General features: G+C 38.9%; 1 protein-coding gene and 1 non-coding gene across 2 annotated transcripts; both read right to left on the minus strand.

Annotated features, from left to right (window-relative positions):
- Positions 1-29,118: 29,118 nt before the first annotated feature.
- On the minus strand, positions 29,119-32,338 carry LOC141658227 (uncharacterized). Its single transcript, XM_074465377.1, has 6 exons — positions 31,515-32,338; positions 31,355-31,445; positions 30,820-31,228; positions 30,423-30,708; positions 29,852-30,337; positions 29,119-29,752 (listed from the first exon to the last, which is right to left on the minus strand). The coding sequence occupies exons 1-6, from the start codon at positions 32,336-32,338 to the stop codon at positions 29,119-29,121; spliced, it is 2,730 nt and encodes a 909-aa protein (XP_074321478.1).
- Positions 32,339-40,471: 8,133 nt separating this feature from the next.
- Positions 40,472-40,577, minus strand: LOC141618395 (small nucleolar RNA R71). Its single transcript, XR_012531381.1, has one exon. It is a non-coding gene; the product is annotated as a small nucleolar RNA R71 (small nucleolar RNA).
- Positions 40,578-72,089: the final 31,512 nt, after the last annotated feature.

A 72,089-nucleotide genomic window follows, 5' to 3' on the forward strand; every position in this document is an offset into this window, starting at 1 on the left:
GCGGTCCTCACATGAGTGGTCCCATGATGGCAAAGAAAATCACAGGTTTGGGGTATTATTGGACCACAATGGAATCCGATTGCATCAAATACGTAAGACATTGTCACAATTGCCAAATCTTCGGGAATGTACAACACGTCCCTCCTTCATTGCTCTATACAATGACATCTCCTTGGCCATTTTCCGCTTGGGGAATTGACATAATTGGGAAGATAACCCCGGCCGGAACAGGAGGTCACTGTTTCATCCTAGTGGCAATCGACTATTTCACCAAATGGGTAGAAGCGGCTTCCTACACTAGTCTTACAGCTAAAAATGTGGCAAAGTTCATATAAAACAACATCATCTGTCGATATGGTTGCCCACATGAGATCATTAGTGATAATGGATCACATTTCCAAGCTGAGACCGAGCAACTGCTAGCCAAATACAAGATTAAGCATCACCACTCTTCGCCCTATAGACCACAAACTAACGGCGCGGTAGAGGCGGCAAACAAGAATGTTGTCACGATTCTCAAGAAAATGATTGACAACTACAGAGATTGGCCAAGCAAGATACCCTTTGCTTTGTGGGGGTATCGTACATCTGTTAGGACGCCCACTAGGGCTACTCCTTTCTATTTGACCTACGGCATGGAAGCTGTACAACCAGTCGAGCTAGAAATACCATCCTTGCGAATTTTACTCGAAAGCCAAATCCCGTAAGCCGATTGGAAGAGGGATAGATATGAAGAACTCATCCTCCTGGATGAACGTAGGCTACGCGCCTTGCATAATGTCCAAACATATCAAGCACGTATCAAACGAGATTTCAACAAAAGGGTTAGGCCAAGAAACATCAAAGAAGGAGACTTAGTACATAAATCGGTTAGAGCTCTTTTACCTGTTGACCCACGGGGAAATTTCAAACCTAATTGGGCCGGACCATTTCTAGTCAAATCCATACTTCCGGGGGGTGCGGTTAGAATAACAGACCTAGACGGGAATGAGTTTTCCAACCCAACAAACCTTGACCAACTAAAACGGTACTATGCCTAGAATAGGAACAAAAACGCGCCTCGCGTAACCCCACGTGTCGCTCTTGTGGCACTAAATAAACGGCCCATGGCCAAGCTGAAATAAGCTAATGTCACTGTGCTCCTACATTTTGACAAATTTGTCATCCTCATATCATCAAATAAACTAAATTTGCACCTTCAGAGTAAGCAAAAAGCTCATGCTTCTTTTCTAAGTTCATTACAAGCTCTTGCTTAGAACAATTATTCTTTTACATTTACTCGAACTACGCGCAAGGGTTTGATTTCATTTTTTTAATTGAATACGTAGGCAATCCTTCACAGGATTCAACCCATTAAATCTAAAATGTAAATAGAAGGACATTTGCATTGCATCTGGAATTCGACAAGAATAATGAATTGAAAATCACAACGGTTTCATAACCACTTAACCTTTTTTATTTTCATTCATTCTTATAATAATAGTACGTTACATAATAAAAATAGAATAGGCTAGGATTCTAAAAACTTGAAACCCGGCTTCTTCTTCTCCCTCTGTCAGATGCTTCTCTTTCTCTTTCTCTACCTCGCGCACCTTGTAGTCAACGGGCTCGCGCATCCTCAATCTCTCGCGCTCTTCCGAAATAGTAGCCTTTCTCCATCGCAGATAAGAATCCGACACCCACAAGGCATTGGCAGAGAAATTCAAGAACCACATGTTTCTTTGGGCCCATTTAATGAACCACTCCCTTCGGCTCTCTGTAGTAAGCGCCATAGCAGTCTACGGGACGGTATCAAGCTTCGGGATCGTCTGTTTCAGCCCAACTTGTCTCATCAGTCCTTCCGGGAAGATGCACACCATAAACTCCAATCCAGGAATGCGCACGGACCTAGTGGGATCCAAAGAAGACACTCCAGTGACAGATTTGAGGTGCCACCACGGTACAACCCACCTAATCAACGGGCCATCGTCGCTCTTCAGTTTTTTCTTCCAGTAATCACAGACCCGAGTGAAGTCCACCATATACAACCTCGTCCTCATCGCAATCGAGCGGGCATGATAGGAAAGCACATGAACTGGGGGCTCGATCAATCGGAGCCGTTCCATAAGCCAAACCTTCCAAAAGCGGGTATTAGACATCAAAAAAAGAAAAAAAAGACGAAAAGAAAAAAAAGACGAGAAGAAAGGAAAAAAACGAAACGAAAAAAGAAAAAAAAAGACGAAAAAAAGGAAAAAAAACGAAAAAAAAGAAAAAAAAAAAGAAGAAGAAAAATGTCTTTTACCTGCAGAATGACGGGACTTCCCAAGTACGGCAGATCACGGTTGGATTTTCTATTATCCAAGCCCAAAAGAATCTCTCCTAAGCATAAACAAGCTGGGCTCCTGCGCAGCTCCATTTGCTCAACAAGGCCAAGAAGACGGGGGTCACCTCTCAAGTCTTCATCAACATGCCCTTGGAAGACATACACATGTAACAAGCAAAAGCCAAATGCCCTCTGCCTAGCAACATGAGAAACGGTGGGGTCGGCCCTGTTGATGAATCGATCTATGAAATCCAGCATTCTCACGCCTTTCGAGGTAACTAGACGGTCCACCTCAAGTCTAGTCAACCCAAGCAAGTCTCTAAATTTACTCTTGTACCCTTGCGAAGTAGAAGGGATGGCGGGCAAGTGTTCGGGATCCCACCCACCAATGGCGGCAATTTCTTCAGGAAATCGGCAAATATCACCTCCAGGGAACGCAAAGACATGGTAATTCGGGTCCCAATAGTCAAGGCAAGCATCCAAGAACGGTTTAACAACCTTGATGAGTTTTAAACTCAACAATGACCCAAAATTATAAGCACCCATATCATGTTTCTCCATATTCGAAAATTCGTTGGTCCATTCCTTCAAACGAATTTCCAAAAGTATTCATGATGAAAATTTTTTCTTTTGAGAATTTTATGTAATTAGACGAAGAAGAGACGGAAGATTTGTGTGAATAAAAGCTCCATCGACGTTTCTATTTATACTAATTTCTGTTTCCAAAAATCCGTCAGAGCAGAACACCTTGGGAACAGGCGCAAAGACTGCTGCTGCGCCTCTTGAAAGGGCGCACTCATCTTGCGCCTCTTCCTCAGCCTCACTCCTGTGATTTTCCGCGTTGGATCTTTCCTAATTCCATGACGAATAATTTCCTATTCCTACGGGTTATTATTTTGGTAAATACGTGAATATTACCATGTTTCAGGTTTCCTAATTTCGCGGGCACTCATTTCGAGGCGACATCGACATTTTTGTCATTTTACCACACTTGCACATTTTCATTTTAGGAAATAATTTTCATTTTCATTTTAAGAAATAATTTTCGTTTTATTTCATTTTCATTTTACATTTCTCATTTAATTCATTTATTTTAGAAAATAATTCGCAATTTGCCGAATTTCAACATTTATATATTAATTTTCATTTCTTAATTTCATTTCTGCATTTCTAACTTATAGATTTCTGTTTTTTTTCTTTTTAAGGGGGTAACCTTCCCTACCGTCCGGTCATTTCCGGCAAAATTTTTGCAGTTTTTTGCGTTCTTTTGAGTCACTCGTTTTGCGATAATTAAGGCCATATGTATATACAAATAAATGCTTTGCGTGATTTTCTGTGTAAATTTCGGCAGCATGACGGCGTAAACCGTCATCTACCAAACCTGTTCAAAACTAGCCTGCAGACACAAGCGATACAACCCAGCAGCAAAGGCACTCATGCCATGTTATATACAACCAGAAAAGGAAATGTGCAACAAACTGGGGGCTCGAACCCCAAACAAAGTCCAACAATGTTCAAAATGATGATCCAAATGTACAACTGTGCAAAATACAACCAACAAAACAAAAAAGCTACACAAAACTACTGCTGGTCGCCCTCCAACTCTGCGGCTCTTGCCGCAAGAACGGCAATCTCGGCGTCCCGAACCTCGAGCTCCCTCAGCAAGCGAGCTGTCTCCTCCCGAGACTGGGTCAACTCTCGCTCCAGCTCGCGGTCACCCTATAAACAACAACAAATTGGCTCGTGTCAATCAATTACAAGAAAAGTTGGAAAATCAAAAATTCAAAAATGAAATAGGCACAAGGTTCATACCTGACGGCCTCGACCGCCGACAAGCGCCTCGACGGCAGTAGCTCGCAGCCGGTTGGCCACCCTCCACAACGCCACGAACCGAGACGGTGCAACCTGCATTTCCAAAAAAGAAGTTCTCAATAATCGAACAAACTCAATCAAATGTGTTCTTACACCCAAAATTATGCAAAGTTAGAGGCTCACCCTCCGAATCAGATGCTGCCAGTCGTCCAGGCCAGCATCCGTCACAGCTACGTCAAAGTAACGCAACTCGGAGATCGTTGTCCTCCCGGTCGCGTCCGTGTACTAGAGGGTCTCGGGGTACCCTGGGGGCTCGATGCCCGCTGCGTCGACCTCCTGCAAAGTCTAAAATTTCTCATTAACCAATGATCTTTCATCGTGGTTTCAAAATCAAATCAAAAGGAGGAGTGAAAATGCTCACCACTACCGGCCAGTACGCCAACCTCCCGTAGAGGAACGCCGAGTAGTCCTCGCCAAGAAGAAGCAGGGCGTCACCACTGGCACCAGCCAAGTCCGCCTCCCTCTCTGCCTCAGAAGGCTCCCTGAACATCGTCCTGGGAGGATCGACAGGAACCGTCAACACGTCCCCAGAGCACTGACGAGCCAGGCGCTCGCCCAAGTACCACACAGGACCCATCGACGTCCTCAACAGCAGTCGGCTCGAGCTCCTGGGTCGAAGGACCTCAGCCACGAAAGGAGGCGCTCCAGCGTACTCCGCCCAATGCCTGGGCACCCACTGTGACAAGATAAACAAGGATCATTCCTATGATCAATTAAAAGACAACATAAGAAGCAAATGGATATAAGTAAGATACTTACGCTGTCCAGCTGAAGAGCGTTCACATCCCGCCGGTAGACACTGTGAGAAGACCGCTTGCTCTTCGTCTTGCACATCACCCAATCCCTCACCACGGGATAGGCCTTCTCCAGCGGCTCCGTCCTCTTGGGCGCGAGGCCCGGGAAGTAGGAGTACACCCACGCCTGCGAAGCAAGGATAATCAATAACGATCTTTCGTAATTTGATAAGGAAAGGAATTCATTTCAATCCAAGTGAAGGTTCATACCTCCAGCAGTAGTCCAGGTCCGACAGCGCCATGAGAAGTCCCCTTCTCCATCAACTCCGGACGAACCATGGCCCTCATGAAGCGGATGAGGACCGCAAAACCAGCAGTGACCCAGTCCCAACGCCTTAGGGAGCTCAGGTCAGAAAGGAAGGGAAGAAGCTTCGTCGACAGCCTCTCGCCCTTGTCTCCGAGGTAAATCGAAGACAGAAACCACCAAAGCCACAGACGAGCCCTCTGCTCAGCTGTGCAGAGAGGAGGAACCGTCTCCCTCCCGTCAATCGTCACCAACGCCGGGAGCTTTCCCGCAAAGTATTCTCGAACGTAAGAACTGGGTATCAAACCCGGCATTGTGACAGCCTTCGGCGACAAGTTCCAGCCGATCAATCTCCTCGCCTCGGCTGAGTCCACCCTCATGGCAGTCTCTGGCCACTCCACCTCCTCGGCCCCGCACGGCAGACCAGAAATCATGCCGTAGTCCTCCAGAGTGACTCCCACCTCACCGAAAGGCATGTGAAACGTGGAAGTCGTATCCCAGAATCGGTCCAAGAAAGCTCGGACCAGGCTAAGGTTGGCCCGCAGCTTCCTCTTCGCGATGTCCCTCCAAAACTGCACCAAAGGACCGAACGCTTCCCGCTCGATCATGGCCCGCTCCTCCGCCGACAGCCGCTCGTAGTGCTCCATCGCTGTCGTGTAACCCGAGAACGACCTGATGTTCCCGGCCTCCTATTGTGATGTGAAACAAAAGCTATCTTTAGTTTTGAATGAAATTTGAACAAATGAATGAAAGAAGATGAGTGATGAGTAGTGAATTCCTATTTACCAAGCTCTTCACCGTCCTGTAGGACAGGTGACCCTCTGCAGCCCACAGCAGGTGCCTACTCTCCCAAGTCGCAGCCCACGCAAGAGCTCCTCTCAGCTGACGACCTCCTCGCCCAACGTTGGCCCGTCTCGGGGCCTCCTCCTCCTCAACAGCCTCCTCCTCATGGACCTCGTCCCCAGCAGCCATCACCGCGGCGGTGAAGGCCTGCTCCAAAGCCTCCTCGATAGTAGCAACGTCTATCTCCATGGGAGTCCTCCCAGAAGTAGAAGCCTCATCACCTGCAACGTTAAAGCAAATTTAGGTCGCGTCACGTGACGACAAGCCTTGGTTAAGGGATTTTCGAGCCTTCGGAAGCCCTGAAATCGCTCTTTTCTCGCCATATTTGGCCCTATTCTCACCAACCCGATCACTCATGTGGTAATTTGGGTCAAGTCAAGTCTAATTGAAGCCTAGTTCCGGGTTTGAGTCGAAATTTCGGCAGCATTTCATTATAACAGCGATTATGCCCTAGAAAAGTGTCCTGAAAATGTTGTCACAAACCAAAATTCCGAGATGATAGAAAGTTTACCCATCATTCAAGGATCCCAAATATCAAGTTTCATCACAAATGGACAACCCTAAGGCTATTTTCGAAGCGATTTACGGTTTAGCTGTGAAACCGTCTCAAATTCGCTCACGGGCTCAAAACTCGATGAAAATTCGAGACAAATACATGGTTATGTTCCTAATATTACCAATTATCCATTTATAATGTCAATTTGACAAGGCAAATGAATTTGGGGGAAAAGCCCCAAATTTTCGATCAAATGGGTCATAAACCCTAGTTTTTTCGACTCAAAATTCGACAAATACCGAAGATTAATGCAAGAATGAGACACATACCTCGATTAGTCATAATTAATGCAAGCTTTTGGATCAAACCTTGGCGGAAATGGTGAAGATTTGAGAGATAATTGAAGGATTTATGTTTCGAAATAATAATGAGCATACCCTCTGATTCTCGCGTTTTTACGCAGAAATAACACTTTGGGGAACAGACGCAGCAGGCGCTGCGCCTCTTCCAAGAGACGCAGCTCTTGCTGCGCCTATTCCTTGTGTTCCCTCCATACGAATTTTCGAAAATTCGTTATAAGTTCGTTATTTGTGGGGCCATCTTTGGTGCGCCTCTTCCCCGATGCTATTTTATTCTTCGGTCCGTTTGGCGATTTTCTTTCGTTCCGGCCCGCATTTTCTCAGCCAGCAACAGACTGTTGCTTACTATTTATTCCTTCCAAGACGTTTGCTTGTCGCAACGAGCATTTGTTCCTTCGCAGAATTCGACACGCCTTCATAATAATGAGAGTAAGCGGATACACTTTCCCTCTCACAACATGGAAATTTATTTCCGATCATGTCCCCAGCAAGAGTAAGCGGATAGACTTTCCCTCTCAAGACATGAAGATTAACATCTACCTAAGCAGATTTCCTCTCAGCAGTTCCTGCCTGTGTCCTGCTACTCGCAATTATCTCCTGAAGACTACCCAAGCAGTTTTCTCTCAGCAGTTCCCGCCTGTGTCCTGCTACTCACAATATTTCTTGTTTCCCCACGGATTGCGACAAAGGTGTCGTTCTCCAGAAGTTCCCAAACCAAAGCCTTCTTTCTTAGGTTCGTAAACCCGAAATTAGGATTTTTAACCATAGGATCCCAAATCCTTTTAGGTTCATAAGCCTTTAGGTGCCCAAACCAATAGGGTTCCTATACTCAAACTTTAGTTACCCTTAAGTTGAACTTATATCCAGGCCTCCTTCCCGTCGATGCTTTCCTTTAGGGTCCCACACCCTGGCACCAATCCTTATATCTCTTTTAGGTCCTAACCTTAGCTCCTATGCACCTCCGGAAGCATCTCAAGAAGAAGTCTCAGGTATGGTCTCTTCTTATGGCTGGCGAGCCTCCTTACGTAGTCTAATGGACTTTAAACGACCCTCCCCGATAGTCGACAGACTCTAAAATGTTCCCGACGACAGGTCCTTGGCTCAGACCCCTTGAGCCGCCTCGCGTCGCCATAGTCGTGAGGTTGTAATCTTCGATTGAGCTGATGGCTATACTTTGACTTTCGCCTTGTCCAAGCCTCAGTCAAAGTGGGGGCTCTGTAGATACCTCGTTTCTGCACCTCCCGCAAATCACTCGGTGATGATTGGGCCGCATGTTTGATACGCGGAACGATTTGTGACAATTCGTAAGATTATCGTCAAGTGATTGCTCAAATATTAATGTCTACCTCTTAGTTGTCATCTACGTGCCAATACGGTCGTTTTGACAGTAATTAGAGTATATTTGGAGTCCGGACCTAAAACCGTCTTCATTTTCTGATAATCGTTAAATCCCGAGTCAGAATGTTCTGGAATGTTCCGGATATTTCTATTCCAAATTTCATAATTTTTCATCCTTTGGTAAATAATTTCCCGAAATATTCACATAATATGTTAAGGAAAACCAAATTATTCCGTCCTACCATAACTTAAACACGGAAATCTTTCTTTCGCAGGAGGAAACCACTTGGGAACAGACGCAGCAGGTACTGCGCCTCTTCCAAGAGACGCAGTGGCTGCTGCGCCTCTTCCCAGGTCCTTTTCTGCGTAATTTTCGTATCTTTTTTATATCTTTCCGAGATTCGCTTCCAAAGAGTCTCCGAAACCCTAATCCTCCGCGTGTTTAGTATAAATAGGAGCCTTCGCTCCTCATATTTCTCACGCGAGTGTCCGCCCTTCTCTTCTCCCTTTGCATTCTAGACCTTTATTCTTACTTTTTGGCGTCTACGTGCTTGAACATTCGACAACGTAAGCTCGGATCCTTCTGAGTACCAGCCTCGTTTGCATGACCGACCAATTTGACCAACTCCACAACTAATCAACTTAATCAATTTGTTTTAATTCCTCTTACGAGGGCACTTTCTTTGCATTCGCGTCGAGCATCACTAATCGATATCTTAGTCCTTCTCGTTTCGTCAACATGTAAGTCTGAGGTTGTAAATCTCTCTTTTATTTATTGTATTTTAATTATTGTATCATTATTGTAAGGTTTATGTCAAAAACATCATTAAAACCGATTTCTAAAACCTTTGTTAAAACCTTTTTTTACGGATTTTCAGTAGACAAACGTCGAGAAAGGACGCAGCAACTGCTGCGCCTCTTCGAAGGAGCGCAGTTCCTGCTGCACCTCTTCGTGAGGCTGCCGCAGTTCCTGCTTCCTTTCTTCTTCCTTCGTCCTCTGTAATTCGTCTTGTTTTATTCTTTCTTTTTATTTCGTTTGTTTGTTAATTCTTCGCCATAATAGCATGATAATCTCATATGTATATTGTTCAACATTCTTTAATACGTATAATTCGTCATAAATCCGACTTAAATCCCTTATAATCTCATATTTGCGGGTTTTCGTCATTAAATTCAATTCCGGGTTGTAGAGATTCAATTCATCCAATATTGAGTTTCTGGAATTCGTCTTTGATATAGTTTTCATCTGTCTTTTGTCGTATTTATCGCATATTCGTCACTAATCCATCATATTTAACCTAATTAATTGAATCAGTTTGTGTAGTTTGTTAATATCGTTCACTCCTGTAATTAATTCGTCTTAATTCCGTCTTTTCCATGTTCTACTGTTTTTATGACTCATTGATATGTTAAATAACCTGTTAATCACTTTCTTCCGAGTAAATAATTTTAATCCATCATTAAATTTACCAATTGACATTAACGGCTTGCAATTACGGCTTCACAGCAAGAACTGAGCCAGGGAACAGACGCAGCAACTGCTGCGCCTATTCCAAAGGACGCAGCTCTGCTGCGCCTATTCCTGGCTGAGTTCTGTCCCTGAACTCTGTTTTGCCTCGACTTAGTTTATTAGTTTACGTATAATTAACTATTAATCGTATTCTCGCCCTCTGTTTCTGTTCAATAATTCCTTTATTTTGTTTTCTCAAATTATCCGTTTTAAAGGTATTTTCGACATAAATCGCCTAACCCGATGTAATTATTGTAATTTTCTTTTATTGTATTTATCATATTTCTTGTATCATTTGTATGCCTTCACATGTAATTGAGTATTAAATCCCGACTCGACATTATTTGTATGATAAATTACATGTCAACCGACTTAGTCTAATTCTCACATGCTAGGATTAAAACTTGGATGTTGCATTGCATGCATATAGCCGACGATATATCAAGTATGAATAACTTCCCTAATCATTAGTAGAGGCCGCTATCGAGGCGGGCGGGATTAGGTGTTCGATCAAAAGAGCTTCCTAATACGTACCCTCACCCCTTACTCCAGATATCTGTGAACACCCGTGTTCATTGGCATCCACGAGAGTCATTCTAGACATAGAAAGCTAAGGGTAACGATTGCTTAGTGTTCATGTCTTTACTTTGTGTCTAGACATGGCACGAGGTATTCGAACGGTTCCAATTTCCCATAAAAATTGGTGGCGACTCCATACAAAAATGCAAACGCTTGTTTCTCTTTCCAACCCAAGCGCCCCCGTGGGCACCCCCGCTGTCCAAACTTATCTATTCAATAAGACTTGTAAGACATAAACCAACTCGAGTCTCATTAGACCATGCATATAGTTGGATAGGGAGGACTAAGTCGACTTGTAGGTGTTGTACAATCTAATCGATTCGGCTCCGGGACCCAACTCTTCCTATGAACCGTAAGATATAAACCAACTCGGTTCCTCTACAACATTAATTGCTTGCAACTTGTTAAATATGTTTGTATGATCAACACCATGAATCCCCTATGAACCCATGATATCCTAGCAATTTTAATCATTTATTTACATCCTTCCTTTTATTGCTTGTTTTACTTTATTGCTTCTATTAGTCTAGAACACAACTACAAACCCAAACAAATTGTGACACTAGCATAAATTGAGATAAATAGACTTAGAACCCAAAGCACACCGTCTCGTGGATCAACCTCGACTTAACCACTAACTAGTTGTTTCTTGAGAAATATAAATGTGTTTGATTGAGAGCCCCAACGACACTCTCATCAAAATGGCGCCGTTACCGGGGACGGTGTTATGTGATTAAGTTCTTGTTTGTTTATTTTAATTTTGCTTTAACCTTGAGGAACTTGTTCCTCAAGGTCAGGTCGTTCTTACCATCTTTGTGTAGTTTCCTTGGTTGTAGTTATTTCCTTGTGTTAGCTATGATGGCTCAAGACTTGACATATGGTGTATGTGGTGGATCTTTTGAGTATGACTACAATGGTTATGGGGAGTTTGAGGAGCAAGTCAACACAAATCTCCCTTACAACTCATACAATGAAAATCCTAACTATTACCCCAATTTTTCCCACCAAAATCACCACACCCAATATCAACAACAACCATCCACCCAAAACTCACTTTACAATCAATTCCAAATGCCAGAATATGACCACTTTCACACCCACCAACAACAAGAAGATGAGCCCATTCAAAAGGTGATTCTCCAAATTATGGGAGATCATCAAAATTTCTTCAAACAAGTGCTAGAGGAGAGCCAAAATAGGGACAATGTTCTTCAAAGCATTGTTGCCCATGGTAAAGAGTTGGAAATTCAAATGGCCTAAATGAAAGAAGCCCAAGTGACTAATCCTCACCATTCCTTAGACATTGTCCATGAATGCGAGTTTGAAGGAATGACCTTTGATATGGAAGATGAGAAATGGGAAGAGCCAATCTCCTTGAGCTCTAATGAGTATGAAAGTGTGGTATTTGATGAAGAAGACATGAGGTTGAGTAAGCCAAATACTCTTAGCCTTTGTGAGTATGAGGGTGTGTCTTTTGATGTGAACATTGAGGTGTTGGAGAAAGAGTTAATGAGGAGTAGTGAAGCCCCCATTTATGATTCTTATGAAGATAGCGATGATGACAAGCCTAAGGAAGGAGCTTATGCGGAATATGTGTCTTGCAATGACTTATGGAATGAAGAAGAGGAATGGAGTCGTGATATTGCCTCACTTGAGGACCCCATCCTTGAGAAGTTTGAGGTATGCTTCCATGAGGAAGATGAATGTCTCTTTCCTATTGACCATGAAGACCTTTCGCACCCACCATGGAACCTATGATTGTTGGAGATGATATGGTGGACCTTCTCCAAAAGGTCAAAACATCATATAAAGGGTACTTGGTGGAAGAGCTCAAGAACAAACTTGCAAATGAACTTGCTTGTGGAAATTTGGTACCCACAACATCAATTCCTAAGGTATCCGGTCATCAATGTCATGAGAATTCTCCTTCTACTCTTAAAGGATTTATACATCCAAATGCTATCATCATCACCAAAATTGAAGAAGAAGTTGGTGAGTGGAAGTCTCCGGACGAATATAAACCATACTTCATATCTTATGTTGACAAGAATCATGAGCTTGTTGGTTTGAAGCATTGCAAATACTCAAGTGCCAAGAAAAAGGTGAAAAATAAAATGAATGACAAATTCCCTTGGCCAAGCTTTATCTTGAAGTTAAGCAAACCATACTTATGCTTATTTGGGGCTTGTTCACAAGCTTTTGATCTCCTTCTGAGAGCCTTAAGCTTTATGGACAAAGAATCTCGACTAATTGAACTAGTTTTGTAGAGTCCTATCTCAAACCACCAATTGTAAGATATTCCTTTCCATAATATTTGCATTGTATAAAATTGTATATTATTGTATATAACTTCGCATTTCTTGCATGAGAGTAGTGAGAGAGGGTTTCTTACCTATATATTGAGTATAATTTCAGAAAAAAGATAAAAAGGAATCACAAAAGGGTGCAAGGGAACGATTTTTGATTGAAAAAAATAAAGGAGTGAGAAAGACGGCACGAGACGCTCGTCCAGAACCTCGTTATGAGCATTATTTGATCCTGATCCAGAATCCGAGCGGATTCCCAGCAAGACGCTCGTCCTAAAGGGAAGACGCTCGTACCACGCTAGAGACAGTCGTCCTGAGTATCATCATGAAAATGATTTTGGTCTGGAAGATAATCCGAGCGGATTCCCAGCAAGACGCTCGTCCCACACAAGACGCTCATCTCAAGCACGAGACGCTCGTCCCGAGCCAGTCTCAAAAGAGCCAAGATCACTGACTCAGATTCCGTGCGTATTCATTCCAAGACGCTCGGATTCCCCCTGGAAGACGCTCGGATTCCTTTGATTTTAGCTGGAAACTTCGTGAAGTCCGCCCGAGCCCGACCCTCATCCGCTCGTCCCTCACCCCTTTTTTTTATAAACACCCCCACCATCCCTCATTTCCTTACCTTATCTACCCTAAATCTCACATCATCATCTCCCTAACACTTCCATCACAAAACCAACCCCCAAAACCCTAGCTCTTTCAAATAAAAAAAGATGAACCTAAAGGGAAAAGAGAAGAAATCCGTTGAGACCGCCGCCAAGAAACGCAAGGGCACTTCTTCATCCACCCAAGGAGGGGCAAGAGGCTATCGTAATGTGATGATAGGAGGGGTGGAGCAACTTGAATACTTCCCGGAAGTGATCTTCACTTCCAATGAGCACCGCCAAAACTTCGTCACAATGCTAGGTAAGCATTATGAGCCGACTCAATTTGTTGGGGTTGGTGTCCTTAACAGTTAGTGCAAGGACTTATAAACCTCTAAAAGGATCAAAGGGCATACTTTGGTATTATTATCAGTTGATCCACGTTTATCAATAACGGTTGGCTTGCTAGATAAGTTTGACGTTATTGTCATACAGATGGCGGTGATCAACTGGTCCCTAAACGTCACACCTATAGGATACGTTCGAGAGATGTGACGGTATGAAAACACTGTCATGTAGATGCCAAAATTGACTAACCAGTTAGTCCGAGTTATTTGACTAAGTAATTAGTCAAATATGTGATGTTGAGATATTGTATTTAATACGGATTAAATATCATGGGCTAAGGCGAATTAACCAGTTAATTCGTAAAATTAAATATACGTGATTTATATTTAATTAAATGTATATTAAAAATCATTATACAATACTGTTTTGTCGGACACGTATTAATAATTCAGCTAACCCGTATTATTGGCTGATGCCTTAATTTCCGATAACCGATAACAGTTTATAATACAAACCCGTCATATACATTTTAGTATTTAACGAACCGGACCTCGAGTTAAAACCAAGAGGAAGTGGAAGCCCACTTCCCCTTGTGGGTCACGGTTCTCGGCCGAACAAGGAGAACAAAAGGAGACCTCCTCCTTCTGTTAAACCTAATCGTTCATTAGACAAATATTAGGGTTTTTGAAAGAGCATTCTTCTCTATCGAAACCGAGATCTCTCATCTCAACAAAAACTCACAACAGTTCTCCCTATATTGCAAGGCAATCGGAGAACACTGTTCTAGCACAAGGGCATATCTCGGACAAAGTCTTGGGTGCAACGGTTGGGAGGAAATCTGCTTAGATTTCTGTTCTTTACGCCGCAATTTAAAGGACCCGAGGTTGATTTCTATACACTTATCGTTTCTTTATGTTTTTCGTTTTATGACAATATTCACATGTAAATTTTGCGTTATAGTCCTACAATTAAAGGGGTAGTATACGGATATTAAACCTCAAGTGGTATCAGAGCGAGGCCACGTGAATTTTTCATGTGTTTTTCATAAAACGTTTTTGAAACGATGATTTTCTACTTCGAAAACCGTGCCTAGTATACACGGCAGAAATTTTTTTTAAAAACCGTGTCATGTATTACACGGTAATTCCATGTTTTTTCGATTTGGTTTTTGCATATTGTTGTTTTATACAGAGATTATAACAATATGTCATGTTTTGTAAATTGTCAAATTTGTTTTGATGCGATTTTGATCGTATTTGCAATTGATTTTGTCTCGAAATATGTTTTCACGAGGGTTTTGAATTTTCCAGAGATTTTTGCACTCGATCGACCTTGTTTTTATTCGATCGAGTGGCTTTTCTGTAAAATTTTCGCTCGATCGAGTCCCTGCTGTACTCGATCGACCCAGTTCCAAAACTTTTTGCTCGATCGAGTCCTTGCTGTACTCGATCGACCTGCTTTCAAAACCCCTCTGCTCGATCGAGTTGTCCTCGTACTCGATCGAGTAGTTTTGCTGATATAGGTACTCGATCGACCACCAGTTTAGTCGATCGAGCACCTCCTGATTAGCATACCTCTCGATCGACTTGCAGTTCAGTCGATCGAGCACTCCTGTCCCTCGATCGAGCACTTTTGTCCCTGGATCGAGGGATTTCGTCTTTAACAGCTTTGAAAATTTGTTTCTTTTGATTTAAATTTTCTTTTGGCTTAAATATGTACTTTATACGGATATAGTACACTCGCTATGATTGTGAAACGGTTCACTCACGTACCATATAGTTGTTTTAAAGCGTCTTTAAAATGACGGATTATAATGGATTAAAATTAAATGATAGAAGCGGTTTTATCACATGAATTTTAATCATTAAAAGGTGGTTTGGATAAATTTAACATAATTACGGAATTATGTCACGAATGAATTTTTTTTTAGTTGATGCATTTTATTTATCGTAATTTATGAATGCCGTGAATGCCTTTTTATTACGTATTTAATTTTTGCAAACGGTTGTAACTTAGTGTGGCCTTAGTAGAACGTGTTACCGTAATGATGGAACACGGTCTTGGTTGTATTTTGAGATCTCGTATCTCCGTTTTGGATTTTTCACTTGTAATTACAGTTTTAATTAGAATGTAAATAGGTTTATATTTTGTAATTTTAATTGAAATTTTTGAGAAGACCAAAGATGGAGACCGGATGCTCACTCCCGCTACTTGGATCAAGATGGAACATCAAGACAAGCTTTTCGGGTCCAACGGTGGATTCCAAAGTTGTATTATGTTCTTTTACTAGGATAGGCCACACTAGGAAATTTTTATTTACGTATTGCATTACTTTATTCATTTATTGTTACGATAATTTGCATCATTTTCCGCCTAAAACCAAACCACCTAATTATTGCATGAAAACTGACACATATAGAGGTCACGAGTTAGTTTTCATTGACATTCGCATGTCACACGTTTTAAAGCCATCATCCAAATAAATTCATTCACGACAGACGCTAGTTATTCGTTCACTTAAAATGAATTATAATTTAGTTGATGGGATCTTCCTCGTATAAACTAAAATTGAGAACGGTCTTTATAGGTCAAACTCCAATGAGTCCCTTCTTCGTCGGTAGGCATACTATGACCCCTTCTACGTCGGGTAAGTTGGAACCGATTGACCTATTTTATCTCAACACCATGGTCACTCAAATGCGATCCTGTGACTATGGTGGACTATAGATAGGATTTACGGAAATCTATCGACCAAGAATTCTTCCTAAGAATTAGCTAAACAGTTGGCTTATCAATTTACCGAAATTGAGTCTTGGGATCACTTGTATCATTCTTGAGGGAGATCAATTATGCAAGTGCGAGAGTCTACATGTTTAAAATGAATTTTAAAATAGACTTAAATCACCTCGATGAGTTGCTTATTTCGTTTTGTTTTTCTTTCTTTTTCAAAGTAGATCACGTTTTTAATCGCTAAACAACAAATGGTGGTTCTCCCGATAACCCAATGCCAAGTGCCACATTGGACCGTTTGTCCCGGCTTAGGATCTTCATGAGTCGATGAATCGCTACTCGATCAAGAATGACGGATCCAACTTCGCGGACCGGGAGGCGGCATTACGGAATGCTGCCGCCGCCGACGGAAAAGCTCAAATATCTGCTTGAGCCCATGCCGTTAAACCCAGGCCCCACGGCTGGAATAAACGAGATCGACAAGTATAACGATTTCGCTTTAGAAGCGGGTGCGGTAAAGAACGTACTTATTTTTGCAATGGAACCCAATTTGCAGAAACGCTTCATAGCCCAAGGTGCAAACAAGATTTTCACCACGCTCACTAAGGAATTCTCGAAAGCACCGAGAATCGTGACCTATGAGCATACCACTCGCTTCTTTGATGCGAGACTCCAGAAGGGCCAACCGGTTAGCCCACACATTCTCAGCATGATTGAGAATGTCGAGAAACTGGAGACCTTTAACTGTAACATCAGCGAGAATATTGTTATCGACCGTATTCTTCACTCACTCCACGATGGTTATTCGCAATTCAGAGCGAATTACTATATGAATGATTTGAAGAAAACTCCCCATGAATTGCACTCCCTCCTCGTACAGACCGAGAAGGACATGAAGTTCGGTGGGAGCTCGAAACAGATGTTCTCGTTGTGTCAAACAAAGGGAAAGGTAAGGCAAAGCTCCGGCAAACCCTAACAAAGAGGTAAGGCGAAGTTCAAGAAGTCGAGTTCGGGAAGAGTGGTCCTGGTGAGGCGAGCAACTCATCAGGCATGACAAAGGGCAAGAGTGAAAACATGGAATGCCACCATTGCCACAAGACTGGGCATTGGAGACGCACATGTCCTGTTTATCATGAGGACTTAAAGGCAGGTCGTGTTAAACCTGTTGGTATGTCTTCTCTCTCTTCTACTTTTATTCATATGATTGAGATTAACCACGCAAGTTACGGAACTTGGGTACTTGATACTGGTTGTGGTTCTCATCTGTGTAATCATGTGCAGGGGGCTCCGAAACATCGAACCCCTCGTAAAGGGTGAGGTGGACTGCGTGTTGGAAATGGAGCAAGAGTAGCCGCCATCTCCAAAGGGACATATGTGATCCACTTCCTAGCGGATTTGAGTTGTCTTTATTTGATCGCTATTATGTTCCTAGTCTTTTCAAAAACATTATTTCAGGTTTACGCGCTTGATAAACTTGGTTTTTCATTTGTAATAGAAAACAATGCTTGCATTTTCTCATTACACGATATGATTTACTGACAAGGCGTTTCCATGAACGGAATTTATGTTTTAGATCAGACCACGGAAATATTACACGTAATGAATAAAAGGTTAAAGGTTGGTGACAAAGATCAAACGTATCTATGGCACTCGCCGTATGGGACACATTAATGAGAAACGCGTAAAACACTCATCAAACATGGAGCTATCTCGGCCTTTGATTTTCAATCATTTGGCACGTGTGAATCATGTCTCATCGGTAAGATGACTCGGATTTCCTTCAAAGGTGTTGGAATGCGCGCTGCCGACCTATTAGGACTCATACACACGGATGTATGTGGCCCTATGTCAATCACCGCACGAGAAGGCTATAGGTATTTCATCACTTTCACGGACGATTTGAGTAGATATGGCTATGTCTACTTAATGAAGCACAAAAGTGAATCTTTTGAGAAATTCAAGGAATACCAAAATAGGGTACGTAACCTGTTGGGTAGAAAGATAAAAACACTGCGTTCGGATCGTGGTGGCGAGTATCTTTCTCACGAGTTTGATCAACACCTAAAGGACTCGTGGGATTGCCCTACGATTAACTCCACCGGAACACCTCAGCTGAACGGTGTGTCCGAACGGAGAAATCGAACTTTACTTGATATGGTTCGATCCATGATGAGTCACACGATATTACCTGATTCATTATGGGGTTATGCTCTTATGTCAGCCGCTCTAATACTTAACCGAAGTCCGTCTAAAGCTGTTGACAAGACTCCATATGAACTATGGAAGGGAACGGTCCCCAACTTGTCCTTTATACGGGTTTGGGGCTGCGAGGCTTATGTCAAGTGGAGACATGAAGATAAGCTCGGCCCGCGATCGGTCAAGACATACTTTATAGGTTATCCTAAAGGATCACGTGGTCATTACTTCTATTCGCCAACCGAACAACGTGTTTTTGTTGCGGCTAGTGCGACATTCTTAGAGAAGGAATTTCTCGAGAATGCAAAGAGTGATAGAACCTTCGACCTGTCGGAGATTCCAGAACCAAACACCGAGCAACCATTGGAGGAACCAATTCCTTCAATCCCGGCTGCGGTGAATATTCCTGAGGAACCTAGGAGGTCGGGAAGAGTCTCTATTCCTCCGCATGATACATTGGTATGGTCGAGGAACATGACATAGATGACGTTCTACTCTTAACGAGTAGTGAACCCGCAACCTATAAAGGTGCCATGACCAGTTCTGACTCAAAGCTATGGCTTGAGGCCATGCAATCCGAGATGGACTCCATGTATGAGAACAACGTATGGGATCTTGTTGACTTACTCGCTAAGGTTCGTCCCCTTCAATGCAAATGGCTTTACAAGATAAAGCATTCTCGTGGAAGGTCGAAAGACATCTACAAAGCACGACTAGTTGCTAAAGGTTTCACCCAAGTGCCAGGTTTGCACTACGATGAGATTTTTGCACCCGTAGTTATGCTGCGTTCCATTCGGATTATCTTAGCGATTGCCGCTTTTCATGACTATGAAATTTGGCAAATGGACGTGAAAACCGCCTTCTTAAACGGCTTTTTGGAGGAAGAGTTGTACATGGTACAACCCGAAGGTTTCATCGATCCAGTACATCCTAAGAAAGTATGCAAGCTTAAGCGTTCCATTTATGGACTTAAGCAAGCATCAAGGAGTTGGAATCATCGCTTCGACCAAGTGATAAAAGAAAATGGATTTACTCGATCGGTCGAGGAACCATGTCTATATATCAAGTCGAGTGGGAGCAAGATTGTCTTCCTAATATTGTATGTTGACGACATACTCCTGATTGGGAATGACATACCTCTCTTAACTTCGGTGAAAGTATGGTTGAAGAACCATTTCCAGATGAAAGATCTGGGAGAGGCACAGAGAATTCTGGGCATCCGTATCTATCGAGATAGATCACGACGGATGCTATCTCTCGGTCAGAGTCTTACATAGACAAAGTCCTAGAGAGATTCAAGATGACTAACTCCAAGAAGGGTTTTCTTCCTATGACTCCGGGGGTGCATTTGAGCCGCCTCGGGCACCGAGACACCGGAAGAGAAAGAGCGCATGACACGGATTCCTTATGCTTCGGCTATAGGATCAATCATGTATGCCATGATATGCACACGTCCGGGCGTGGCATATGCATTGAGTATGACAAGTCGATTCCAACAAAGACACCGGGTGAACCACATTGGTTGGTGTCAAGAACATTCTTAAGTACCTACGGAGGACTAAAGATTGGGCATTGACTTATGGAGGCTCTCAAACGCTATGCGCAACCGATTCTGTGATGCTAGCTTCCAAACGGATCGAGATGACTCGAAATCTCGGTCTGGATTCGTTTTTACTCTTAATGGCGCTGCATCAGTGGAAGAGTTCAAACAAATCTGTTACAAGAGATTCTACGACTGAGTCCGAGTACTATGCCGCGTCTGAAGCCACGAAGGAAGCGATATGGATGCGTCAATTCTTACATGGGCTCTCTGTAGTGCCTAGTTCGAATGACCCGATCACCATCTATTGCGACAATAGTGGTGCCATCTTCCAAGCTAAGGAGCCAAAGTCTAGCAACAAGTCTAGACATGTACAACGGAAAGCTCATCTAATCCGGGATTACGTGGAGCAAAAGGAAGTAGTGATAGAAAAGATTGCTACGACACAATAATATAGCAGATCCTCTCACTAAAGCATTACGACAAGATAAGCATGAAGGGCACGTCAATTCCATGGGAATAAAACGTGTTCCTAAGTTGTAGTACTCTTTGATGGATCAGATTCATTCGCTTTTGTACTCTATACGACATCATCGTTTTGATATTTTATATATATATTTTGTTTTTTCATGTGGATTTGTACGACAAATTTTGAACACCACAAAGTGAACTGAAAGAACATTATATTTTTCATCCTTAATTGCCCACATGAGCCGATAACTCGCAAATTATTTTGTGACGTTGGTTGATGGTGGGTTCAACGAGCCATAAGTCAACCGGTTGACTGACCAATCACAGAGGCGATTTATACGGATATTTCGTAGGACAAATTTGTGACATCGACGTGGAGTCCTAAATGTTTTATAACATTCGTTGCCCGGTCGTGGATAGGACTACCATGGTGATCCTAAGAGTCGATTCTTTGACTATCGCCTGTCTCTTGAGACTACGGCAGATTTTGGGTGACTTTGGTTTCTTTCTCACGGTCATCCGTAACAGGGGGCCAAGTAGATTTTTCTGGGTCATTTCATGTTGTGCTTAGATCGGAAAGAGTCGAGTTGAAGGAAATATTCAGCCTTTATCGGTACTCGATATTTCTCGGGGCCACTCGAGGAGTCAGAATCGAAATGCATGGCCATGCTCGGATACGGATTCGTTTTATCAGTTAAGTTACTCTCTAGTCGGGGAAACCACTCTAGATACAGATCGATTGTAAAATACGACCTTTGTGGATCCAGATCTGCAAATTGTTTTACATTGAGTGGGAGAAATTTTAAATGAATATGAGAATCGGTTATCGCACATACACTTGTACGGACAAGTGGGAGTTTGTTGGAGCTTGTGTCCTCCAGTTAGTGCGGATAACGTCATTGCACATGCACTTGTACGGACAAGTGGGAGCTTGTTGGGGTTGGTGTCCTTAACAGTTAGTGCAAGGACTTATAAACCTCTAAAAGGATCAAAGGGCATACTTTGGTATTATTATCAGTTGATCCACGTTTATCAATAACGGTTGGCTTGCTAGATAAGTTTGACGTTATTGTCATACAGATGGCGGTGATCAACTGGTCCCTAAACGTCACACCTATAGGATACGTTCGAGAGATGTGACGGTATGAAAACACTGTCATGTAGATGCCAAAATTGACTAACCAGTTAGTCCGAGTTATTTGACTAAGTAATTAGTCAAATATGTGATGTTGAGATATTGTATTTAATACGGATTAAATATCATGGGCTAAGGCGAATTAACCAGTTAATTCGTAAAATTAAATATACGTGATTTATATTTAATTAAATGTATATTAAAAATCATTATACAATACTTTTTTTTTGTCGGACACGTATTAATAATTCAGCTAACCCGTATTATTGGCTGATGCCTTAATTTCCGATAACCGATAACAGTTTATAATACAAACCCGTCATATACATTTTAGTATTTAACGAACCGGACCTCGAGTTAAAACCAAGAGGAAGTGGAAGCCCACTTCCCCTTGTGGGTCACGGTTCTCGGCCGAACAAGGAGAACAAAAGGAGACCTCCTCCTTCTGTTAAACCTAATCGTTCATTAGACAAATATTAGGGTTTTTGAAAGAGCATTCTTCTCTATCGAAACCGAGATCTCTCATCTCAACAAAAACTCACAACAGTTCTCCCTATATTGCAAGGCAATCGGAGAACACTGTTCTAGCACAAGGGCATATCTCGGACAAAGTCTTGGGTGCAACGGTTGGGAGGAAATCTGCTTAGATTTCTGTTCTTTACGCCGCAATTTAAAGGACCCGAGGTTGATTTCTATACACTTATCGTTTCTTTATGTTTTTCGTTTTATGACAATATTCACATGTAAATTTTGCGTTATAGTCCTACAATTAAAGGGGTAGTATACGGATATTAAACCTCACAATTCATTGATACCAATGTGTTAGAGGTCCTAGGCATAAGGTACCAAACTGAAATGTTCTTTGATGGTTTGGGGCTTGGAAAGCTATTCTATGCCCATGAGGAGACCTACCTTAGCCTTACCCAAGAGTTCTTGAGTAGCCTCCGCATCGTCACAAATACTCAGAGAACCGTTTGTATGGAATTTCGATTGTGCAATCGAGACCATAGACTAACCCTTGACCAATTTGCAAATATTTTTGGTCTTATTGTGCCAACGGAAAACACCGACAAACCCGCCGACTTTGATGTTGACCGCATTTGGAGGGCTATCTCCGGGAGGGACTTCATACATTTGAAACAATGCTATACCTTCGCAATTCAACATCCGGTGATTCGAATCACCGAACGCTTCATTACTGGCACTATCAATGGGATATTCGAACAAGATAGGTGCACTCTCCTTGACTTAAACTTTTTAGAGTCCTATCTAAATGTTCGAGGGACAAGGCCCTATAATTTCAACACTCCCCTTGAGATGCTTACAAGGTTCTTCGACTTTGCTCAAGGGAATTCCCAAATTAAAACCTTCGTGATGGGAGGTCTAATCACAATATTGGCTACCAATCTTTGTCCCGGGTTTAACCTTCATGGGACTTATGTGAAACTTAAGGGTAGCACCTTAATTGATGAGGAGTCCATCTTCAACCACCACCGGTGGTGTACCTACACTCAAACCGGGAGTGTGGAGTGGTTTACAAAAGGGTGATCTTGTATTATCCTCACGGGGTGGAATGTACCAACTACCGATCCAAGGTTGAGCCGGTACTCACCCACACCGAGCTACCTCCTCAACATTGAGATCTACCCCAACCCGCCTCAAAGAGAAGAAGCACCCCTCCAACCTTAACAACCTCATGGGATGCCGGTAAGGGGTAAGGTACCACCTTCTTATGTACCCATTCCACCATACCCCACTCCTTATATGCCATTCACACCACAAGTCCCCGATGCTCCAGATATGAATGATTTGATGAAGCTTATGAAACAAGTTGATCTTGGAGTATACGATGGAAGGGTCGACAACTATTAGGACCTTTATCCTCAATACTACCAAATGGCACAACAAGGGTATGTCGACCCTAATGGCCCTCGTCCATCTTGGGCTCAACCGCACCTTTTGTTCCCTAAACAAGGGAACCAAGACGGAAACTTTGGCGGTCAAGGTGGAGGATTCTATGGTCAAGGGGGAGGGAATGACCAAGGAGGTTCTAGCGGGTATGGATACCACAATGATGGTGATGATGACGAGTAAGAGATGCCTACCACACCATCTCCAATTGTATGATACTCTTCTTTCCCTATCTCTTATGTATAGTTGTATTGCATTCCAACTACCTTGCATTTAGTTTACACCTCACTTGCATTTGTATTATATTTCATATTGCATTCACATTAGTTAGTTCATATAGTATAGTTTGCATTGTAATATATCTCATATGATTCATATAGTTAGTTGCATTCATACCTAGACACTAATGACCCAACCTCATTTCTCCTATACTAGAAATAGTGCTTAAATCGGTTTGGGGAGGTTTGATCATAAGTGACCATAGCTTAATAGAAATCATGCATCTTATAGTATAGTTTAGATTGCATTCATTTATTATATATTCCATATAGAATTGCATTTAGTTAGAGCATACATTCATTCATATCATATCATTGCATTCATACTTTATTTCCATAAAATCAAAAATCCAAAAAAACATGTACTTTCTTTTTCATTCCTACTCCTACATGTACATTGATGACAATGTCCAAAATAAAGTGGGGGATAGAAATTTATATTCCAAAAATACAAAAAAAAATTGAAATTTTTTGAAAAATACAAAAACATGTCTTTTTATTTCATAAACATAAAAAACATAAAAATTTGAAAAATGCCAAAACCCAAAAACATGTTCATTTCCTTTATAGTGTAGTCTTGTGTATATATTGTGTTTGTATATATAGTGTTTGTTCATCCTTTTTCACATTGATCGACTACGCCACATCCGAGTCATGAGGATATTGAAGATCTCATGGTATGATCTTTTCAATCTCCTTTTTCCTCTTTATGTTAATGAGTATGTGGCTTTATTTTGATTGATGCGGTATAAACAATGTGATTATAGGATTGCATTTAGCTTATATGGCATATTAGTTGATAGAAGCATATGCATTAAAGTTGTATATATGTTAGTTGCATCTTGGCATGTAGTTGCATGGTTAGAAAATTTTTGTGAAAACATCTATTTGGGAAGCTTGACAAGTGTATATAAGGCCCTTGTAGATACTTTTTCTTCTTAAGACTTTGCTTGTTAGAATACTTGTAAAACACCCAAGGATGTGTCATACTAGTATCTTTTGACCCATGGATTAAGGCCTAGTCAAGAGTACCTTGTGGTGTGATAAGTGAATAATTTACATACTTTTACCCCTTAGATTAGCTCTATTTTATATGTATTATGCACTACCTTTAGTGTTTATGAGCTAATATTTACTTTCTAGTTCCATTTGTATGTTTTCTCATGTTTTGTAGGAAAATGAGCTAAAATGAGCCCAACTCTACTCTAGTACAAATACTAGAAGCATGAGCTAAGCTAAAGAAGAGATGATGGGCCAACATGGAAGATGTTCATGGACTTGCATGGATAAAATGATGGATTAATTTGAAGAATTACAAATGCAAAGTCAAGCCCAAGTATAAAATCAAGTGTTAAAGCCCAAGTAGAGAAGATGGGATAATGTCTTGGATGCTTAACTTTGGATTCTCATGGGATGCTAAATTGTGTGATTAACCAAAGGCTTAAAGATAGGATTAATGGCTCACATGGGATTTTCTAGGCAATTACTCAAGCAATTAAGAGAAAATATTTGGGGTTAACCCCTTGTATTTTCTCTAAGTTTCATCCCTCATTTCCTATATAAAGGGTGTAGACTCCAACACTTTTACACACCATCTTACATACACAATTGCTCATAATTCTCTCTAAGTTTAGTAGTTAGATTAGTTTAGTTATTATCTTAGCTTAGTTTAGATTTACTTTATGTTATAAACATTTCAATACAATTTCCATTCAAGTTATATTCCAAAGTTTCATTTCAAGTTATTTCATTACAAGCATTGTTCTTCCATTTCTAGTTCATTTCCATATTGCAAGGTAATTTCTATTTCTATTTTCATTATGTTTATCATTTTAATTATCATTAGTGTAGTTTACATTTTTTGTAATACCCCGTAATTTAATAATAATTAATTAGAATAATTTATGTAATTTAAATAATTAATTAATGAGATTTCTAATAATAGTTGCGAGAAAGACGGTAATTAAATAATAAAATAAGTAAGCAAGTCTGGAATTGGGTTTAGCTTGTGATAAGACCTTGGGCCGTATGATATAGATTTGGGCTGATTATATTAGGCCTAGTATGAGTAGTAGCCAGGATTTAAAGCGGGATTTAATAATAAAATAATAAATATAATTATAATTATAAATTGGTAATTCCTAATAATAATTATAAAAGGGCAATAGTTTTCTAATTGGCCTCATATACTCCCTAGACCTAGACTATAAATACTTAACAAACCTGAAAAATAATTCATAAATGAAGAGGAAGGAGATTTGGAAGACGAAAGAGGCAATTAGCGATAAAAGGTAAGACCGTCTCACAATTTAATGTATTGATTTTGTAACTAATATAACTCGTAAACTAGACAACCGAATGACGAACTAAGACAGTCACCCTGACCGTGGGTCACCAGGGTTTGACCGTATCTCCGTTTTAACCGTCGTTGACTGCCAGGGATGGGTGTTTGACCGACTATAAAAAAAGGTTGTTGTGGGTGGTTCTTTAACACGTTTTACATGATTTATAAACCTCTATTTTGGTCGTGACTAACCTAGGCCTAGTAACAGTGGTACTTGGTGATGAGTCGACTATGGTGGTGGTACTGGGGTGGTTATGGTGGTGGTTAGGCAGGAGTTCGTGTGGGAGAGCCGTGGTGGTTGGGTGGTTGTGCTGTGTGTTTGAACACGGGTTTCGAACCCCTACTAGACTAGTATTGACCTAGGCGAGGGTTGGCCGTGTTCTTGGTGGTTAGTCGATAACTTTGGGATGGTCGTTGGTGGTGGTCTGTGCGGTTGGTGGCCGGAGGAACGAGAAACAGGGGAAAACAGGGGAAAGGGGTATGCGTGTGTGCTGCTGTCGTTGTTGGGTGTTTCTGGTGGGGGTTAGATGGGTGGAGGGGAGTGTGAGGCTGCCTCTGAGATCCCCGTGGACCAGTGGTGGCAGTGGTGGTGGTCATATGTGGTGTAGGTTTGTGTGGAGGTCGGTAATGGGTTGTTTTAGCGGCGGGTTGAAGAGGGAGTTTATGTGTGTGTGTGTGTAGGGTAGCTAGGGCGTGAATTTGGAAGCTGTAGGGGACGGTTGGGATGGTGGTTGGAGGTCGTCGAGGGTCGTGGTGTTGCTGGCTGTTGGTGACGGGCTTCGGTGGTATGAGTGGTGGTCTGTGGTGTGGGAATGGTCGGGGTTAAAGAGGTTGGTTGAACACGGTTTCAATCGTGTATGGGGTCGTGTTGTTGCGTGGATATGACGTGGTTGGGTAGTGGGTTATATGGGTGTTTGGTCTTGAATTGTTTATTTATAATCGGGTTTTTAAGTTGGGTTTGACTCGGGCTTTTATTTGAGTCGGGTTTTAATATCGTGAACCTTAATAATAATAAATAATTAAATTGGTTAATGAATATAATTATAAATTATTAAATAATAATGGAAGGTAATAATTAGTAATTGATGGAAAATTATAATATTATGTTAGGTGACGATTTGTGGAAAAATTATAATCGGGTTCAGATTGCTTTAATTGTTTGAGCTGCTTAATTGGAATCGCTTGCCAGGTAGGAATTTCCTACTCAACTCGGGTTTTTATTATTAAGTGAATGGATGTTTAAATGTGACGGTTGATGAGACTAAGATGAACAATTGTGATTTATTATTGGAATAGAGTATTTGAGTATGTTAATTGTTGGTTGAGCAGTAAGACGGGATTGTCATTGAGTATTGGATTGTTGGAGAGTTGATTATTTCGTTGAGCATAACACGGAGGGTGTTACTGCCAGTTGTGCATAGCGAGCAATCAATTCGTCGATGAGCATAGTAAGTAATTACTACTGCCAGAGACAGTTGTGCATAGTAAGTAATTACTACTGCCAGGTGAGCATGGTACGCAAGTACTACTGCCAATTGAGCATAGCACGGTGTTAAGGGAGTTGTGCTACTGCCAGTGACGTAAGTGAATTGTACGGATGAAGTGATGAGAATTTGAAGTATGTTTATTTTGGTTGGATTATTATTATTGTTGTTTAGTTTATTCCTACTCAACCTCGTGGTTGACTGTGTATTCGTGAACACATGCGGTGAACCATAATGTGGAGCAGATTTGACAGGTACTAAAGATTAGCTGACTTGGGAGCTATGGGATGCGTGAGGACTTGGCCAATCTACCTAGAAGTCTAGACTACAGAGAAGATTTTAGCACTTTATTTATTTTCCGCTGCGAGTTGTATTTATTTTATATTAAGTTTAGTTGGTTAATTTGTAATAAATATGTAATCATTAAAGTTTTTATTTAAAGTACTTTGGTGAGTTGGACTTTGTTATCTACTACCTCGGGAAACCGAGATGGTAACAATCCTATTTATTTGGGAATGTCTAGCTAAAGGCTCCTGAATAAATGGGAGTGTTACAAAGTGGTATCAGAGCAAAACGATCCTCAGGTCTAACCAATGAACAATAATGAACATATGATGTGTCTAATAAAATGAACCTGGGTAGAAACTGTTAGGAGCCCACTTAAGGCTTGGAATGAGTTTGGGGCCCCTCGCACCAAACTTCTAGCCCTTTCAGTTTTGAACCGCTTCCCTTGAGAGATATTACAGAGTGGGGTAAGTTAAAATGAATATTGTTTATTTTGTCATAGGTGTTTTGGTTGCTTTGTTTGAATATTGTTTTCATTGATGACTGAGTTTACGGGACCTAACCTTGATGTTAAGGGGAGTGGAATGGATGAAATGAGGATTTGAGGTTGGATTGTTTTGATCATGAGCATGACAGTGATTATAAATTGATATTGATTATGTGGTTGGACGTTGTGTGATAGTAGAATCATGTCTAGTGATATGCGGTTATGTGAATCCCAAAGCCATGTTATTTAAAATATATTATGAAATGATTAAGCTTGTGATATGAATACTTTAGAGTATATACTAGTCGTGTGTAAAAGTTTATCGACCAAGTTTTGTTGATATAGGAGTAGGAGGGTGTTAATAAGGGCTTGTGACCTAGTTGAAAGGAACCTAGAGCTGAACTTTATTCCATCAGATTTTACCCCTATTTGATTTAGTTGCCATTTGACCTCCGTTCATCATAAAAGGTTGTAATTTTTATGAATGATAACTCAGTGAGTTAGTTTACCAATGCCATTGGTCTCATGTTTAAAAGTTATAAGGTTTGGGAGAAATAAATAATTTAGTGGACAGTCGTCAGAATATTTTTTTTTTTTTTTGCTAAAATTTAACAATTCTCATTAATGATCAAATATCCGCATTACAAACTACTCAATGATCACATATTTAGTGCTAGTATTACATCAAAAGCACTCTAGACAACCAAAGTTTATCATGATCATTGATAAACTTAGGACTCAAAACTCTAATTCTAGTATGGATAGCACGCCAAACTTGCTCAGCTATTAATTCAGGTCGTGAAACCTTAAAGAACAGCCTAGCCTCATTACGCTGGTTCCAGATCAGATACCAAGCTGCCAGAAGAATAGCAGTGGTCACCAGTTTCCTCAACCTGCTCCATCTCTTCTTCCTGATACACTGCAACTGATCAGTAGCATCTAGCCGAGCACCCAACTTCACAACTAGAGAACTATAGATCTTATGGCTGAATTTGCACTCTTGAAACAGATGGGCATGACTCTCAGTAGCAAGACCACAGATACAGCACTTGTTATCATTAGAGATCTGGAACTTAAATAACTTCTCCTTCAACATTAAAGCATGACTTGCAATAAGCCAGGCAATGAAGCAATGCTTAGGAGGAGACACAGCATTCCAAACAGACCTATGCCAGTCAACCACTGGTCTTTTATCTCTCAACCAAGAATAGCACGACTTCACAGAATAGTCACCAACACCTATACTCCAGACTCCATCAGAAAACCCTTCCTTGATAGTATCCTTAACGTGACAAACTTTCCTCCAATGCCAACTGGTATCAGAGGAATTATAGGATTGCCAGGACTGTCCCTTTAAGTACACATGATGCACCCACTGGACCTATAGCTTATCAGGCTTCACTGATAGCCACCAGACCAGTTTGCCAATGGTAGCAACATTCCAGATTGAACTGACTCTAAGACCAAGACCCCCTTCCTTCTGAGGAACACAAACCTTATGCCATGGAAGTAGAGGAGCTTTATTATGTTCAGTACTCCCTTCCCACAAAAAGTTCCTACAAATGGCATCAACTCTATTTATGACTCCTTTAGGCAGTACAAATAAAGAAGCCCAATAGCTAGACATGGTAGAGAGCACTGATTTAACAAGGACAAGCCTCCCTGCAAAAGAAAGTTTCTTAGCTCCAAGACACCTGATCCTCTCAACTATTTTATCAATGAGAACCCCACAGTCACTCTTTTTTAACCTACCTGCTGTTATAGGGACACCTAGATATTTAAAAGGCAGGGTGCCTTCTTTAATACCTGAAACAGACAAGATCTCCTTTTTAAGACCAGATGGCACACCATTGAAATAAGCACAGGACTTCTGTGGGTTCATCTTAAGCCCTGAAGCTCTGGAAAAAGGATTCATAAGCCCTCAGCAAGACCATAATAGACCGTGCATCCCCTTTACAGAATAATAGTAAATCAACTGCAAACATCAGATGAGTAAGCCTCATAGATTTGCAAAGGGAATGAAAATGAAATGGCAACTTCTCAGTAGCACAGTCAATAATTCTTGTGAAATATTCCATACACAGAGTGAAGAGTAGTGGGGACATAGGCTCACCTTGCCTCAGTCCTCTCTTACCAGGAAAGAAACCAAAGTTATCCCCATTAAGACTGAGAGTATAAGTAGCACTACTCACACATTCCATGATAAGCCTTCTAATAGAAGTTGGGAAATTAAAAGCATCAAGGATCTCAGCTAAAAAGTCCCAACTAACTGAGTCATAGGCTTTCATCAGATCCAGTTTAAACATACAACGAGCTGAGCAAGACTGTCTATTGTACAATCTCAGCAAATCTTAACACACCATTATATTTTCTAGTATACTTCTCCCTTTAATGAACCCTCCCTGATTCTTGCTAATCAACTCAGGCAAAACAAGAGCCAGTCTGTTGCACAAAATTTTGGAGATACACTTGTATATAACATTGTAGCAGGCAATGGGTGTGAATTGATGAACATAAGTAGGCATCTTGCATTTAGGTATCAGAGTAACAGTAGTAGCATTCAACTGCTTGAGAAGTTGACCAGAGTTAAAAATATCTTGAACAGCTGCACAGATTTCATCACCAATAACTGTCCAGGAATCCTTGAAGAAAGCACTTGAATAACCATCAGGTCCAGGTGCTTTATGATCAGGGATTGAAAAAATGGCTGCTTTAATCTCCTGATCAGTCACAGGGAGTACAAGAATATCCTGAAGACCAGCATCACACACCCTTCCTCTCTTAATAATCTGAAAGTTAACTTTGTCAGTGTGGACAGCAGTCCCCAAGAGCTCCTTGTAATACTTTAAAAAAGCTTATTTAACAGCCTGGGGTGCAGAATGTTCCTGTCCCTTAGAATCTTTCACAAATAGGACCTGATTCCTAAGAACACGACTCCTTATGACTCCATGAAAATACTTTGAGTTATAATCTCCATCTTTACTCCATGCTAATTTGGTTTTCAGACTGAGAAAAGAAGTACAGTCAGCTTGTAATTTCTTGTACTTCTCAGCAGCTTAATATTCCATAGCCAACATCTGCTGATTACTAGGATCATCAATGAGCTTGGTCTGAATGGCCTCAAGATTCCTTAAAGCCAAAGCAGCAGCATTTTCAATATCAACAAAATGATCTTTGTTAAACTGTCTTAGATGAACCTTCAAACTTTTTAATTTTCTAACCACTTGAAACATCTTAGTACCCTGACAATGCACAGTCCACCAGGCAGTTAAATTTGGAATAAAACTCTTATCCTTACCCCACATGTTGTAATATTTAAAAGGCCTCTTGAAATTATCAGACTGATCAGAGCTCTTAATAATGCATGGAGTGTGATCAAAAGTTCCTTCAGGAAGAAAATGGGCATACAGGGAAGGCATCTTCTGACTCCACTCACTGTTGATAAGTACTCTGTCTAGTCTACTGAAAACTCTGGTGCTTGCTTCCTGTTTGTTATTCCAAGTATAATAGGCCCCTTGGGAAGGGCTATCAACAAGACCACAAGCATCCAAACAACTCTGAAACTCATCAATCTCTGCATCAGTACTAGAACCACCAAGCCTCTCAGAGTGAGATAACACACAATTAAAATCTCCAGCTGCCATCCAAGGCCCATTAATGATAGATGCAAAGTTGATAAGCTGATTCCATAAACTTCTTCTATCCACAAGGTCATTAAAAGCATAAACCATAGAGACAAAAAACTGAGTGGTAGAAGCAACTTCAGTAACTTTCATATTGATGCATTGAGCAGAAAAATCATAGAAATCAAGAATAAAAATAGCTGGATTCCAGAGTATCCAAACTCTACCCCCTTTGTGCCAACTATTATTAGTAGCTATACTCCAACCATCAACCATTAAGCTATTTATAATATTTAGAGACAAGGCCTTAACCTTTGTCTCAAGGAGCCCAAACAAACCTACCTTACAACTCATACAATGAAAATCCTAACTACTACCCTAATTTTTCCCACCAAAATCACCACACCCAATATCAACAATTGTTCGTCCTAATTGCATGGGAAAAACCGGTTGCTCTCTCTTCACGATTAAGAGAATTGTTCTCATTTTTTAGGATGATAATTATGCTCAAAAACCTCTTCCCCTCTCTAATTCTCAACATAAATTCTTTATGCATATTTTGCTCTAGATCTAATAAAAGCCTAAAAAAAACTATAGTAGTAATGTAAAATAACATTAGATCTAATTATTTACGGTTACTAATACATATTATCAAGTTAGTAATTGTATTAGTGTTTGGGTGCAACTAAGAGGAGTGTCTCTATACTTGAGACTTGAAGATCTTGGAGGATCATTCCAAATGTATTGAGCTCAAGAACAAGTGAAGGTGGGAGACCTTACTTTTGCCCCAAAAATTCGAACCATATTGTATGCAAGAAAAATGTTTTTCTCCTTATATTTTGTTCTTTTGTCATGCATGCAACTAGATCCACATAAATATAAATTATAAGTAATTTATAAAACGATTAGATGAGTCTAATAGGGGATTTTGAACCTAACAATTGGCATCAAGAGCTTTGGTGTTGCATGTATAATCGGTTTGGTTTTTTCGAGTTAAATGTAACTTAAATAAAACTAGATAATTTGTGATTTATAAGGATAAAGCCACGAAATTTTTTGCATGTAATATATTCTGGTTCTAAAATATATTTAGGTCATTTTGATGATTTATGGATAATTATTGCTTATTTTAATGATTTTTAGTGAAATAATTACATTTTTATGAGTAAAATGAACTTTTATTTACTAAAAATAGTTAAGCTTCACTACTGGCCATGATTTTTTTAGTATGACCTTACATACATATTTTGCATATTGTATGTAAAATTTCGGATCATTGTGATTAGTTTTGCATATTTTATGATTTTTATGTGATAAAAATGGTATAAGTGGAGGTTAAATGACTAAAAATAGTTAAACTTTGAAACAGGCAATGTAATTTTAATATGATGTCAAATGCATATTTTACAGATTGTATGTAAAATATGAGATAAATGTGATTTATTATGCATGATTTATAATTTTAATGGTTAAAATGATATATATATATATATATATATATATATATATATATATATATATATATATATATATATATATATATATATATATATATAAAATAATATATATATAGTGACTATTTTTAGCAAAAATAGCTAAAATGAATTTTATGGCATGAAGTTTTCCCCTAATGTTGTATATACGATATGAACATCTGATATAAAGTTGCATGATTAATTTTGATTGATTTCATATGTTTATTGTTTTTATGTGATAAAATCGATAAAAGGGCAACTTTATTAGTCATAAAAATAAATTCGAAATTTTTGGTTAAGATTTTGCCATTTCCAGGTTTTGAAAATTATTTAAGAATGTTCAAAATTTTGATTTTGATTTTTCATAATTTTTATGTTTAATTTGGATTAAATGGTAAAAGTTATGATTTATACGATTTATTAATGAAGTAAATTATAAATATTTTGTGGGCAAATTTTATTGAGTTTTTGGAATCTTGATAGTATTCCAGTATTTACAAAAATGTGATTTTGAATTTTTCCAATTTTTATGATTTATTGGGAATTATTTCATAATTGTTATGATTAAGAGAAGTTTAATAAGCGATAATAGAAAACCAAGTTGAATTATTGTCAAAATTGAGTAAGGACTAATTTTTGAGTCCTAATTGAGTTAGGGTAATTAACTTGAGCTTAAATTTGATTTAAGTATTGATTTGTGATTTTAATAAGTTATTATCACGCATTTCCATAAAACCGGATTATATACGATATAAGGTTTGAGTAGGGCGATTTGGCACATTAATTTGGCATGTTAGACACATATAATAATGCTGCATTTTTATTGATGAATGTCATAATTTTATTTATGTAATTTTGAATTATGTAATTTATCTTAGTATGGCCTTAGTTTTAATCGATATTACCCGTAACGTAAGGGGATATTGATTCGGTTGTAATTTAATGTGATCCCGTATCACTTTTATTTTTTACTAGTTTTTCATATTACAAATGTATAATTGGAATAGCTATGTATTTCATTATTATTTGTAAAACCGGAGTTTCTTCAAGACGGTGCCATTCGGAAATGCGTTCCGACAAAGACGGTGTTCTTGGGAAGCGTGCCACTTGAAGATTCAAGGGACCAAAGGAGTTGGTTTCCGAATTTGTAAATAGAATATTAGATTTTCTATTTTAGGAAGTGATGTGACCATAATTAGAGCATATTTAGTCCCCGAATTAGCCTTGTTCCCATGCTTTTTAGTGCATATTTGGGTCATTTATTGTCTTTAGTTCTTTGTTTTGCATATTCTTTGAGGTTTTGTGTCCTTGGTAGGAAAGGAATGCAAACCATGCATTTTCATGGCAAAATGAGACTAAATTGATTGAATTCAATGACCAAGCATCAAGGAGAGACAAGATTAGAAGGCCTTTGTACATATTATAGTAGATGGGCAATGATGAGGAAAGATCCTTGCATCCCCAAGGAAATCCCCTAGGATTTTATGAAGAAAAGGGAAGAAAAGAAGAAGAAACAAGACTGAGCAGCAATCCGTGCGGATTGTCCTGAAGACGCCCGTCCCCAGCACCACAATCCGCGCGTCTTCCATACAAGACGCCCGGGCAGCAGCTACTAGAAGACGCCCGTCTTCTCCCAAAGACGCCCGGGCCCAGACCACTGAATCCGCCCGTCCCGTGCCTAAGACGCACGGATTCCAAGGCAACACAACTTCGTTTCTTCAAGCTTCAAGAAAGATGCCCATCCTTCTAAAAATACCGGCGTTTCCTTAAGTAGAGACTTAATCGTCATTTAAGCCCTTAGTTAACCCTAATTTCTACACCTAATCCCACTATAAATACCCCATTAGTCTAATTGGAAGAGCATGTTCTTCTTAGCAATCTTTAGTGTAGTTAATATCAATCAAATCTCTCTTTAGTTTTGTAATCAACAATTAATCAAGTTTTAATACAAGTTTTATTTCCTTAATCTCTCTTTTGTTCATCCTTTATTTTGGGTAATTGAAGATTATTTGGGTTATTATTGGGAGATTGACAACCTCTCAATCAAGCATCAAGTACTTCTTTTATTCTTGCTTTATTATTGGAATCATTAGTAGGTATAATTCTCTTAATCCCTTTTTAATTATTGTTAATTACTTTCATTTATTCATCATGTTTCACTTTGTTAGTATGATTGACAACCTTGCTAGCATGTTCAACATGATAATGAGTGAGTAGTCACCTAGCTAGGGTTAATGGGTAATTAGGGGAAACCAATATGGGGAATGATTAATGCTTAAATTAATATGCTTTCATGGTTTATTTGCTTGCTTGTTTTGATCTCAACTCATGCACATGTTATGTTTGATGAAATGCGAGCCTATGAATCCTTGCATTTTTTACCCATCACCTATCTTTTCAATGAGACTTGTAAGACATAAACCAACTCGAGTCTCATTAGACCATGCATGTTGTTGAGTAGGGAAGACTAAGTCGACTTGTAGGTGTTGTACAATCTAATCGATTCGGCTCCGGGACCCAAACTTTCCTAGGATTGTAAGATATAACCCAACTCAATCCATCACAACAATAATTGCTTGCTTATAATTTGAGAACATGTTTGTATGATCAATTTCCATGATTCCCCTATGACCCCATTACACCCTAGTGCGTTTTATCAATTGTTTACAACCCTTTTAATTCATCTTGCTTGTTTACTTTCATTGCTATTTAGTTTAGTGACCTTCTACATCAACCCAAATTGTGACACCCCTAAGACACCACTAGTTGCAATAGAAATCTTATCTCAATTCCCGTCCCTTGGGATCCGACCTTTACTTGCCTCTTTACTAATTGTAGAGTTGTTTGTGAAGCTATAAATTGTGTTTTGGTCTAGGTGCTCCTAACGACAAGTTACCGAAAGATTTAGTCCCGACCAAAAAATGGCGCCGTTGCCGGGGACGGTGTTAACTTGATTTTTTGGAATTAGAATGTAAATAGGTTTATTTTGTAATTTATTAATTGGAATTTTGAGAAGACTAAAGATGGAGATTGGATTGCTCACTCCCGCTACATGGACCAAGATGGAACATCAAGACAAGCTTCTCGGGTGCTAGGAAGGATTCCAAAGTTGTATTTATGTTATTTTGGTAGATAGGCCACACTAGGACTTTGTTTTATTTTACGTTTTTCCTTTCTTGTTGCTTTTCATCGCATGATAATTAGTGCATCATATTCCGCCGAAACCAAACCACCTACTAATATGCATGAAAATTGACTCATATAGATTGTATGTTAGTTATCATGGACATGAAGATGTCACACGCATTTTTAAGCCATCACCTTAGTTTATTCATTCTCGCATGCTAGATATTAGTTCACTTAAAATGAATTAAAATAAAGTTGATGGGATCTTCCTCTAAAACTAAAATTGAGACTAGTCTTTATAATGCCAAAAAACTATGAATCCCTTCTTCGTCGGTAGGCATATAGGACCTTACTCTCTATATGACCCCTTCTACGTTGGGTAAGTAGTTGGTGTTGACTTATTTTACCTCAACATTATAATCCGAAGAGTTTCTCGTGATTATGATGGACTATAGATAGAATTTACAGAAATTTATCAACCAAGAATTCTAAAAGTAGAATTAGCCAAGAGGTTGGCTTATCAATTTACAGATAATTGAGTCTTGGGATCATTTATATAATTCTTGAGTTAGGTCAATTGTATAAATGCTTGAGTCTACTCATTATAACAGTTTTTGCATTAGACTTAAATCATAACGATGAGTATGCTTATTATATTTTTCTTCTTCTTTTCGCAGTGTAGAACTCATTTTAAATTGATAATACTGCTTACAACAAATGGCTGGAAATAACGAAATCCCTATGCCAAGTGCCGCACTTGCACGCGAGTCCTGGCTCAAAACTTTCATGGACCACATGAATCAGTCCACACGACCGAAGAATGACGGGTCCAACTTTGCGGACTGGGAGGCATCATTACGGAATGCTGCCATTGTTGACGGTAAGCTCAAGTACTTAACTGAGCCAATACCGCCAAACTCAGGCCCCAATGCAAGAGCTAACGAGTCACTTGCTTATAGTGACTTCGTCATGGAAGCGGGTGCGATACAGAACGTACTCATTGTTGCAATGGAAACCAATTTGCAAAGACGCTTCATTGCCCAAGGTGCAAACAAGATTTTCCCCACGCTCACTAATGAGTTCTCAAAAGCCCCGAGAATCATTACTTATGAGCATACCTGTCGCTTCTTTGATGCGAAACTCCAGAAGGGCCAACCGGTTAGCCCACACATTCTTAACATGATTGAGAATGTCGAGAAACTGGAGGCACTTGATTGCAAAATCAGTGAGAGCATAGTCATTGACCGTATGCTTCATTCACTTCATGATGGTTTTGCCCTCCTCAGGGCAAATTACTACATGAATGACATGAAGAAAAGTCCTCATGAGCTACACTCACTTCTCGTACAGGCCGAAAAGGATATGAAATTGAGTGGGATCATGAAGCAATATGTTCTCATGATTTCCAACAAGAATAAGGGTAAGGGCAAAGCTCACGGCGACCTAACTGTAGGAAAGCCGAAGTTTAAGAAGTCAGGAAACGGTAAGAGTGGGCCTGGTGAGACTAGTGGCTCACAAGGCAAGGCAAAGAGCAAAGGCGGTGACGTTGAGTGCCACCATTGTCACAAGACTGGGCATTGAAGGAGGAACTGTCCCGTGTACCGTGAGGACATAAAAGCAGACCGCGTTACTCCTGTAGGTATGTCATCTTATATTCATATGATTGAGATTAACCATGCAAGTTTCGGAACTTGGGTACTTGATACTGATTGTGGTTCTCATCTGTGTAATCATTTGCAGGGCCTAAAAAACATCACACCCCTCACAAAGGGTGATGTGGACCTGCGAGTCGGGAATTGAGCAAGAGTTGCTGCAGTCTCAAAGGGAACATACGTAATCCAGCTCCCGAGTGGTTTTGAGTTATATTTATATAACTGTTACTATGTACCCAGTTTATCTAAGAATATTATTTCTGTTTCCGTACTTGATAAAGACGGTTTTTCATTTTCAATAAAGGACAATAGCTGTATTTTCTCTTTTAATGAAATGGTTTATGGCAAAGCAGTTTCCATAAATGGAATTTATATCTTAGATCAAACCACAGATATATTACATGCGAATAATAAGAAATTAAAGGTTGGTGACAAAGATCAAACTTATCTATGGCATTGTCGAATGGGACACATAAATGAAAAACGTGTAAAGAAACTCATTGAGAATTGGACTATCCCCACATTTGATTTCTCATCTTTTGGCACGTGTGAATCATGTCTTATCGGCAAAATGACACGAATTTCCTTCAAAGGTGTTGGAATGCGCGCTAATGACCTATTAGGTTTCATACATACTGATGTATGTGGACCTATGTCAATCACTGCAAGAGACGGCTATAGATATTTTATCACTTTCACGGATGATTTGAGTACATACGGATATTTCTACTTAATGAAGCATAAAAGTGAGTCTTTTGAAAAATTCAAGGAATACCAGAATAAGGTTGAGAACCAACTGGAAGAAAGGTTAAAGCACTTCGTTCAGATCGTGGTGGCGAATATCTTTCAAATGAGTTTGATCAACACCTTAAAGACTGTGGAATAGTTTTACAGTTAACTCCACCTGGAACACCTCAATTAAATGGTGTGTCCGAACGGAGAAATCGAACATTACTTGATATGGTTCGATCCATGATGAGTCACACGGTAGTACCTGATTCATTATGGGGTTTTGCTCTTTTGTCAGCTGCTCTTATACTTAACCGAAGTCCGTCTAAAGCTGTCGACAAGACTCCATATGAAATGTGGAAGGGAACGGTCCCTAACTTGTCCTTTATTCGGGTTTGGGGCTGTGAGGATTATGTCAAGTGGAGACACGAGGATAAGCTCGGCCTGCGATCGGTCAAGACATACTTTATTGGTTATCCAAAAGGAATGTTTGGTCATTACTTCTATTCGCCTACCGAACATCGAGTTTTTGTTGCGGCTAGTGCAAAGTTCTTAGAGAAAGAATTTCCCAAGAACAAGTCAAGTAATAGAACTTTCGAGCTGTCGGAGATTCAAGAACCAACTACCGAGGAACGGATGGAGGAAGATGTTCCTTCAACTAATGACACGGTTAACATTCCTCAGGAACCTAGGAGGTCGGGTAGAGTCTCTAATCCTCCAGACAGATACATTGGTATGGTAGGAAAATGACGATTTTCTTATATTGTTATTAGTTGTATCTTTCTTTGCCTTGGGGAAGTAAAACTCCTCAAGGTTTATTCTAATTGTTTTCGAGTTGTTTGATATTTTGCATGTCTAGAAGGTCACAAGGTGATTTGTTACCTTTTGATCGTGAAATTGAAAGAACTTTGAAAACCAATAGAAGACTTGCTAGGAGAAATTTGAGAGGTATTGGTGAGGTTGTAGATATTCAACCAACTATTGAGTTCATCAACCCTTTTGCAAGAGAAGGTGAGGAGAACCCAACACAAAATACAACCCACAATCAACCCACAATGCCTAAATTTTCATCACATTCCGTACCCACCGAGGAGAACCTACCGAATGGTACTCCCACACCACAACATCTAACCGGAAATTTTATTGCCAAATCCGCATTTATCCAATTAGTCGAAAGAAGCCAATTTGGGGGGATGCCTAGTGAAGACCCTCATTCTCATATGGAAACCTTTTGTGACTATTGTGATGCGATTTCTCAAACCGGTGTAACTCAAGACCAAATTCGATGGGTCTTATTTCCTTTTTCTCTAATTGGCACCGCGAAACAATGGTTGAAAGGCCTTGATAAGGCTACTCTCGGAATTGATTCTTGGAAGAAGTTGGCTCTAGCTTTCTACAAAAAGTTCTATCCACCGGAAAAGACAAACATGCTAACAGCTCAAATTACGGGTTTTAAGCAAAGGGATGAAGAATCTTGTATGAAGCTTGGGAGCGGTTCAAGGGAATTTGTCGCTCATGTCCTCACCATTGACTTAGCGAGTTGTTCTTGGTACAACAATTTTGGAACGGTCTTTATGAAGATTCAAAGAACATTCTCAACATGGGATCAAATGGAATGTTCACCGAAGTTGATGACAATCAAACTTGGAACAAGATTGAGGAAATGGCGGTCCATAAATCACAATATAGTAGACCTCGCAAGGCTACTAGAGGAGGAAAGCATGAAGTGGACTCCATTACTCAATTGGGTGCTCAACTTAGTGATCACATTGACACAATCAATTTGAAGTTTGAAAAAGCTATGGCTAGACGTGAAGAAGCCTCAAAATCACCAAAGCATCATGTTAATGCCATGACGGCATCTTCATCAATCCCAAGTGGGGTATGTGAGAATTGTGGAACTTTGGGACATGACCAAAGTGAATGTAGGGGAACAAACGAACAAGTGAATGCTTTCCAAGCATATAAGAGTGGTACCCCTTATTCCAACTATTACAATGAAAACACCAAATTCCATCCAAATCTCTCATACAAAAGCCAAAATGTTGAAAACCCTCAAACAACATACACCCCACCTCCCATGAGAAACCAAAATCAAAGACCCTTTTACAACCAAAACCAAGGTTTCCAAAATCAAACTCCATACAATCAACAAAATGACCAAGGTTTTGATGTTCAAAAAGCGGTCCTCCAAATGCAAAAGAATCAACAAGAATTTTTAACTCAAATGCAAAAAGATAGTCAAGCAAAGGAGATCACCATCAACAACATCCTAGCTCACACCAAAATGTTGGAAACCCAATTGACTCAACTAGCATCTTCAAGCTCATAAAGACAAAAGGGGCAATCACCACCTCAAAGTAATCCCCCAAGACATGAAACGGTTAGTGCCATTCACTTGAGAAGTGGTACAAGGTATGAAGCACCGAAGAAGCAAGTTGAGGATGAAGTTGTGGAAGCTAGTGACAAAGAAGAAATTGTGCAAAACTCCAAGGATGGAGAACCATCAAAAGAAGAAATTTCAAAGAAAAATGAAGACAAGGTCAAGGAGAAGGAGCCCATTGTGATTAGACTTCCTTTTCCAAGTCGTCAAGCCAAGCCCAAATTTGATGACCAACTTGGAAAATTTATGGAAATTGTGAAGAATTTGGAAGTCTCGATTCCTTTCACGGAATTAATCAATCACGTGCCGGCCTATGCGAAATACATGAAAGACATCCTCACAAAGAAGAAGTCGATCTGGAAGCTTGAGACTATCGCCTTCACTAAGGTGAGTAGTGCAATACTTCAAGGGAGTTCACCTCCAAAACTCAAGGATCCGGGAAGCTTCTCAATACCGTGTACCATTGGCGACACCACGATCAACAAAGCCTTATGTGATCTAGGGACTAGTGTGAGTGTTACGCCGTACTCGGTGAGTAAAAGGTTGGGGATGAGAGAGCTTAAATGCACCAATATCAAACTCCAAATGGCCGATAGATCGACGAAGACACCATTAGGGATATGGCAAGATGTTCCCGTACGAGTTGGGAAATTTTTCATCCGGTGGACTTTGTCATTGTTGACATGGAAGAAGACTCCAACATTCCAATCATCCTAGGAAGACCTTTCTTACACACCGCGGGTGCGGTGATTGATGTGAAACATGGAGAGCTCACTCTAGAAGTGGGAGATGAGAGTATAACTTTTAATCTTGACAAGACCATGAGAGCTCCACGTTTGCAAGAACCATGTTTTATGATTGATCATTATAGCCGGAAGGATGATAGGAAGAAGTCGGAACTCCAATGGAAAAAGAAAATTGAAGATGTTCCATTCAAAGAGCAAGTGAATTGTAAAAAAGAGAGCTCGCAAAGCTCATCAAAGTCAAGCAATGAAGAGGATGGCCTCATTGGCCAAGACAAGAAATTGGGAGAGTTGTCTCTATCAACTCAAGAGATCTTTAGTGATCAAGTGAATGAAGTTTGTGGTCTTTGGGACGACGAGTTTGAAGGGATTTTTAATCCCTACATTGGTAATGCTATCAATCAAGACCGGCAACAAGGGCAAAGGTCTATTGAAGATCTTTATCACGATAATGAACAAGCTTTTGATTACTTCTTCAAGGTGTTGAGCAACATCAACAACACCTTGGACATGCCCCCATGACAATCTCACTAAGGTTGAGAGTTTGGTGGAGTCCTCCCTAAACCACCATTTGTAAATATTTCTAACTCCCTAACTCGCATTTCAATTCTTGTATTGCATTTTTGTTATTCTTGGATTTTTATACTTTGATCAAGATAATTATCATGTTTGAGAGAAGTGAGGGAGGGACTAATGATTTCAATTGATGTGTAGTGCTTTAGCTTAGTGTGGGGATAGCAATTGCCTAGGCTATTCATGCCTTAGTAGTGCCCCCTCAATGAAGAACACGAGATTTTGAAGAATGGAAAAATGACAAGGGATATGCAAGTACACGGATGGAACTGAATCCGGGTAAAAGGGGTAGAATCCGACCGGTTTCAAGAGAATCCGCCCATCTTCAGGCGATCCGGGCATATTGGGCAGAAGACGCCCGTCCTTCATGAGCTGAATTTTTGAAATTTTTGGACTGTTACAAAATCCGGGCGTCCTGCAATAGAATCTGCCCGTCTTCATAAAGACGCCCGTCCTGAAGGGAAAGACGCCCGTCTTTTTGGCTGAGAAAAACAAGAAAAATCCCTGGAAAGGAATCCGCCCGTCTTCACTGAAAGACGCCCGTCCCGCATTTACAAATCCGAGCGTCTTTGCTGAAAGATGCCCGTCTTTAGGCGAGAATTTCCCAACCCAGAACAGGCAGAATCCGGCCGCCCCGAAGGAAAGCCGCCCGTCTCCCTCCTACATTTCAAATTTTTCGGGTTTATTATAAACCCCCTCCCACATTCATTTCTTCATTTCTTCATTCAAAACACTACCCATAAACCCCATAACTCCAAAACCCTCATCCTCTCCAGCACAAAAACAAGATTTCCTCACCTACATTCATCAAAATCAAATCAAAACATCCTTTTAACAACAAATAATCACTCCTCTTTCAACAAAAATCTAAACAAAGCACAAAATCTTCAACCTTTGAGTAGATTTTTGAATTCATAAAGGCAAAGCCTTTCATCTTTAAATCGATTTGGGTATACTTGAAAATTGAAGATTTTCACTCTTTTCTTGGTTTAATCATCAATGGCAAGGACAAAGGGAGCAACAAAAGCAACAAAGGCAAAGGCACCAAAGGCAAAGGCACTCTCATCAAGACAAAAGAGTCTTCAAGCAAAGAAAGCATTGGCTATGGTGGTAACTAGCCCAAACTTGGAAGTGCAACAACAACAACCTCCCTTGGAAGAAACAACATCTACTACTCCGGAAATTGCTCAACTTTCGAACTATCCGAAGGTAATTTTCATTTCCAAATCCCATAGGGACACTTTTGCCAAGTATGCTAGAAAATCATTTCTATCCACCAAGTTTATTTGTGAAGATGCCTTAGATAATTTGGGTGTCCTTGAGCAAACTAGAGCCTTCTTTGAAGCCATGGGGTTGGGCAAATTGTTTACATCAAAAGAATTGACATACCCCTCCCTTACCTTAGAATTTTTGAGTTCTTTGAAAGTTAACAAGGTTGAGACTATGGAACGCATCGAGTTTCGCCTAGCTAATGTGAGTAGGCGCATCTCCTTTGATGAAATGGGTAAAGCTTTGGGTCTTAGTGATTCACCGAGTTATTTCAAGAATGTTGGCAAATATGACCCCGCTCCTCTTTGGGAGGCGATTTCCGGAAGGAAGTTTGAGAACTTTCATGCTAGTCGCGCTCTATTAGTCCACCATCCAGGCATTAGAGTGTGGCACAAGGTCATAGGGAACACCATCATTGCAAGAAAAGACACCAACCATTTCACCAAACTCGATTTTGTTCTTCTTGAGTCGGCCTTGAACATTGGAAGGGAATTCACCAAGCCTTTCAACTCTCTAAGGCTTTTGGTGGATAGATGGCTAAATTTTGATTGTGGGAAGCAACGCACTACCGTTATTGTGAATGGAGGTCTAGTCACTATTTTAGCTAAATACTTTGATCCGAACTTCAACAAGGATAGCAAGTATGTGGCGAAAAAGGGTGGTCATCTCATTGATATTGATACTATGATAAACAAATACAAGTGGGTCTCTCATAACCCTCTTGACACCAAATATGGATGGCTCACAAGTGAGGCTAGATCTTTTACTTTGCCTTCAAAGATTTGTCGTTTAAGTGTCCACCGGACCAACTATCTCCTTCCCTTTTCAAAAGAGGCCGAATAATCATCCGACAACAAAGGGGTGAAATTGAAATGCCCTCTGAGGGGTAATATCCGTATAAAACCCTTAAATTATAGGACTATAACGTAAATTTAATACGCAATTTATTGTCATAAACGAAAAACAACAAAGAAACGATAAAGCATAAGAAATAACCTCGGGTCCTTTGAGATGCGGCCTAAGAACAGAAATCAAAGTAGATTTCCTCTTAATCGATACACCCAAGACCGTCTGAGACTATGCCCTTGTGCTAGAAATGTATTCTCTAATTGCCTTGCAATATTGAGAGAATTGTTGTGAGTTTTTAGATGTGAGATCTGAGTTTTTCAGAGAAAGTTGCTCTTCAAAACCCTAGTTTTGTTTCAAATGAATGATGATTAGGTTACAAAAGAGAGAGTGCCTCTCTTTTGTTGCTCGGCCAACCGTGAGCTTACATGGGGAAGTGGGCTTCCACTTCCTCTTAATTTTAACTCGTGGTCCGGCTCGAAAAATGCTAAATGTATATGACACGCTTTTATTATAAATCGTCATCGGTTATCGGTCCTTAAAACATCAACTAATAACACGGATTAGTTGAAATATTAATACATGTCCGACAAAGACAATATTGTATAATTAATTCAATATACATCAATTAAATATAATCGTTTGTATTTAATTTACGAATTAACCGCTTAATTCGTCTTAGCCATTATTATTTAATCCGTATTAAATAAAATATCTCAACATCGCGTTTTGACTAATTATTATTAGTCAATAACTCCGACTAACTGCTTAGTCAACTTTGGCATCAACATGACTTTATTTTCATACCGTCACATCTCTCAAACGTATCCTATAGGTGTGACTTTTAGGGACCAGTTGATCACCACCATCTGTATGACAATAACGTCAAACTTATCTAGCAAGCCAACCGTTATTGATAAACGTGGACCAACTGATTATAATACAAAAGTATACCCTTTGATCCTTTTAGAGATTTATATGTCCTTGCACTAACTGTAGAGGACACCAGCCCCAACAAGCTCCCACTTGTCCGTACAAGTGTACGTGCAATGACGTTATCCGCACTAACTGGAGGACACCACCTCCAACAAACTCCCACTTGTCCGTACAAGTGTATGTGCGATAACCGATTCTCATATTCATTTAAAATTTCTCCCACTCAATGTAAAACAATTTGCAGATCCGGATCCGCAAAGGTCGTATTTTACAATCGATCAGTATCAAGAGTGGTTTCCCCGACTAGAGAGTAACTCAACGATAAAACGACGTATTCGAGCATGGCCATGCATTTCGATTCTGATTCCTCGAGTGGCCCCGAGAAATATCGAGTACCTGATAAAGGCTGAATATTTCCTTCAACTAGACTCCTTCCGAACTAAGCACGACATGAAATGACCCGAAAAAAATCTACTTGGCCCCCCGTTACGGATGACCGTGAGAAAGAAACCAAAGTCACCCAAAATCTGCCTTAGTCTCAAGAGACAGTCGATAGTCAAAAGAATCGACTCTTAGGATCACCATGGAGGTCCTATCCACGACCGGGCACCGAATGTTATAAAACATTTAGGACTCCACGTCGATGTCACAATTGTGTCCTACGAGATATCCGTATAAATCGCCTCTGTGATTGGTCAGTCAACATTTTGACTTATGGCTCGTTGAACCCACCATCAACCAACGTCACAAAATAATTACCTTGAGTTATCAGCTCACGTGGGCAATTAAGGACCAAAAATATAATGTTTATTCAGTTCACTTTGTGGTGTTCAAAATTGTCGTACAAAACCACATGAAAAACAAAATATATAAATATCAAAACGATGATGTCGTATAGAGTACATAAGAGAATGAATCTAATCCATAAAAGAGTACTACAACTTAGGAACACGTTTAATTCCCATGGAATTAACATGCCCTTCATGCTTATCTTGTTGTAATGGTTTAGTGAGAGGATCTGCTATGTTATCATCTGTAGCAATCTTCTCTATCACTACTTCCTTTTGCTCCACGTAATCTCGGATTAGATGAGCTTTCCGTTGTACATGTCTAGACTTGTTGCTAGACTTTGGCTCCTTAGCTTGGAAGATGGCACCTCTATTGTCGCAATAGATGGTGATCGGGTCATTCGAACTAGGCACTACAGATAGTCCTTGTAAGAATTGACGCATCCATATCGCTTCCTTTGGAGCTTCAGACGCGGCATAGTACTCGGACTCAGTCGTAGAAACTGCTGTAACACTTTGTTTAGAACTCTTCCAGCTGACTGCAACGCCATTAAGAGTAAAAACGAATCCAGACTGAGATTTTGAGTCATCTCGATCCGTTTGGAAGCTAGCATCTGCGTAACCGGTTGCGCATAGCTTTTGTTCGCCTCCATAAGTCAATGCCCAATCTTTAGTCCACCGTAGGTACTTAAGAATGTTCTTGACAGCCATCCAATGTGATTCACCTGGATGCTGTTAGAATCGACTTGTCATACTCAATGCATATGCCACGTCCGGACGTGTGCATATCATGGCATACATGATTGATCCTATAGCCGAGGCATAAGGAATCCGTGTCATGCGCTCTTTCTCTTCCGGTGTCTCTGGTGCCTGAGACTTGCTCAAATGCACCCCTGGAGCCATGGGAAGAAACCCCTTTTTGGAGTTAGTCATGCTGAATCTCTCTAGAATCTTATCTATGTAAGACTCCTGACTGAGAGATAACATCCGACGTGATCTATCTGATAGATACGGATGCCCAAAATTCTTTGTGCCTCACTCAGATCTTTCATCTGGAAATGGTTCTTTAACCATACTTTTACCGAAGTTAAGAGAGGTATGTCATTCCCAATCAGGAGTATGTCATCGACATACAATATTAGGAAGACAATCTTGCTCCCACTCGACTTGATATATAGACATGGTTCCTCGACCGATCGAGTAAATACATTTTCTTTTATCACTTGGTCTAAACGATGATTCCAACTCCTAGAAGCTTGCTTAAGTCCATAAATGGAACGCTTAAGCTTGCATACTTTCTTAGGATGTTCTGGATCTATGAAACCTTCGGGTTGTACCATGTACAACTCTTCCTCCAAAAAACCGTTTAAGAAGGTGGTTTTCACATCCATCTGCCAAATTTCATAGTCATGAAAGGCGGCAATCGCTAAGATAATCCGAATGGAACGCAGCATGACTACGGGTGCAAAAATTTCATCATAGTGCAAACCTGGCACTTGGGTGAAACCTTTAGCAACTAGTCGTGCTTAATAGATATCTTGTTGACCTTCCACAGAATGCTTTATCTTGAAAAGCCATTTGCATTGAAGGGGACGAACCTTAGCAGGCAAGTCAACAAGATCCCATACGTTGTTCTCATACATGGAGTCCATCTCGGATTGCATGGCCTCAAGCCATAGCTTAGAGTCAGAACTGGTCATGGCACCTTTATAGGTTGCGGGTTCACTACTCGTTAAGAGTAGAATGTCATCTATGTCATGTTCCTCGACCATACCTATGTATCTGTCCGGAGGAATAGAGACTCTTCCCGACCTTCTAGGTTCCTCAGGAATATTCACCGCAGCCGGGATTGAAGGAATTGGTTCCTTTAATGGTTGCTCGGTATTTGGTTCTGGAACCTCCGACAGCTCGAAGGTTCTATCACTCTTTGCATTCTCGAGAAATTCCTTCTCTAAGAATGTCGCACTTGCCGCAACAAAAACACGTTGTTCGGTTGGCGAATAAAAGTAATGACCAAGTGTTCCTTTAGGATAACCTATAAAGTATGTCTTGACCGATCGCGGGCCGAGCTTATCCTCGTGTCTCCACTTGACATAAGCCTCGCAGTCCCAAACCCGTATAAAGGACAAGTTGGGGACCGTTCCCTTCCATAGTTCATATAGAGTCTTGTCAACAGCTTTAGACGGACTTCGGTTAAGTATTAGAGCAAATGACGAAGAAGAGCAAACCACACAATGAGTCGGGCAACATGGTGTGACTCATCATGGATCGAACCATATCAAGTAGTGTTCGATTTCTCCGTTCGGACACACCATTCAACTGAGGTGTTCCAGGTGGAGTTAACTGTAGGGCAATCCCACAATCCTTAAGGTGTTGATCAAACTCGTGGGAAAGATACTCGCCACCACGATCTGAACGTATTGTTTTAATCTTTCTACCCAGTAGGTTCTGTACCCTATTCTGGTATTCTTTGAATTTCTCAAAGGATTCACTTTTGTGCTTCATTAAGTAGACATAGCCATATCTACTTAAATCGTCCGTGAAAGTGATGAAATACCTATAGCCTTCTCGTGCGGTGATTGACATAGGTCCACATACATCCGTGTGTATGAGTCCTAATAGGTCAGCAGCGCGCATTCCACACCTTTGAAGGAAATTCGAGTCATCTTACCGATGAGACATGATTCACACGTGCCAAATAATTGAAAATCAATGGCCGAGATAGCTCCATTCTTTATGAGCTGTTTTACGCGTTTCTCATTAATGTGTCCCATACGGCAGTGCCATAGATACGTTTGATCTTTGTCACCAACCTTTAACTTCTTATTCATTACGTGTAATATTTCGGTGGTCTGATCTAAAACATAAATTCCATTCATGGAGACTGCCTTGCCATAAATTATATCGTGTAATGAGAAAATGCAAGTATTATTCTCTATTACAAATGAAAAACCAAGTTTGTCAAGTGCAGAAACTGAAATAATGTTTTTAGAAAGACTGGGTACATAATAGCAGTTATATAAAAATAACTCAAATCCACTAGGAAGCTGGATCACATATGTCCCCCTTGAGACGGCAGCCACTCGTGCTCCATTCCCAACACGCAGGTCCACCTCACCCTTTACGAGGGGTTCGATGTTTCGGAGCCCCTGCACATGATTACACAGATGAGAACCACAACCAGTATCTAGTACCCAAGTTCCGTAACTTGCGTGGTTAATCTCAATCATATGAATAAAAGTAGAAGAGGAAGAAGACATACTAACAGGTTTAACGCGACCTGCTTTTATGTCCTCATGATAAACAGGACATGTACGCCTCCAATGCCCAGTCTTGTGGCAGTGATGGCATTCCATGTTTTCGGTCTTGCTCTTTGTCGCACCTGATGAGTTGCTCGACTCACCAGGCCCACTCTTACCTGACCCTGACTTCTTGAACTTCGGTTTGCCTACTGCTAGGTCTGCCTGAGCTTTGCCCTTACCCTTGCCCTTGTTTGATACAACGAGAACATCCTGTTTCAGGCTCCCACTGAACTTCATGTCCTTCTCGGTCTGTACGAGAAGGGAGTGCAGTTCATGGGGACTTTTCTTTAAATCATTCATATAGTAATTTGCTCTAAAGAGCGCAAAACCATCGTGGAGTGAATGAAGCATGCGGTCAATCAAGATGTTCTCGCTGATTTTACAATCAAGCGCCTCCAGTCTCTCGACATTCTCAATCATGCTGAGAATGTGTGGGCTAACCGGTTGGCCCTTCGGGAGTCTCGCTTCAAAGAAGCGAGTGGTATGCTCATAGGTCACGATTCTCGGTGCTTTCGAGAATTCCTTGGTGAGCGTGGTGAAAATCTTGTTTGCACCTTGGGCTATGAAGCGTTTCTGCAAATTGGATTCCATTGCAAAAATGAGTACGTTTTTAATCGCACCCGCTTCCATGACGAAATCGTTATACTTGGCGATCTCGTTAGCTCCACCGTGGGACCCGGGTTTGACGGGATGGGCTCTGTAGAAATTTGAGCTTCCGTCACCGCCGCGGCAAGATTCCGTAATGCCGCCTCCCGGTCCGCGAAGTTTGATCCATCATTCTTCGATCGAGTTGACTGATTCATCCGATTCATGAAGATCCGAAGCCGCATACTCACGGTCGATTGTGGCACTTGGCATTGGGTCGTCGGACGGCCAGCCATTTTGTTATTAGCAGTTTAAATGATCGTGATCTACACTGAAAAAGAAAGAAAAACAAAAACGAAATAAGCAACTCATCGAGGTGATTTAAGTCTATTTAAAATTCATTTTAATCGTGTAGACTCATTGCACTTGCATAATTGATCTCCCTCAAGAATAATACAAGTGATCCCAAGACTCAATTTCCGTAAATTGATAAGCCAACTGTTTAGCTAGTTCTTCCGTAAGAACTCTTGGTCGATAGATTTCCGTAAATCCTATCTATAGTCCACCATAATCACAGGATCGTATTTAGTGACCACGGTGTTGAGATAAAATAAGTCAATCAGTTCAACTTACCCGACGTAGAAGGGGTCATATTATGCCTACCGACGAAGAAGGGATTCATTGGAGTTTGACCTATAAAGACTATTCTCAATTTTTGGTTATACGAGGAAGATCCCATCAACTTAGTTTTAATTCATTTTAAGTGAACGAATAACTAGCATTACGTGAATGAATTAACTTAGGTGATGGCTTAAAATTGATCGTGTGACATGAGAATGTCAAATAAAACTAACGCGTGACCTCTATATGAGTCAGTTTTCATGCAATTATTAGGTGGTTTGGTTTTAGGCGGAATATGATGCAATCTATCGTTACGATAAAAAATAAAAGAATGCAAAAACGTAAATAAAAATTCCTAGTGTGGCCTATCCTAGTAAAAAAGAACATAATACAACTTTGGAATCCACCGTTGGACCCGAGAAGCTTGTCTTGATGTTCCATCTTTTTCATGCAGCGGGAGTGAGCATCCGGTCTCCATCTTTGGTCTTCTCAAAATTACAATTAAAAATTTACAAAATATAAACCTATTTACATTCTAAATAAAAAACTGTAATAAAGAAAAACAAAATGGAGATGCGAGATCTCGAAATACAACCAAGACCGTGTTCCATCATTACGGTAACACGTTCTACTAAGGCCACACTAAGTTACAAACGTTTGTAAAAATAAATAAATACGTAATGTAAGCATTCAAAACATTCAAAATAACGATAAATAAAATGCATCAACTAAATAAAATTTATTCGTGACATAATTCCGTAATTATGTTAAATTTATCCAAACCACCTTTAGTAATTAAAATTATGTGACAAAACCGCTTTAATCAACTTAATTTTAATTCATTACAATCCGTTACTTTAAATCGCTTTAAAGTAACTAAATGGTACGTGAGTGAACCGTTTCACTATTAAGCGAATGCACAAAATCCGTATTGTGCACATGTTATGGCCGAAAAAAACAAAAACAAATTTTTTTTTTTCTTCTATTCACGGCTGAACCGTGACAGCCATGAATTTTTTTTTTTATTATTAGCTGCTCAAACCGTGAGCAAAAACAAAAAAAAAACAAAAAGGATTAAGCTGCTCAAACCATGAGCAACAACATTCAACACCAAATCGATTTGTCAAAACCCAATTGCAATTTGAACATAATCCGTGTTAAAACAAAATTACAATTGACATGATCTTAACATATTGTTATAATTATCGTTTAAAATAACAATATGCAAAGAACAAATCGAAAACAAAAGATCGTCTGATCCAGCAAGAACCGTGAGGCACGCAATTCTAGGCAAAAAAAACAGAAAACAGGCCGAGATGAACAAAGGCCGCACGGTTTTCAAAAAAAAAAAATTGCCGAGACAGAAAAAAATATGTGCCGCACGAAATTTTATGCAAACAAAATTATCGATTCAAATTCGTTTGATGAAAATCACATAGAAAAATTTACGTGGCCTCGCTCTGATACCACTTGAGGGGTAATATCCGTATAAAACCCTTAAATTATAGAACTATAACGTAAATTTAATACGTGATTTATTGTCATAAACGAAAAACAACAAAGAAACGATAAAGCATAAGAAATAACCTCGGGTCCTTTGAGATGCGGCCTAAGAACAGAAATCAAAGTAGATTTCCTCCTAATCGATACACCCAAGACCGTCTGAGACTATGCCCTTGTGCTAGAAATGTATTCTCTAATTGCCTTGCAATATTGAGAGAATTGTTGTGAGTTTTTAGATGTGAGATCTGAGTTTTTCAGAGAAAGTTGCTCTTCAAAACCCTAGTTTTGTTTCAAATGAATGATGATTAGGTTACAAAAGAGAGAGTGCCTCTCTTTTGTTGCTCGGCCAACCGTGAGCTTACATGGGGAAGTGGGCTTCCACTTCCTCTTAATTTTAACTCGTGGTCCGGCTCGAAAAATGCTAAATGTATATGACACGCTTTTATTATAAATCGTCATCGGTTATCGGTCATTAAAACATCAACTAATAACACGGATTAGTTGAAATATTAATACATGTCCGACAAAGACAATATTGTATAATTAATTCAATATACATCAATTAAATATAATTATTATATTTAATTTACGAATTAATCGCTTAATTCGTCTTAGCCATTATTATTTAATCCGTATTAAATAAAATATCTCAACATCGCGTTTTGACTAATTATTATTAGTCAATAACTCCGACTAACTGCTTAGTCAACTTTGGCATCAACATGACTGTATTTTCATACCGTCACATCTCTCAAACGTATCCTAAAGGTGTGACTCTTAGGGACCAGTTGATCACCGCCATCTGTATGACAATAACGTCAAACTTATCTAGCAAGCCAACCGTTATTGATAAACGTGGACCAACTGATTATAATACAAAAGTATACCCTTTGATCCTTTTAGAGATTTATATGTCCTTGCACTAACTGTAGAGGACACCAGCCCCAACACCCTCCTCTTCCATTGTCACACCACCCTATCCTTTCAAGTACCAAGAGTTCAAACCCGAAGGTGTTGAAGCAAGCAAAGATTATATGACTCTTCTTATGCAAGAGATGCACAAGCAATCCTTCAAGGACCGGGAAGATGCTTACTTAGTCCAATATCCACCCCTCCTTCACTTAGCTAGGTAAGGACTACTTGATCCTTCATGTCCTTTGCCTAGTTGGGCGGATAGGGAAGTCTTCTTTCCGAGTGCATCTAGGGGTGAGCTTCCGGGTGACAATGAGGTTGTCGGTGATGAAGATGTTAATGATAACATTGATGAAGAGGCTAGTGAAGAAGAAAAAGAGGATGATGAACAAAGTGAACAAGAAAGTGAAGAGGGATGTGGTGATGAGTCCACTTCTAGTGAGGAAGATGATGATAGTGATGATATGATGGAAGATTAGCAAGCTTTGGAGGCTCCTACCCTCTCGAGGTTTGTTCTACTTCTTTCTTTGTTTTAATTATTTATCTTGATCATAGTTGGAGTAGTCCTAGCACCATATAGGACTAACACCTCGGCCCCATTGAGATGTTCTCATTTTATTGTTCCCACCTTTTGAAAATCCAAAATGACAAATTTAGTTTCATGCATTGCATCTTGTGTGCATGAACTACACCCAACCTTAGGACATTAGAAATAATGTCTAACTCGGTTTGGGGAAGTACATGCATACACAACGGGAGGTAATCTAAATTATCCTCTCCGTCATAAACAAAAAAACCATGCATCATGTAGTGTAGATTAGTGTAGCTTGCATTTAGTGTAGAATTCATGCATCATGCTTGCATGATTTCCCATCATTTTGGCCATTGAGGACAATGCCCATATTAGTGTGGGGATGGGGAATTCTAACTTAACTTTTATTCAAAAATCCAAAAAAAATTGAAAAATTTCGAAAAATCATAAAAATTTGAAAATTGAAAAACCAAAAACAAGTTCATTTACTTTGTAGTGTCGTCATGTATATATTGTTGTATATATTGTGTTTGTTCTATCCTTGTTCATATTGATCGACTACGCCACATCCGAGACATGAGGATATTGAAGACCGCATGGTATGATCTTTCCAATCTCCTTTTTCCTCTTTATGTTAATGACTATGTGGCTTTATTTTGATTGATGCGGTATAACAATGTGAACTTAGGACTTGCATTTAGTTTATATGTCATATTAGTTGGTAGAATGACTTGCATTAGGATGTTTATATGCTAGTTGCATCATGGCATGTAGTTGCATGTTAGAAAAGTTTTGCGAAACCGTCTATTTGGGAAGCTTGACAAGTGTATATAGGCCCTAGTTGATGCTTTTTGTTCTTAAGACTTTGCTTGTTAGAATGCTTGTAAAACACCCTAGGATGTGTCATGCTAGTATCCTTTGACCCATGGATTAAGGCCTAGTCAAGAGTACCTTGTGGTGTGATAACTCCTTGGCTACCGTTTATTCCAAGGTGACCCTTGAAACCATGCAGCCATCCATCCATCATCCATGTTCTACCACATTTTTGTCATCAAAGGGAATGGGCGCAAAAAGAAATCAATTTGAGTTCAATAAAATGAAAAGTGAAAGAAAGTTTGCAAAAATTGCATCAAATGAAAAGAGGAGCAAAAATAGAACTCATATGCTTCAAATATAAGCCACCCTCACTACATATGGGGTGACTTTGAAAATGTTCAAAAAGAAATGCAAAAGTTGAAAGTTGTCAAGTGTTGAATTGCCAAAAATCAAAAAGAAATGGCAAGAAAGTGTTCTCAAATGTTATATGCCACAAGAAATTGGGAGGTAAAACAACAAATCAAACTCCCAAAGTGAAACTCAAATGTCAATTGATCCCTTTATCCATCGTATCCATTTTTGTGCATGGTAGAGAGGGAACGACCCTTCTTCTTGTCTAGGCAAGAGGGGGAATTCCGCGATCCTCCAGTGTTTCTAACACCATAGGGAGTCTATTCTTGACAAAAGCATTTAACGATTGAGGAAAAAGGTACCCTAGTTTGACACAATTTGGAGGTGATTTATTGGTATCCTTCTAGGCTTAGTAGTTTGAAGAAATTGCATATATGAAGGAGTGCGTACCCTTGAATTGCTTCCCTTGTAGATAATTTCCACCACTTAGATGAGGAAAGTGGCTATTCTTTTGTAGATGCATCCATTATTTGATTTTGTGTGCTTAATGTTTGGATGTGTCGCCATTTTGGCAAGACCCACCTTGCCTTGCAAGAAGGCATCCTACCTCATGGTTGTCTTGTTGTGAGTTGAAGGGGCGGAGTGAGACCCGCTAATTGTCTCATATCGGCTATGTTATTAGGTTAGTTTAAATATTGGTCCTAGTCTTTGTCACCTCTTTACTCGGGACGAGCAAAGGTTCGGTTTGGGGATATTTGATGTGACCATAATTAGAGCATATTTAGTCCCCGAATTAGCCTTGTTCCCATGCTTTTTAGTGCATATTTGGGTCATTTATTGTCTTTAGTTCTTTGTTTTGCATATTCTTTGAGGTTTTGTGTCCTTGGTAGGAAAGGAGTGCAAACCTTGCATTTTCATGGCAAAATGAGACTAAATTGATTGAATTCAATGACCAAGCATCAAGGAGAGACAAGATTAGAAGGCCTTTATACATATTATAGTAGATGGGGAATGATGAGGAAAGATCCTTGCATCCCCAAGGAAATCCCCAAGGATTTTATGAAGAAAAGGGAAGAAAAGAAAAAGAAACAAGACTGAGCAGCAATCCCTGCGGATTGTCCTGAAGACGCCCGTCCCCAACACCACAATCCGTGCGTCTTCCATACAAGACGCCCGGGCAGCAGCTACCAGAAGACGTCCGTCTTCTCCCAAAGACGCCCGGGCCCAGACCACTGAATCCGCCCGTCCCGTGCCTAAGACGCACAGATTCCAAGGCAGCACAACTTCGTTTCTTCAAGCTTCAAGAAAGATGCCCATCCTTCTAAAAATACCTGTGTTTCCTTAAGTAGGGACTTAATCGTCATTTAAGCCCTTAGTTAACCCTAATTCCTACACCTAATCCCCACTATAAATACCCCATTAGTCTAATTGAAAAAGCATGTTCTTCTTAACAATCTTTAGTGTAGTTAATATCAATCAAATCTCTCTTTAGTTTTGTAATCAACAATTAATCAAGTTTTAATACAAGTTTTATTTCCTTAATCTCTCTTTTGTTCATCCTTTATTTTGGGTAATTGATGATTATTTGGGTTATTATTGGGAGATTGACAACCTCTCAATCAAGCATCAAGTACTTCTTTTATTCTTGCTTTATTATTGGAATCATTAGTAGGTATAATTCTCTTAATCCTTTTTTAATTATTGTTAATTACTTTCATTTATTCATCATGTTTCACTTTGTTAGTATGATTGACAACCTTGCTAGCATGTTCAACATGATAATGAGTGAGTAGTCACCTAGCTAGGGTTAATGGGTAATTAGGGGAAACCAATATGGGGAATGATTAATGCTTAAATTAATATGCTTTCATGGTTTATTTGCTTGCTTGTTTTGATCTCAACTCATGCACATGTTATGTTTGATGAAATGCGAGCCTATGAATCCTTGCATTTTTTACCCATCACCTATCTTTTCAATGAGACTTGTAAGACATAAACCAACTCGAGTCTCATTAGACCATGCATGTTGTTGAGTAGGGAAGACTAAGTCGACTTGTAGGTGTTGTACAATCTAATCGATTCGGCTCCGGGACCCAAACTTTCCTAGGATTGTAAGATATAACCCAACTCAATCCATCACAACAATAATTGCTTGCTTATAATTTGAGAACATGTTTGTATGATCAATTTCCATGATTCCCCTATGACCCCATGACACCCTAGTGCTTTTTATCAATTGTTTACAACCCTTTTAATTCATCTTGCTTGTTTACGTTCATTGCTATTTAGTTTAGTGACCTTCTACATCAACCCAAATTGTGACACCCCTAAGACACCACTAGTTGCAATAGAAATCTCATCTCAATTCCCGGCCCTTGGGATCCGACCTTTACTTGCCTCTTTACTAATTGTAGAGTTGTTTGTGAAGCTATAAATTGTGTTTTGGTCTAGGTGCTGTTGGGAAAAGTGTCCTCAACAATAGTGCGATTACATGATTTAAATATCATTATTAAATCTCATTTTAAAGAATACAATTGGGAAGTATTTATACTGTCAACTGGTCAACATATATCGGTAATGATTGGCTGACTAGAGTTTGACATTACTGTCGTGCGACGGTGGTGATCAGTTGACCCCCTAGGTCATACCTATAGGGCAACACTCTTAATTGATTATTTAATTAATCGTATAACGTTACGAGTTAATTAAATTACTTGAAAAATTTACGGACGATTTTGGAAGTGAAATTTACGTATCAAATTGAAATGTGATTAAATGAGATACGGTCTGAGTAATCGAATTGTATCATTACTCGGATGAAATTATTGTTTAAAGAAACAATCGGAATTGAATGAATTATTATAAATACAATCTGTTGTGATTTATAAATTGGTAAAATATTTTGGCACAAGTAATTATGAAATTACTAAGTCGATTTTTGTATGTGACGTATTTTTATTAATACGTTGATTTTTAATGTGTTAAAAATACATAACAAATTTATGTGACATGTGACATGTGACATATTGACAATTGACAAAAATAATATGGAATCCATATTAACTAAAAGTGCCGAAATATTAGAGGAGTATTAGGCTAAAATTGTGTTTATATTTTAAATAGAAAACATAATGATTAAAAAGCTAGAGTAGCCATGCAACCCTATTTACCTTGTGAAGACAAATATGGGCATGCATTGGCTCCCCAAAAGCTCCTCCCCCCACCGGTTTTTCCTAGAGCATTTAGAGAGTTTTTCTCCTCTAAATTATTCATTCATTCACATTCATAATTTCTAGTGTAAGAAATAAAATTTCCTCTCTACATTTTAATGATAAATTAGAGAGATAATATACTCCAAAATTCCTTCTCCTCTACCCGGTTTTAGGAGCTAAAAACCAAACATTTTTGGTTCAATTTTTCACAAGATTAATATTATACTAGATCAAATAATATTAATTAGATTAAGGGTTAGCTTTGGGTATTATTCCTAAGGAGAGATCCTACACTTGGATCTTGTTCTTCCATTAAAGGAAAGCTCAAGAACAAAAGAAAAGGAGATTTCTTTTGTGCCCATTTGAACCGAAATTTCAATGTAAGGATATGATTTCTTCTCTATTTTATTATATTGTTTGCATGCATAAAATCCACATTTAATTTTACGACAAATTAATTTCGACATATATGAGTATGTTAGTATGTATATGAACCTACATTTCCTTCAATCGGTATCAGAGCCACGGTTGTTTGCATGCAAATTGGTTAAAAGTTTTTCCGAGTTATAAGAATAACAAATAAAACTTGTAAAATTTGTGTTATTATGATATATCACGAAATTAAACCATGCATGTTAATATTTCTGGTCCTAAAATGTTTTAGGATATTTTGGTTAATTTTTCGGATTTTTATTGTTCATAATTTACAATAATGGCATTTAAATGTAATTTTATGAGTAAAAATGTCATTTTTGGTCTAAAATTAGCTATACTTTGAATTTTCCATTGATTTTTGGATATGTTGTCACATATATTATTTTGAGATAACCCGTAAATTTTCATAATTTTTGGACTTGTTATGCTCGAAAAATGAATTTTTCATTATTAAATTCGGATTTAGGTGAAAAATAGGTTAATATGAGTTAAATTTCGAATCTGGTCATAGAAAATTAATATGTTGTCACATGCAATTTTACAAGATGTGTGTAAAATAATTGGCTATAAAGAAGTCTTTTTGCATGATTTATTGATTTTTGAAGAAAAATAGCATAAATAGTGACATTATTAGTGGAAAATTAATAAAACATAATCTATGACTTAGGAAAAACGTCTAATGTTGCATTTTATTATCTTTTTCAGATCTAAAATTGAAAAGTTAGTGAAAATAATTTTTCCATGTTTTTATGATTATTTTATTAAAAATCGATAAACCGCAACATTGTTTTTCCGGTAAATTTTCGAAATTTTTAACCTAAGATTTTGAACATTATGAGTGTCATGGAAATTTTCCAGAATTTTCATGAGTTTAAATTTCAAATTTTGAATTTATTTGAAATTTTGTGATTTATTTGAAGTTTAATAGCTTATTTTTGTAATTTTTGGTCCATTTATGAACAATTTTTATAAAATATGGGTTAATTATGGTCAAATTATTAGTGAAGACTAAATTTTGAGTCCTAAGAGGTTAGGGTAATTAACCTATGCATAAATATGAGTTTATGCATTTTTGTGATTATAAAATGTTGAAATCACGCAAATCCGTAAAAACCGAGTAATATACGATATTGGCTATTTAAAAGGCGATTTAGCATAAAATTGAGCATGTTCTTACATATTATAATGCTGCATTTTCTTTATGATTGTCATAATTTTAATTTATGTAATTTTTGAATTATGTAATTTTACTTAGTATGGCCTTAGATTTTAATTGGTATTTCCCGAAATGTATGGGAATATCGATTCGGTTGTAATTTTTATTGTGATCTCGTATCACCGTTTTGTAATTTAATAGATTTATTTTATTTTATTTACATATGTATAATAGGAAATTATGTAATTTATTATGTAATTTTATTCATTCCGGAGTTCCAAAAGACGGATTTCGTCAAGAATGACGATACATAAAGACGGTGTTACCTCGAGATGCGTGCCACAACCGAAGTTCAAGGGACCAATGGAGTTGGTTTCCGAATATGTAATAGTTAAATAGTTTTTCTATTTTAGGAAAGGCCATACTAGGATTTATTTATCTTTATGCTTGCATTTTATTTTATGTCACATGCATCGCTAAATCGCCATAACTAAAACATGCATTTTTATCTTATCGAGTTTATCGACCGTGTCAATTCAAATTATCGTAGTTCACCGCTTTAGTTCACTTAAAACGTGATAGATAATAAAATGGCATGACCTCTCGCTAAAACAATTAATTGAGACATAGCCTTACCAAATAGTAGAAACCATGAAAACCTATTTCGCGAGGGAGTGCACTCGGCTACCCCGGGGTACAAACCTTGTTACGTAGGGGAAGTGGGTGATGAATGTTAATCCACCGAATTCATGTTGATAAGGGATGTATCGGCTACCCCGTGCCCAAGTTGATGTGGGTTTGGATAATGGACACATTTATTCGAAATTTGGATTGAACTCAACAAAAGTTATTGATAAGGGTTGCATCGGCTACCCCGTGCCCTTGTTGATGTGTTTTGGGCTATAGATAAACATTAGAGTAATTTTATCGACCATGAGTTCTAAAAGTAGAATCGATTAAAAGGTTAATCCACCGAGTTATATTAATGAAGGTTGCATCAGCTACCCCGTGCCTAAGTTGATATGAATTTGGGTCTTGGAATCATTTATAATAGTTGGGTAGTGGTCACTATATAAATGTTCATAAAAACCGTCATTTCAAAAACAATAATAGTGAAATTCAAAATTCACTATTTCTTCAAATTTCAACGACGGCAATAAAAACCGTCATTTAAAAAAAAAATAATAGTGAAATTAAAATTTTTGTATTTCTTCAAATTTCACGACGGCAATAAAAACCGTCATTTCAAAAAGAATATTAGTGAAATTCAAAATTTACTATTTTTCAAATTTCATGACGGCAATAAAAACCGTCATTTCAAAAAGAATAATAGTGAAATTCAAAATTCACAATTTCTTCAAATTTCAACGACGGCAATAAAAACCGTCATTTCAAAAACAATAATAGTGAAATTCAAAATTCACTATTTCTTCAAATTTCAACGACGGCAATAAAAACCGTCATTTCAAAAACAATAAAAGTGAAATTCAAAATCCACTATTTCTTCAAATTTCAACGACGGCAATAAAAACCCTCATTTCAAAAACAATAATAGTGAAATTCAAAATTCACTATTTCTTCAAATTTCAACTACGACAATAAAAACCGTCATTTCAAAAAGCGATAATACTGAAATTCAAAATTCACTATTTCTTCAAATTTCGTCGACGGCAATAAAAACCGTCATTTCGAAAACAATAATAGTGAAATTCAAAATTCACTATTTCTTCAAATTTCAAAGACGACAATAAAAACCGTCGGTTCAAACACAAAATAGTGAAAATCAAATTCGTTGTTTCAAAGTTTCGTCGCTGATTCAAAGTTTCGACGGCGGCATTAAAAGCCCCCATCTGTGAAAAACAAAACCAATAGAAGGAGTCAAACCCGCTATCCTCACAAATTTTTCAACAAACATTCATCAATCTCGAATCGCGGGAAGACAAAATTAAAGTCATACTCCCCAAACACACATCAGACGACAGAGCACGCATCTGTGCTTTTCCTACGAAACAAGCGTTGTGCCCTAACATACCACGATTAAGTTTATGGTGAGACCATACAAATCAAGGTAATTATATTCAAACTAAAAATAAATATCATATAAGACTCGAGTTGGTGATCCCAAATTTATTTCTCATTTGAAAATTGCATTAAAACTAGTTTTGACTAGTATCCCACACCATTTGATTGTGAATCTCATGAAATGTGCGAATCTTGTATTCAAAGCAAGATGGTTCGTGACTTTTCTTGAAAAGTATAGCGAATAGAATAAGTTATTCACCTAATTACACTTCAATGTATGGTCGAATATATTTTCAATCTGAGAAGGTCATTATTACTTTTTCTCTTTTACCGACAAACTAGGTAGATACTTGGCATCCAGTTAATGAGGTAAGAAGAGAAATTCTTTGAATAAGTTCACTGAATTCTTCTTATGAAGTATAAAAAACAAAGTATTAGTACTTTGTTAAAATGGGGAACAATAAAGTGATGACTTTTATCTGCACCAAAAGAGAGAGATATGGTATCACAAGTTCACTTTCATTATGATATGATTGAATCTTTACAATAAAGTTAGAGGAAGTTTCTGTTATAAAAATTTGTCTCGCATTCAAATTTCCACTAAAACAAAAATTAAATCAATCATTTACATTTCATATGAGATATGGTTAGGCATGGTACCTAAATTGAGTACACTTGCAATTATGAGATATGCAAGGAGGGGATGATATTAGGATTCAGTTCAATGAAATTGGAGGAACTATGGTAGTTCGTTCCAATAACCGATGCTCCTATCCTTACTCACTGTGAGAACAGTGGGAGTTATTCTAAGGCAAGAGAGCCTTCGTCCAGACTGGGTCTAGACACGTACTCAAAAGTTTTATAATAAAGATTATACATAACAAAGGGAATTGGTATATAGTAAGGTTAGGGAAAGTACAAAGTGTTGCTAAAACTTGCTAACCAAGGCCTTTTCATAGGCTAGGCATGACAAGTCATGCCATTTCAATTGAGTTAAAATGTATAGTTGTATACAATTTTAAGTATGGATTATAGATTATGTAGTAATTGATATTGTATCAATTTTACATATGTGATAATACATTCATCGTTTGAGTTTTATTCAAAACTCTTTTCTTATAATACTTTGTTTTCCAAATAGGTTGTCGAGACAATATTGAACCCTATTTAAATGAACTTGATTAACATAGTATTGGCCCCTAATCACTTATATGAGGTGACGTCTCCAAGTGACTAGAGTGTGAGTCGATTATTGGCAAGTTCAAGTGTCATTGGGTCATAAGATATGACTAGTCGATCACATAGGAAGACTGTAAGGGACACTCTGTCGGGCAGTGACCGCTTATAGAGTTCTGGTAATTCATATAGCCTGGTGGTGGCAAGAGTTACTATTGTATTCTTTTGAGTCAATTCTTTGACTAGAGACTGTTCGCCCATGTTGGCACAATTTTTGAGTGACTTTAAATTATACTCTACGATTTTCGTAAATGACGTCTAATGGGCATATTTTGGGTCATGATGAGTTGTGGCTAAACAAAGGGAATAGTCCCATAGGAATTTTCCATCCCCTTATCAGGGTTATCTAATAATCTCAGGGCCACTCGAGGAGTAGTGAACTGAAAATACGTGGCCATGCTCGGAAGGTATCTACGACAGATAATTCCGGTCAGACAGTTACTCTCCAGATCGAGGAAACCACTCTTGATATGATCAGTTGCAAGAACGACCTGCAAGACACCTTGCATTGCGTGGCAGATTGTAATAGGACAAGCGAATTGGTGATGCACACTTGTCTCGGACAAGTGGGAGATTGTTGGAGTATGTGTCCTCAACAATAGTGCGATCACATTATTAAAACTCATGATAAGAATACCCAAAGGGATTATTCATTTTTATACGTCAACTATCAACATTTATCAGTAATGATTGGCTGACTAGAGTTTGACATTACTGTCGTTTGACGATGGTGATCAGTTGATCCCTTAAGGTCACACCTAAAGAACGATTCCCTTAATAGATAAAATTAATTAATTGTATGTTGATACAGATTAATTAATTCCTTAAAAATTGAACGATTCACGTATGTGAGTAAGAATATGAATCTTATTATAATTCGATTAAATGAGATTCGTTTTAGTAATTAAAATGTTATATTACTAAAATTTTGTTTATGAAACAATTAAGAGAGAATGGTTAATTATAATTACAAAGGGTTGTAGATTATATTAACATAACCCATTTTATGTACTTGTAATTGTGAATTACCAAGTAAATTTGTCAAGTGTAATTTATTTATTTAGTAATGATATTTAAGTTGTTAAATATGCATTAACAACATGGCAGGTGTCTAAGGACATACCATATTACACAATGTGTGACATTAGACAATTGACAAAAATAAAATGGAAGTCCATTTTATGTAATGGACCGATTTTATGTGTGATTAAGTGGGAGATTATGTTTTGTTATTTTATTTTAAATAAGACATAATCATAAACCTACTAAACTAGCCTTCAACCTAATAGACTTAGATAAGAGAAAAAGAAAAAGTGAGAAGGCCATGCATTGGCTCCCTTGGAGCAAGCCGTCCGGCCCACCCTCTAAAAAAGGACTTCTCATTTTTATTTTTCCTTAGTCCTTCTTTTCTATATTCTATATATTCTCTCTAAAAGAAAAATTCTCTAAAAATAGCTTTTAGAAGAAAATTGTTCAAAATCTAATTTATAAATTACTAGAAGTAGTAATCCAAAATAATACGCCCTCCTATTCACTCATTTCTTCCCCCTTCTATTTACACAAGAATTAAGGAAATGATTTTGAACCACACAAACCACTCTATTCCACTCTACCCCACATATAACTGAATTTGGACCACACAAAAAATTCCAAAAAAAGGAAAGAGGGAAGAAAATCTGACTAGCATAAATAAGGAAAGAGGGAAGAAATGAGTGAATAGGAGGGAGTATTAGATTATATTTAAGGATTAACTACTAATATAATCTCGTCAATTAATTAGTAGTTTTAAGGGATTGTCTTGGTGTAATTGATAGGAGGTTCTCATACATTTGGGACAAAGGGGATCATCCATTTATTTTGAGCTCAAGAACAAGTAAGAAAGGTGTTCTTACTTGTGCCCTTATAAACCGATTTCACTATTGTAAGGAATATTATTCTTACTTTTCTATTTTATTTTGTTATGCATGTATAAGATCAACATCTACATTAATGAGGAATTAGATATTAATTTAAAGAGTTTAATTTGAGGGTTAATGAATACTTTCATTATAAGTAAGAATACATGTCTATAAATCGAATTATAAAAAAAATCCAACACTTCATATGGTTTTTAATTGATTAAAAACAAAGAAAAGGATGAACCTTCTTACCTTGAATGATTAGCAAGTGAAAAGGACGAATTAAACAAGAAGAACACCAATGAATCAAGCACAAAATCACCAAGTTTTGAGAGCAAAGAGAAAGATTGAAGAAATTAGGGTTTATAATTAGGAGAAAATAAGAAGAAGGAAGATAGGGAAAGGGTATAAGAATCCCGTCTAAACCCATGTACTGTTGTAGATACCCAGTATCTGCACCTTCCAAAAACCACCCGATGATGATCGGACTATAACGTGTTTTTGATATGCGTGCGTGGATTGGCTATATATGAGACGGTTTAATGCACTACTCGAATATGAAAAATGATTTCAAAAGTTTTCTAACTTCATTTGCATTAAAATAACCCTATTTAGAGTTAAAACCGTCTTCGGACCCAAAACCGACTCAGAAACCCGTAACTCGAGTCAACCTGAGTCAACCCGAGTCAACCCAAATCTAGGATGTCAAAAATAATGCTATGAATGTCTTCATCGTATCATTTCCATTAAAATGACCCTATTTACAGTCAAAACCGACACCGAGCCAAAAACCGACTCGAAATTCAAATCCCTACTCACACGGGTCAAACCCGAGTCAAAGACACAAAATACCTACCCCAAATATCACCTAAGAGGAAGCTTACATGGCTAAGCAAACCTCAAAGACCACAAATCACAACCAATAAAACATTTGTTAGAACAAATGCAAAATCCAAATTTGCGAAAGGGACAGTACACCCCATTGAGTCACGGGGTGGCTCGCGCCTCAATGGGGTGTCTCCTTAGCCTCCAAGCAAAATCGACCCATTCGACCAACTCAACTCATTAATCAACATGTTTTAATTAACATATTTTCAACATATTTTCAAATCAAAATCCTTTTTTAAGGCACTCTTTTAAACTTCTTTGATCGCGATTAGTCACAACGAAAAAACCGTCTCTAAAGTCGTCTACTTCGCAAACATCAATACACGTAAGTTTGAGGGTGTAAACAACTCACTTTATTTCATATATTTACTGTTTTTATGAGTCTATAAGAATAAACAATGCATAACACGATTCAAATATAGGTTAGACGAGCCAAAACCGAGTTTTGGACCGAGACAGAAGCCCTTTGGTATGCAAAGAGGCCCGCGCCTCATGTGGGTTATCGGGTCAGACTCATCCGTGTTTGTTCTCGTCTTTCCTCATTATTTTATTTCTTATTTGTAATAGGTTTTTACCGTTTCAAATGTTTCAAATCATTTTTATGACAAGCTTTTTAACCATAAATTATAATCACCCTTGGTTCCATATACCATGACGGTTTAATCCGTGACCAGGTGATATTAATTGGTTAATTACATTTTAAAGAAAATCCTTTTCTTTTTGTTACCATTTTAATTCATTTTTATGATAAACATATTTTGACCATTACAAAAATCATCCTTGGTTCTTTATAGCATGACGGTTTGCTCCGTGATTCGATGATATTATGGTTAATTACATTTTAATGGGTATTTTAACACCCTTTTCTTTTATATACCATCTTTCTCATTTCTTTACATTTGTAAATATATTAGTCATAATTCATAATCATCCTTGGTTCTTTATACCATGTCGGTTTAATCCGAGTACGATGACAAACTTGACTAATTACAAAGAAATGAACTTAACATATTTAGTTCAAATCAAACATTTTGCATTTTTGTTTGTAAGCTATATTTTTCAAACATGCAAGTCCGACAACGAATATTACTAACACAATAGTAATTATTCCGAGTCATGCAAGTCATACTTGCAAATCATTAATCACAAAAAACGGTTTTAAATAACCTTTTCAAGAACCAGGAGATGCCCCCTTGGGTCGCCCTATGGCTTGCGCCCCAAGAGGCCCTCTGCTTTCATGTTTCAAAACCTGGGCAGAGCCCCTTACCTCGCCAATAGGCTCGCGCCTTAATATGGCTGCTTGGCACTGTTCTGCCTCGTTTTTAGCACTTGTCTAGGACGTTCCCGATTACGGTTAATCCGAACACATGACGGATCATATTGACAAGCTTACGTTTTTACACTTTGTCACTTGACACCCTTTTTCAATAAATGGATCGTGTTAAGCGTCATAACCCGAATTTGGTAAATGGATGTTTAATTTCCGTTCTCACATGCAAATCAACCATAAATCCAACTTGGCATCTTATGCTTGATATTTGGATTAACAAACCGACTTAGAAAGCTCACATGTTAGGTTAACACTTTTGGATGTGCATTCATGCATTTACACCGTTTTATCAACTATTGCACTTAAACAACCACGATCGATCAGTAGAGGCCGCTAACGCGGGCGGGATTGGGTGTCCGATTAAAGGGCTTCCCAATACGTACCCTCACCCATTACTCAGAACCTTTGGATAGTGGATGGCCTTATCCAGGGCGTACGAGAGTCATTTTAGGCATAGAATGCTAAAAGGGGGACGATTCCTTATCTTTAGTACCTATGTCAAACGCTGCTTTGTGCTTCAATTTGACCGAGGTATAAAGTGGATTTCGAACGGGTTCCAAGCATCCCACAAATGCCTGGTGGCGACTCCGAACATCTCTAATCGTTTCGAGAGCTTTACAGAGACGAAACCGATCGATCTAAAGCGATCCGGTCGAAAGCATTTTTATGCCGCCGAGCGTGGCTTTCAAAAGACCGCTGCATGTCCATAGATTGGCCTGGCGCGCAGTTGGCCCGTGACCGCGGACCGGAAGGTGGCCCAAATCTACAGACCGAGACGTGGCCCATGTCCACAGTTTGGCGATTCCGCTGGGGAAAACTAGGACACTTGTGTCTTTGTGATCCTTAGAGGTGAAACTCGAACGAGGTCGTGGTTAAAGTGCATTAATTGATATTACGGTCATAAGTCGGGTTCCTTGTCCGGGCCCACAACCTAACCCTTTTCGACCAATTGGCTCGTCTCGTCGGCGTAAGTTTTTCTCATCTCCGCGTTTCGAATCCCGATTGAGTCAAGCATACCATTGACGTTACACATTTCTGTTTCGTCAAAGAGCTTTCATCACTTTCGAGCACGAGGCTAGGGCACCCTCCTTACACATTTTGTTTGGATTGGTATCCCTCTCGCAAATCGGGGTTTGATCGCTTGGTGTGTAACCCACCCTTTTAAGCCAAAACCCGTGTCAGCATAATGCATAATATAATGAAACTGTGAGTGCTTATGTGCTACTTGATCATAAGTCCTTCCGTGTCATTTTCAAACTTTCAAAAGCACTTTTTTGCGCCGTTATAATGGCCGTTTTAAACCTCGGTCTTTGGCCGAGCGTTGCACGCCTTCTTAGGCCGTCATAATGACGATTTTCAAACCCGATTTTTTTAACCGTTTCAACCCTCCTTTCTAGGCCGTCATAATGACGATTTTCAAACCCGGTTTTTATAACCGTTTTAACACGCCTTTCTAAGCCGTCGTAATGACGATTTTCAAATTCGGTTTTCTACAATCATTTCAACACGCCTTTCTAGGCCGTCGTAATGACGATTTTTAAAACCCGGTTTTTACAACCGTTTCTAAGAACCTTTTTATGCCGTTATAATAACCATTTCAAAACCCGGTTTTTATAACCAATTTCAAATGCACCTTTTTATGCCGTCATAATGACGATTTCAAAGCTTGGTTTTCACGAACCATTTCAAAATACCCTCTTACGTCGTCATAATGGTCGTTTCAAACCTCGGTCCCTCGCCGGCCGTTCTCTCTCAACGCACCCTTTTACACCGTCGTAGTGACGAATTCTACACTCGAATTTTCAAATTCGAAATCAATTTTTCAAACCGTCGTAATGACGATTTCAACCCGTGCAACTTTCCAAATTTCAAATCTCGTTTCAAGTTCAAATTTGGCTTTTCTAAGCCGTCGTAATGACGATTTCAATTCTCACAATTTTTTATTTGCATTCCGTCTTTCAAAGGTTAAAACGGTTTTCTAACCCGTCGTAATGACGAATTCAATCCTCATAATTTCCAATTTCAAATCATTGAAAACAAATTAAACTGTTTTCAAACCTCAAATCAAATTTCAAATCATTTGAAAGCGAATTTAACCATTTTCAAATTCCAATTCAAAAGCAAATCATTTGAAAACGAATTTAACCGTTTTCAAATTTCAATTCAAAAATCAAATCATTTGAAAGCCAATTTAACCGCTTTCAATTTCCATTCAAACTTCAAATCATTTGAAAGCGAATTTAACCGTTTTCAAATTCCAATTCAAAATCAAATCATTTGAAGATCAATTTAACCGTTTTCAAATTTCAAATCCAACTTCTAATCATTTGAAAACAAATCTAACCGTTTTCAAATTCAATTTCAAATCTTTAAAAACAAATCTAGCCGTTTTCAAATTTCAAATTCAACTACAAACCCTTTGAAAGCAAATTTAACCATTCAAATTTCAATTCAAACTCAAATTTTTGAAAACAAATCTGACCGTTTTCAAATTTTAAATCGAACATCAAATCATTTGAAAACAAATTTAATCGTTTTCAAATTTCAATTCAAAGTCAAATCTTTGAAAATGAATTTAACCGTTTTCAGATTCAAATCAAAACTCAAATAATTTGAGAACAAATTTAACCGTTTTCAAATTTCAAATCAAAACTCAATCTTTGAAAACAAATTTAACCGTTTTCAGATTTCAAATTTCAAATATTTGAAAACAAATCTAACCGTTTTCAAATTTCAATTCAAAATCAAATCTTTGAAAACAAATCTAACCGTTTTCAGATTTCATTTCAAAATCAAATATTGAAAACAACTTTAACCGTTTTCAAAATCCAAATTCAAATATTTGAAAAGAAATCTAACCGTTTTTTAATTTCAAATTCAAAATCAAATCTTTGAAAACAAATTTAACCGTTTTCAAATTTCAATCCGATTCCAAATTGTTTGAAAACAAATCTAACCGTTTTCAAATCTTCAACCCAATTTTAAATCCTTTGAAAACAAACTTAACCGTTTTCATGGCCATTGTGATGACGATTCCAAATTATTCGATTCTCGATTTTCTAATCCGTGATTCGGAATTTCAAAAAAATTCTTTGGAAGCAACACTTTGTTTTCAGAGCCGCTGTAATTTTAACTCAAACTGTCTTTTGAAAACAAACCTAAGACAACCCTTTCAACTGATCGACTTTCGGAGATCCCTACTCTTTGGAAGCCGTCCATAAAACGATAAATGAATATTTTTGAAAATTTCTATTTTCGAAAATTTCAGTCCACCTTTCCAATTTAGCCTCGAGTCGAGTAGAGTCCAGTCGATTTCAAGTCAAGTCATCTCGATTACGTTGAGTTCCCGCCGAAGATAGTACCTACCTTCTGGTCTAGGTCGTGTCGCCTAATTGACGAGACATCTTCAATGGCGTTAGGAGAGTCAAAACCTCTCGGGTATTAAACCCATCTTTCCCCTAACTTACGAGTCAAAGGTCAAGTTTATGTACATGTCTTTTCCAACGGCGTCACGCAAGTAACGAACATCCAAACTGAGTCAGAAGTCGTCTGTCTAGGCATCACTATTCCAAAGTTGACACTCGAGACTAAATTCAAGTCATGCACCAAGAGTTCAAACACAAGAGGTCATTCACGATCTTTAATGAACTCATAACCTAGTCACACCGTCGCGTCTTCACAACAAATCTGCCTTTTGTACATATGTGTCGCACTTGCCTTTGTTTGTGCAATTTCTTACCAAGACAAGTTATAACGCCTATCGTTATGTCAAATAGGAATCCCTTGGGTGTTATCGATCATCGACAAGAAACTCAAGAAGCCGATCAATCTGCATCTGCCATGACTTCTGCTGAAACCAACGACATGGTCCTTCGACTCCTTGCTACCGTGGAAAACTTGAGCACTCGTGTCTCCCATGTTGAGGACAAAATGATAACCAGGAATTTTCCCTTTTCTGATATTGAGCAAAGGGTTAAGCTCCTTGAAAGCCGGCTACTGGCCAACGACCAAACCAAAACCAGACGACCTCATCGGTCCTTCCCTGATTTGGGTATGCCTTATGCCACAGTCTTGGAAAGGCTAATCTCCCAAGGAAAATTCAAACCGATTGGTCCAACTCCGGACCCTCTACCGAACAAGCGAGGTCGAAGATGGGATGGAAACCTGTTTTGTCAATATCACCAAGGTCGCGGTCACGATACTGAAATGTGTCTTCCCCTAAAAGGCGTTATCCTTGACATGATTGGAAAGGGTGAGTTACCATTACCTCCCTCAACAAACAACAAAAACAACCCTCCTGAAAACCCTTTTGGACAAAGTCAGGAATCTTCCCTATACTGCTCTCAACTCATCTCTCCTGATGACGAGGAAATCCATGCAATTGACGAGGATGGCATACAAAGCGCTATAATGATGCTCTCCGTCTCTATCAACAACATATTCTCAAAGCTGCAAGTTGCTATCGATGATTTGAACACTCGGGTAGCTAATTTGGAGAAGAGGTTTGGTGGTACAGAAAATGAACCTGACCACCATGGAGAAAACCAACCCTCCCTTCACCAACCAATAGCTGTTGAAAATGAGGAGTCATCTGATGGTTCCCACATCCATGAACCTACCAACAAAGAACATGAAATCACCTCAACAAATATCCTTTCAAAATACCAAGCAACATCCCAAAAACTTCCCATTGACAACGACCAAATCC

The sequence above is a fragment of the Silene latifolia genome, chromosome 1 (genome assembly GCF_048544455.1).
Source record: "Silene latifolia isolate original U9 population chromosome 1, ASM4854445v1, whole genome shotgun sequence".
In the NCBI taxonomy this organism is placed as follows: Eukaryota; Viridiplantae; Streptophyta; class Magnoliopsida; order Caryophyllales; family Caryophyllaceae; genus Silene; species Silene latifolia.

Coding starts and splice junctions, on each gene's coding strand:
- LOC141658227 (XM_074465377.1), bottom strand. CDS start 32,338: ATGGTTGATGGTTGGAGTATAGCTACTAATAATAGTTGGCACAAAGGG. Junction 31,446..31,514: donor GATCCTAGTAATCAGCAGAT/GTTGGCTATGGA, acceptor TTCTTTTCTCAG/TCTGAAAACCAAATTAGCAT. Junction 30,709..30,819: donor AGGGTTCATTAAAGGGAGAA/GTATACTAGAAA, acceptor CCTATGACTCAG/TTAGTTGGGACTTTTTAGCT.